Source organism: Hordeum vulgare, chromosome 5H (genome assembly GCF_904849725.1).
Source record: "Hordeum vulgare subsp. vulgare chromosome 5H, MorexV3_pseudomolecules_assembly, whole genome shotgun sequence".
Classification (NCBI taxonomy): domain Eukaryota; kingdom Viridiplantae; phylum Streptophyta; class Magnoliopsida; order Poales; family Poaceae; genus Hordeum; species Hordeum vulgare.
In genome coordinates, this window is record NC_058522.1 from 220304116 (window position 1) to 220376204 (window position 72089).

General features: G+C 46.0%; 1 protein-coding gene across 1 annotated transcript; it reads left to right on the forward strand.

Annotated features, from left to right (window-relative positions):
- The first annotated feature begins 20860 nt into the window (after nucleotides 1–20860).
- On the forward strand, nucleotides 20861–58789 carry LOC123395833 (exocyst complex component 5). Its single transcript, XM_045090868.1, has 24 exons — nucleotides 20861–20992; nucleotides 21069–21266; nucleotides 21388–21462; nucleotides 37379–37480; nucleotides 37606–37656; nucleotides 37737–37842; nucleotides 38503–38616; nucleotides 38703–38794; nucleotides 39494–39662; nucleotides 39755–39831; nucleotides 39916–40014; nucleotides 40110–40200; nucleotides 45897–45982; nucleotides 46054–46230; nucleotides 46517–46570; nucleotides 46659–46787; nucleotides 46901–46993; nucleotides 47066–47212; nucleotides 51157–51254; nucleotides 51333–51417; nucleotides 57251–57309; nucleotides 57970–58068; nucleotides 58154–58237; nucleotides 58330–58789. The coding sequence occupies exons 1-24, from the start codon at nucleotides 20930–20932 to the stop codon at nucleotides 58400–58402; spliced, it is 2421 nt and encodes an 806-aa protein (XP_044946803.1). The 5' UTR covers nucleotides 20861–20929; the 3' UTR covers nucleotides 58403–58789.
- The last annotated feature ends 13300 nt before the right edge of the window (nucleotides 58790–72089 follow it).

Here is a 72089-nt window from a genome sequence, read left to right on the forward strand (position 1 = left end):
TCTCCTTCTTATTTTTTTCTTATTCTCTTCTTCTCTTCTTCTTTACTTCTTCTCCTTCTTATTTTTTTCTTCTCTTCTTCTTCTTCTTCTCCTTCTTATTTTTTTCTTCTCTTCTTCTTCTTCTTCTTCCTTCTTTTCATTTTTCCTCTTTCTTCTCCTCTTCTCCTCCTCTTCTTCTTCTCCTCCTCCTCCTCCTCCTCTTCTCCTCTTCTCCTCCTCCACCTAACTAACCAAGCTAACTAACTAACCTAACTAATTTAACAACCTAACTAACTAGCCTAACTAAGCTAATAAACTAAAAAACTAACCTAACTAATTTAACATAAATAAAAATAAGGAAAAACAAAATAAAAATGGGGGGGACTCACCGGTGGGGGCGGCTGGGGCGGCAGGGTGGCGGGGAGGACGGGCGCGACGGGGCAGTGGGGCGTCGCCGGGGGCAGTGCGGCGGCGGGGGGCAGTGGTGGCGGCGGTGGGGTGTAGTGCGGCAGCAAGGGGCAGTGGTGGCGGCAGTGGGGGGCAGTGATGGCGGCGGTGGGGGGCAGTGCGGCGGCGAGGGGCAGTGGTGGCAACGGTGGGGGCAGTGGTGGCGGCGGTGGGGGGCTGTGCGGCGGTGGGGGCAGTGGTGGCGGCGGTGAGCGTCGGGGTGAGAGAGAGAGAGAGGCCAGGGTGGGGGTGGGACGGCCGTTAGTAGATGTTAGGGCTTTGCCGTATGCCTCTGGCCTCTTTCCCGTCCGCTAGCAGACGACAAAGAAGGGACTCCAGTTTGACCTAACGTCCCCGCGGTCAGGTGCCCCCCCTACAGCTTTGCCGTCTGTTGTGTGGCCCTTTGCCGTCTGTGGCTGACAACAAAGAAGTGGCTGATGGCACAAACCTTCTATGCCATCAGCCAATTCTTTGTCGTCTGCTTTGTGGCAGATGACGGCAAAGACACTCTTTGCCAGCAGCTAGCAGACGACAAAGATTTGGCACATGGCAAAAAACTGATTTCCAGTAGTGTCTAAGGCACCCCATGTTTATGTGTGTACTCATATATTTGTTGCTTCCGCTGACTCGTGTGTTTATCGAGCTTCTGTATTCTAGCCCTCGAGGCCCCTGGCTTGTAATATGAAGCTGATGTTATTTTATTTGTGTCTAGAGTTGTGTTGTGATATCTTCCCGTGAGTCCTTGGGTTTGATCGTACGCATTTGCGTGTATGATTACCGTACGATTAAACCGAGGGCGTCACAACACCCATTTGAGAGATCTAAATTATGCTATAATTTGTTAGAATCGCTCTTTATGCTTCACTTAATTTTTTTGAGCCATGGAATTGCTCAAGTACTTCACTTATGTATTTTTTAGCATGGTGGTGTTGTTATTTTGAAGAAATTTTCTCTCATGCTTCACTTAAATTATTTTGAGAGTTTCTGAAATTTTGAAGAAATCCTCTCTTGCTTCACTTATATAATTTTGAGAGTTAAATTTTTTAAAGAAACTTGTGCTCTCGTTCTTCACTTATATTTGTTTGAGAGCTTGTTATTTGCAATGACAATTTGCTTTAAATGAAAATTAGTTCCAAAGTGATGAATGTCCAGGAAATATATAATAAAAACTTTCATGAAGATCTTTGGATATTAAACTTGATTCTTTGCAATAGTTTTGCGATATGAATATAGTAATATGTGAGTTATGTTGATGAGTAATTATGCTCTAGTAGGAATATTGGTGTTAAGGTTTCAGATTACCTATGCATGCACATAAAGTCAATAATTATGCTATGAAATTACATCCTACTTGTGTTGCCTTATTCGGTGTTAGTTATGTTTAATGTTCACTTATGATGATTTTTTCCTTGGTTGGGCCCTTCTCAATCTATTTGCTAGCCTTCACTTGTACTAAGCGGGAATACTGCTTATGCATCCAAATCCTAAACCCAAAGTTGTGCCGAATGAGTCCACCATACCTACCTATATGCGGTATTTCAACCTCGTTCCAAGTAAATTTACAAGTGCCAACTCTAATGTTCAAAATAAATTTCTGTTTTTTGTGCTCGTACCGCTCATGAAGCGGCGAGGGGTGGTCAGTATCTTCCATGTTAAATAGGTTATTATCGAGATGAGTGTTTATTCACTTATCATTGCACGAGAGTATGGCGGTAATAGGGATGTCGCATCCCAAAATGCAAAAAAAATGTCAAATGATAAATTCCTTGGAAAGTGTTGGTATGGACGATAGCCATGGATACGACTAGCCGTGGAATGTGAAAGAATGATGGAAAAGGAATAAACTTTATTTTCAGTTTGGAAACCGCCTATAATTTGTTTAGCATGGAGGATATTGAAACTCTTAGTCGTTTTCGTTGACACGAAAAACATACCACTCAAAAAAAATATCTCTAAGTTTTTCACTTTGAGCTCTCGCACCTCTACAAATCCCATGCTTCCCTGTGCGAAGGGCCTATCTATTTACTTTATGAAATTTTTATTTTTGAATTTGGGTCTCCATCTTCTGTTGTAAAGCACCAACTAAGAAACACCTTTATCATACTTGAGCATTGGATGTAGTTAATATTTGAGTGTGTTGCATGAATGGATCAATGATAGAGCATGATGGGCTAGGGATAAGATTCTTTAGCATTGATATTTTGAAAGACTTGGTTGATTGTTGATATTCTTGAGTATTTAAATTTTCATGTCAAACTATAGAGTATTGATTTGCATCATCTATAAGTCCATATGTCTATGATGAAAGAAAAATAATATGATGAACATGTGAGGCAACATTCCACATCAATTTTTTTTGTCATTTATCTACATGAGGACGAGCAGGAACTAAGCTTGAGGATGCTGATACGTCTCCAATGTATCTATAATTTTTGATTGTTCCATGTTGTTATATTATCATTCTTGGATGTTTTATGATCATTTTATAGCAACTTTATATTATTTTTTGGGACTAACCTATTGACATAGTGCCTGGTGCCAGTTGTTGTTTTTTGCTAGGTTTTTCCTTTGCAGAAAATCCATATCAGATGAAGTCCAAATGCCATGAAACTTTATGGAGATTTTTTGGACCATAAGGAAACTTGGGAACCAAGAATGAGCAGCAGACGAGGCCCGGGGGGCCACTAGACACCATGGCACGCTGAGGGGCCCTGGCGCGACCTGGTATCTAGTGGGTCCCTTGGGCACCTCCTCCACCGCCTTTGAGCTCTATAAATACCCCAATATTCATAAAACCCTAGATGAGTGGACGAAAAATCATTTTAGATGCTGCGAGTTCCAGAGCCACAAAATCCAATCTAGAGCCCGTTCCGGAGAGGAACACGATCATGGAGGGGTTCACCATCCTCGTTGGTGCTCCTCTCATGATGCGTGAGTAGTTCATATGAGACCTACGGGTCCATAGGAAGTAGCTAGATGGCTTTATCTCTTGTTTTGTTTCTCAGTACAATGGTCTCTTGGAGATCCATATGATGTAACTCTTTCTTTTGCGGTGTGTTTGTTGGGATCAGATGAATTGTGAGTTTATGATAAGATCTATGAAAATATATTCATGCTTGATTATTATAGCCTCGTATTTCTTCTATGATATTTGTTTTTTTTCTGGCCAACTTGATCTTTTATCTTGCAATGGGAAGAGGTGCCTTGTGATGGGTTCGATCTTGCGGTGCTCAATCTTAGTGACAGAAAGAGACATGACACGCATGTATCATTGCTATCATGGATAAAACGATGGGGTCTATTCCTACATGAATAGATCTTGTCTACATCATGTCATCATTCTTAAGGCATTACTCTATTTCTCCATGAACTCAGTACACTAGATGCATGCTCGATAGCGGTTGATTTGTGGAGTAATAGAAGTAGATGCACGCAGAAGTCGGTCTACTTGTCTTGTAAGTGATGCCTATATACATGATCATTGTCTTGAATATCATCATAATTATTTTATCTTTTATCAATTGCCCAACATAATTTGTCTACCCACTGTTTGCTATTTTCTCAAGAGAAGCCACTAGTGAAACCTACGGCCCCCGAGTCTACTTCACATCATCTATTTGCAATCTCTACTTTGCTATTTGTGTTTCTATTTTATTTGCTCTTTTGTTTTTAGTTCTATATATCAAAAAACCCCAAAAAAACTTGTTGTGTTCTATTTGTTATCACTCTTATTTGCATCCATCAATCTATCCGTACTTTACGCACGAGGGATTGACAACCCCTCCATGTGTTGGGTTGCGAGGATTTGCTATTTGTGCGCAGGTGCTGCTTACATAGTCTTGTGGATCTTCCTACTGGATTGATACCTTGGCTTCATAACTCAGGGAAATACTTGTCATCGCTGTGCTACATCACCCTTTAAGATTGGAGGGAAACCAACACAATCAGCGAGTCATTGTGTTGTTGTCAATTAGATTTTTTCCCCTTTATATATGACTACACCACTAGTGACTGAATAAGGTGGATTTCCATTTGGAGCAATTGCTAATTGTGCCAATAGTTGAGAGCACTTTGGATCTTGTGTGTAGTTGTTGACTCCTTCTTTGATCCAAGTGGGCATTGCATGTGTTCTAGTTAGTGTTTGGACAACATATTTTACTCTCGAAAGTGCATCAACAATTTTGTTTTCTTTTCCTTTTTTGTACTCCACTCGGAACTTATATCTGAGTAGTTTGATGAGCAACTTGTGTTGGATACCATCTATTGATTTCTGCTCTTGAATGTGCTTCAAACTTTGTTGGTCAGTTGTAATAATGATAGAGGATGAAGCAAAGTAATGTTTCCATTTTTATAGCCTCAAAAATAGCTAGAGATTCCTTATCATAAGTTGACAACCAAATTCTTCGGGGCCAATTGCTTTACTGAGGAAGGCAATTGGTTGTCCTTTCTACAGAAGTACAACTCCCACACCATATTCAGAAGCATGTGCTTCAGGAATAGAAGGGCTTGAAAATTCTAAAAGAGCTAGTACATGTGTTGTTGTCATATTTGTTTTAACATGTTGAAATCGGTTTCTTGGTTTTTAGACCACATAAAACTATCTTTCTTCAGAGAATCAAGGGGGGTCTACAAATAATTCCAAAATTCTTGATGGACCTCCTATAGTAACCAACCAATCCCAAGAAGCTTTTGAGTTGAGTAACATTTTCTGGTTGGGGCCAATTGTTCATTGCCTCCACCTTAGCAGGAACTATGGAAACTCCCTCCGCAATGATTGTATAACCCAAATATTTGACCTTTTCCTATGCAAAAAAAGCATTTTGACATTTTGTCATATAAATTGTGTTCTTCGAGTGTTTTAAACATCATGGAGAGGTGCTCCAAATGTTCTTTGTAAGATTTGCTAAAGCTCAAAATTTCATCAAAGAAAACCGGTACACAAACTTAGAGGAGTGGGCTCAAGGCAATGCTCATGAATTGTTGGAAGGAAGGTGGACCATTAGTCACTCCAAAGGGCATAACTAGAAATTCAAACAAACCCATGTGAGTGCTAAAAGCAGTTTTCTCCACATCATCCGCTTTCATCCTGATATGGTGATATCCGCTTCTGACATATACCTTAGTGAATATGGTTGCTCCATGTAGTTCATCGAGTAAATCTTCAATCATAGGTATTGGATATTTATTTTTGATAGTGTGTGTGTTAAGTTTTTGATAATCCACACATAACCTCCACGTCAAATCCCTTTTCCTAACAAGTATAGCAGGGGAGGAGTAGGGAATTGCGTTGAGTCTGATAATCCCTTTTGCAATCATTTCCTTTCATATCATTTTTCTAATGATGAGGCATTCTATAGCACCTCTGGTTAATGACAAGTGCTCATGGTTCCAAATTGATAGCATGGTCACAACTCCTTTGAGGTGGTAGCCCTGAGGGTTCTTGGAATATGTCTTGATATTCTCCTAAAATATTTGACACTTCACGTGTATATTCCTGCAGTTTCTCAGTTGTTTGCTGGATTGGTGCATCCACATTAAAGCTCTAGAGAGAACATCTTCCAAGATATGCTCCATTTCTTGTAGAATTGGGGAATAGAGACCATTTGGGAAACTTTCATCATGAAATGTAATTGATTACTGCTGACTTTGCCTCACAGTTAGTGTCATGTCAGGGAGATCAAAGGTCACACGACTGTGAGTGTACATACGGCCAGCTCCAAGTATTATGTCATATCCAGTGAGCTGGAGGAGTATGAAATGAGAAGTAAAAGACTGTCCTTGTATCTCGTCCTCTATGTTAAAACATGAGAAACCACTCAATAGTTGTCCACCATTGGCAACTGTCACTTTAACTTGTTTCACTGGTGTTATAGCACAACCAACTTTTAGATCTGCTATTGGGAACGAAAATGTAGTAGTGCTTCCACTGTCCACAGTAGCTAAAACAGTTGTGTTCCAAGCTGAATGCAGTGTAAATGTATGCTTATGTTTTTCCTCCGACTCTCCAATTGCACCATGCATTGAGATTTTGAGTTGAGTATTGTCAGTGGCTTCCTCATCCGTTTCACACAAGTCATCCTCAACATCCATAATACAAATGACCTGAGGGTTTGTAGGGTTTTTCTCTTGCAATGCTTGTACTTGGGCCCTTTGGGACATTTCGCAAACTTGTTTGTGTCCAGCGAACCAAGGTTCTGTGCATTTATGGCACATGCCGTTTTCTCTTACCTATTGTATGATAGTAGCTGGAGTAGTAGTGGTGGTTGGCATGGGCTGTTTTACTTGCTCCATAGGAGGTTGTTTCTTATAAAAGGAGTTGGAAGTCCTAGTAGACTGTGCAGGAGGGAGAGAATTTTCCATTATCCTGTCCAACCACATAGCTTTTTGTATATTGGCACGTTCTAAACATTCAATGTGGCTTTGGATGTAAGGGCTGAGACTAGAGATCACACTGTGTTTGGAACACTCATCATGAATTGATGGGTTATCTCTCCTCATGAGATTCATTTGTTGTTCAAATTGAGTGATATATTGAGCTAGAGTGCTAATTCGAGCGAGTTTGTGAAAAGCTTTCACATTGTCACAGACTGAAGTGATTGCAAACCTATTAGTCAGGTGAGAGCAAAATCTATGCGAGGGCATGTTGTGCACCAGAAAACCAGTCCCTCTCCACCATTGTATTGCATCTCCTTTGAGACAAGAAACAACAAATTCAGTCCTTTGCTCCAATGGAGTTCTGAAAGCTTCAGAATACTGCTCAATGTTCTGAATCCAAGAATTAGTATCACTCCCTCCAACTCCAGCAATGTTTATCTTAGCACGCTTGACAAACAACGAATTCCTGCAAGCATCAGGTGTGTGTGGTCTTGTTTTTTGTATTCCTCTTCTTGGATGAACTTCAGAAAAGTCATCCACAACCAAGATGTGTTTTGTGAGCTGCACGTGGTTTTGGAGTCTCAAACTCATGTTTGTTTGCTGTGTGATTAGGATGTGTGTAGGGCCCTTGCGGGGTGTGATACGTCTCCACCATATCGATAATTTATGAAGTATTCATGTCATGTTTGCCTATGTTTACAATACTTTCATATGGTTTTGATGCACTTTATATGATTTATTTAGAACTAACTCGGACTAACACTATTTATAGAAGAATTACCATGGTGTTTTTTGTGTGCAAAAAATGAAAGTTCTCGGGAATTGCCCGAAACTTTTTTATATTTTTTCTGTAGGAAATAAGAAGTATTGGAGCGAAGAACCACTGGAGGGGAGCCACATGTGGGCCACAAGCCAACATGTCGCGTCCCCCCATGGGTGCGCCGTGATGGCTTGTGGGGCCCACATGGCTCCGTTCGGCGTGATTCCAACGCTGAAAAATCCTATGTATATACTAAAAACCCTAGAAATAAAGAGAGAACTTACGCTCCACCACTGCAACTCTCTGTATTGGCGAAAACCCCATCTGGATCCTTCCAGTACCCCGCCGGAGAGGGGAAATCATCTTTTGTGGCCATCTTCATCATCCCAACGGAGGCCATGACGAGGAGGGAGTAGTTCACCCTCGGGGTTGAGGGTATGTACCAGTAGCTATGTGTTCAATCTCGCTCTCAGTCTCTTGTGTTCTTGAGATGACACGATCTTGATGTATCACGGGCCTTGTTAATCTAGTTGGATCATATGATGTTATTCCCTTGCTACCTTGTTGTGGTGAATTGAATCTTTCCTTTTAATATCTCGTTATGTTGGACTGAATATTTTGGTTTGAGAACACTTGATGTATGTCTTGCATGCGGATACCCATAGTGACATTGGGGTATTCAAGTGATTCACTTGATATATGTTATGGCATCAACTTGCGGATTCCGGTGACCTTTGGGATCTATGCATAGGGGTTGATTGCACGTTTTCATACTATGTTCTCCGATAAAAATCTTGGGGTGCTCCTTGAAGTTCTTTGTGTTGGATTTAATATGATATATCTCAAACTGTTTGATGCATGTCACATAATTTACCCACAGATACTTGAGGTGACACTGGAGTATCTAGGTAACATTAGGGTTGATTGATATGTATCATGGGTGTTATTCTAGTACGAACTCTAGGGTTGTTTGTGACACTTATAGGAATACCTCAAAAGATTGATCACAAAGAATAACTTTGAGGTGGTTCTACTACCTACACCAATTTCATCTTATTGTTCTCTGCTAGATAGGAACTTTGGAGTGATTCTTTGTTGCACGTTGAGGGATGATCATATGATTGTACTATGCTAGAATTGTTGAGAGATTGCACTAGTGAAAGTATGAACCCTACGCCTTATTACCAAGCATTTATACAATGTTCTTCTTGTTGTTTTACACCTACTACCTTGTTCTTTTTATATTTTCAGATTACAAAACCTATATCTATTATCCATATTGCACTTGTATCACCATCTCTTCGCCGAACTAGTGCACCTATACAATTTGCCATTGTATTGGGTCTGTTGGGGACACAAGAGATTTTTTGTATTTGATTGTAGGGTTGTTTGAGAGAGACCATCTTCATCCTACACCTCCCACGGATTGATAAACTGTAAGTCATCCACTTGATAAAAAATGCTAATGTCCTACAAAACTCCGCGCTTGGAGGCCCAACATAGTCTACAAGAATAAAGTTGTGTAGTAGACATCAAGGTGCTATCCAGATTCAGTTCCCTCCCAGTGGTTTTATCCCTTAAGATGGCAGATCCAACCGTTGCTTGCTCCGGTATATCAGCGCTCAGCTGGTTACCACAGAGTTGTTTTGGGTGCCCCGAGGGAGCAAAAGTGCTACCTTGGCCTCAAGGGGGTTCTTGTTCGTCGCCCTCATCAGCTTCATCAAGAGATTGATTTATAGTGAGTTTTTGTAGGCTGATTTGGATCTTGGCAAAGTTTCTCTATATGATGGCAAAATTCTGGTTGACCAATTCTGTGAACTCGTAAAACTCCTTTCTGTCTTCTTCATGCTCTTGACGCAGCGTCTTGATGTCAAGTTGGGAATATTCGAGCTCCAGCGCTTCTGTTTCTTGGGTCTCTGCTCTCACCTCATTCGTCGGAGACTTGTTGGTCACCATGTGGGTCTTGTTGGAATTATGCCCTAGAGGCAATAATAAATATAGTTATTATTATAATTCATGTATCAAGATAATCGTTTGTTATCCATGCTATAATTGTATTGAATGAAGACTCATTTACATGTGTGGATACATAGACAAAACACTGTCCCTAGCAAGCCTCTAGTTGGCTAGCCAGTTGATCAAAGATAGTCAGTGTCTTCTGATTATGAACAAGGTGTTGTTGCTTGATAACCAGATCACGTCATTAGGAGAATCACGTGATGGACTAGACCCAAACTAATAGACGTAGCATGTTGATCGTGTCATTTTGTTGCTACTGTTTTCTGCGTGTCAAGTATTTGTTCCTATGGCCATGAGATCATATAACTCACTAACACCGGAGGAATGCTTTTTGTGTATCAAACGTCGCAACGTAACTGGGTGACTATAAAGATGCTCTACAGATATCTCCAAAGGTGTCCGTTGAGTTAGTATGGATCAAGACTGGGATTTGTCACTCCGTGTGACGGAGAGGTATCTCGGGGCCTACTCGGTAATACAACATCACACACAAGCCTTGCAAGCAATGTGACTTAGTGTAAGTTGCGGGATCTTGTATTACGGAACGAGTAAAGAGACTTGCCGGTAAACGAGATTGAAATAGGTACGCGGATACTGACGATCGACTCTCGGGCAAGTAACATACCGAAGGACAAAGGGAATTACATACGGGATTATATGAATCCTTGACACTAAGGTTCAAACGATAAGTTCTTCGTAGAATATGTAGGATCCAATATGGGCATCCAGGTCCCGCTATTGGATATTGACCGAGGAGTCTCTCGGGTCATGTCTACATAGTTCTCGAACCCGCAGGGTCTGCACACTTAAGGTTCGACGTTGTTTTATGCGTATTTGAGTTATATGGTTGGTTACCGAATGTTGTTCGGAGTCCCGGATGAGATCACGGACGTCACGAGGGTTTCCGGAATGGTCCGGAAACGAAGAATGATATATAGGGTGACCTCATTTGATTACCGGAAGGTTTTTGGAGTTACCGGGAATGTACCGGGAATGACGAATGGGTTCCGGGAGTTCACCGGGGGGGCCACCCACCCCGGGGAAGCCCATAGGTGTTTGTGGTGCCGCACCAGCCCATAGGGCTGGTGGGACAGACCAAGAGAGGCCTATGTGCATTGGGAAGAAAATCAAAGAGGAAAAAAAAGGAGGAGGTGGGAAAGGGAAGAAGGACTCCACCTTCCAAACCAAGTAGGACTCGGTTTGGGAGGGGAATCCTTCCCCCTTTGGCTCGGCCGACCACTTGGGGGTTCTTGGACCCCAAGGCAAGGCTCCCCCTCCCTCTCCTATATATAGTGGGGTTTTAGGGCTGATTTGAGACAACTTTGCCACGGCAGCCCGACCATATATCTCCACGGTTTCACCTCTAGATCGCGTTTCTGCGGAGCTCGGGCGGAGCCCTGCTGAGACAAGATCATCACCAACCTCCGGAGCGTCGTCACGCTGCCGGAGAACTCTTATACCTCTCCGTCTCTCTTGCTGGATCAAGAAGGTCGAGATCATCATCGAGCTGTACGTGTGCTGAACGCGGAGGTGCCGTCCGTTCGGCACTAGATCGTGGGACTGATCGCGGGACGGTTCGCGGGGCGGATCGAGGGACGTGAGGACGTTCCACTACATCAACCGCGTTCACTAACGCTTCTGCTGTACGGTCTACAAGGGTATGTAGATCACACATCCCCTCTCGTAGATGGACATCACCATGATAGGTCTTCGAGCGCGTAGGAAATTTTTTGTTTCCCATGCGACGTTCCCCAACAGTGGTATCAGAGCTAGGTTCATGCGTAGATGTCTTCTCGAGTAGAACACAAAAGTTTTTGTGGGCGGAGATGTGCGTTTTTCTGCCCTCCTTAGTCTTTTCTTGATTCCGCGGTATTGTTGGATCGAAGCGGCTCGGACCGACATTACTCGTACGCTTACGAGAGACTGGTTTCATCGCTACGAGTAACTCCGTTGCTCAAAGATGACTGGCGGGTGTCAGTTTCTCCAACTTTAGTTGAATCGGATTTGACCAAGGAGGTCCTTGGATGAGGTTAAATAGCAACTCATATATCTCCGTTGTGGTGTTTGCGTAAGTAAGATGCGATCCTACTAGATACCCATGGTCACCACGTAAAACATGCAACAACAAAATTAGAGGACGTCTAACTTGTTTTTGCAGGGTATGCTTGTGATGTGATATGGCCAATGATGTGATGTGATATATTGGATGTATGAGATGATCATGTTGTAATAGAAAATATCGACTTGCACGTCGATGGTACGGCAACCGGCAGGAGCCATAGGGTTGTCTTTATAACTAACGTCTGTGCTTGCAGATGCGTTTACTATTTTGCTAGGATGTAGCTTTAGTAGTAATAGCATGAGTAGCACGACAACCCCAATGGCGACACGTTGATGGAGATCATGGTGTGGCACCGGTGACAAGAAGATCATGCCGGTGCTTTGGTGATGGAGATCAAGGAGCACGTGATGATGGCCATATCATGTCACTTATGAATTGCATGTGATGTTAATCCTTTTATGCACCTTATTTTGCTTAGAACGACAGTAGCATTATGAGGTGATCTCTCACTAAAATTTCAAGACGAAATTGTGTTCTCCCCGGCTGTGCACCGTTGCTACAGTTCGTCGTTTCGAGACACCACGTGATGATCGGGTGTGATAGACTCAACGTTCACATACAACGGGTGCAAAACAGTTGCGCACGCGGAACACTCGGGTTAAGCTTGACGAGCCTAGCATGTGCAGACATGGCCTCGGAACACATGAGACCGAAAGGTCGATCATGAATCATATAGATGATATGATTAGCATAGGGATGCTTACCACTGAAACTATACTCAACTCACGTGATGATCGGACTTGAGCTAGTGTAAGTGGATCATGAACCACTCAAATGACTAGAGAGATGTACTTTTTGAGTGGGAGTTTAGCGAATAATTTGATTAAGTTAAACTCTAATTATCTTGAACATAGTATAAGTCCACTTTGAATATATTTGTGTTGTAGATCATGGCTCACGCGACAGTCATCCTGAATTTTAATACGTTCCTAGAGAAAGCTAAGTTGAAAGATGATGGAAGCAACTTTGTAGACTGGGCTCGTAATCTTAAGCTAATCTTACAAGCTGGGAAGAAGGATTATGTCCTTAATGCTGCGCTAGGAGATGAACCACCCGCTACGGCTGATCAGGATGTTAAGAACGCTTGGTTAGCACGTAAGGAGGACTACTCAATAGTTCAATGTGCAGTCTTGTATGGCTTAGAACCGGGACTTCAACGTCGCTTTGAGCGTCATGGAGCATTTGAGATGTTCCAGGAGTTGAAGTTTATCTTTCAGAAGAACGCCCAGATCGAGAGGTATGAGACCTCCGATAAATTATATGCTTGCAAGATGGAGGAGAACTCGTATGTCAGTGAACATGTGCTCAAAATGTCTGGGTACTCAAACCGTCTAGCTGAGCTGGGGATTGAACTCCCGCAAGAAGCTATCACTGACAGAATCCTTCAATCACTGTCGCCAAGCTATAAAGGCTTTGTGTTGAACTACAACATGCAAGGGATGAACAAGTCTCCCGGCGAGTTGTTTGCGATGCTGAAAGTCGCAGAGTCTGAACTCCGTAAAGAGCATCAAGTGTTGATGGTGAATAAGACCACTAGTTTCAAGAGAAACGGCAAAGGCAAGAAGGGTAATTCGAAGAAGAGCGGAAAGCCTGTTGCCAATCCGATGAAGAAACCCAAAGCTGGACCTAAACCTGAAACAGAGTGTTACTATTGCAAGGGTATGGGTCACTGGAAGCGCAATTGCCCCAAGTATCTGGCTGATAAGAAGGCGGCCAAAGAAAAATCAGGTATATTTGATATACATGTTATTGATGTGTACTTAACCGGCTCTCGTAGTAGTGCCTGGGTATTCGATACCGGTTCTGTTGCTCATATTTGCAACTCGAAACAGGAACTGCGGAATAGACGAAGGCTGGCGAAAGATGAAGTGACGATGCGCGTGGGAAATGGTTCCAATGTTGATGCAATCGCCGTCGGCACAGTCTCACTTCAGTTACCATCATGATTAGTTATGAACTTAAATCATTGTTATTTAGTGCCTGCGTTGAGCATGAACATTATATCTGGATCTTGTTTATTGTGAGACAGTTACTCTTTTAAGTCAGAGAATAATGGTTGTTCTATTTCTATGAGTAACATCTTTTATGGTCATGCACCAAATGTGAGAGGATTGTTCATATTGAATCTTGATAGTGATACACACATACATAACATTGAGACCAAAAGAGTTAGAGTTAACAATGATAGCGCCATATTTTTGTGGCACTGCCGCTTAGGTCATATTGGTGTAAAGCGCATGAAGAAACTCCATGCCGATGGACTTTTGGAGTCACTTGACTTTGATTCACTTGACACGTGCGAACCATGCCTCATGGGCAAGATGACTAAAACTCCGTTCTCCGGAACAATGGAGCGTGCAAGTGACTTGTTGGAAATTATACATACCGATGTGTGTGGTCCGATGAGTGTAGAGGCACGCGGCGGATATCGTTATTTTCTCACCTTCACTGACGATTTGAGTAGATATGGTTATGTCTACTTAATGAAGCACAAGTCTGAAACATTTGAAAAGTTCAAGCAATTTCAGAGTGAAGTTGAAAACCATCATAACAAGAAGATCAAGTTCCTACGGTCTGATCGTGGGGGTGAATATCTGAGTTTCAAGTTTGGTGCTCACTTAAGACAATGTGGAGTTGTTTCACAGTTGACACCGCCTGGAACACCACAGCGTAATGGTGTGTCCGAACGTCGTAATCGTACTTTATTAGAGATGGTGCGATCTATGATGTCTTTTACCGATTTGCCATTATCATTTTGGGGTTATGCATTAGAAACAGCTGCATTCACTTTAAATAGGGCACCATCAAAATCCGTTGAGACGACACCATACGAACTGTGGTATGGCAAAAGGCCAAAGTTGTCGTTTCTTAAAGTTTGGGGATGTGATGCTTATGTCAAAAAGCTTCAGCCTACAAAGCTGGAACCCAAAGCGGAAAGGTGCATCTTCATAGGTTACCCAAAAGAGACAGTTGGGTACACCTTCTATCTCAAATCCGAGGGCAAAGTGTCTGTTGCTAAAAACGGAGCTTTTCTCGAGAAGGAGTTTCTCTCGAGAGAATTGAGTGGGAGGAAGATAGAACTTGATGAGGTTGTCGAACCTCTCATCCCTCTAGATGGTGGCGCAGGGCAAGGGGAAACCTCTGTCGTTGCGACGCCGGTTGAGGAGGAAGTTAATGATAATGATCATGAAACTCCGGTTCAAGTTTCTGTCGAACCACGCAGGTCGACGAGACCACGTGCTGCTCCAGAGTGGTACGACAATCCCGTCTTATCAATCATGTTGTTAGACAACAATGAACCTGCAAATTATGAAGAAGCAATGGTGGGCCCAGATTCCAACAAATGGCTAGAAGCCATGAAGTCCGAGATAGGATCCATGTATGAGAACAAAGTGTGGACTTTGGAAGTACTGCCTGAGGGCCGCAAGGCTATTCAGAACAAATGGATCTTTAAGAGGAAGACGGACACTGACGGCAATGTGACCGTTTATAAAGCTCGACTTGTGGCAAAGGGTTTTTCACAAGTTCAAGGAGTTGACTACGATGAGACATTCTCACCCGTAGCGATGCTTAAGTCCGTCAGAATCATGTTAGCAATAGCTGCATTTTTCGATTATGAAATCTGGCAGATGGATGTCAAAACGGCGTTCCTTAACGGTTTCCTTAAGGAAGAGTTGTATATGATGCAACCCGAAGGTTTTGTCGATCCTAAGAATTCTAACAAGGTGTGCAAGCTCCAGCGATCCATTTATGGACTAGTGCAAGCATCTCGGAGTTGGAACAAACGCTTTGATGAGGTGATCAAAGCATTTGGGTTTATACAAGTGGTTGGAGAATCTTGTATTTACAATAAAGTGAGTGGGAGTTGTGTGGCGTTTCTAATATTATATGTGGATGACATATTGTTGATTGGAAACAACGCAGAGTTTTTGGAGAGCATAAAGGATTACTTGAATAAAAGTTTCTCTCTGAAGGACCTAGGAGAAGCTGCTTACATTCTAGGCATTAAGATCTACAGGGATAGATCAAAACGCCTGATAGGACTTTCACAAAGCACATACCTTGATAAAGTTTTGAAAAGGTTCAAAATGGAACAGTCCAAGAAAGGGTTCTTGCCAGTTTTACAAGGTACGAGATTGAGTAAGACTCAGTGCCCAGCAACTGATGAAGATAGAGAGCATATGCGCTCCGTCCCCTATGCTTCAGCCATAGGTTCTATCATGTATGCAATGTTGTGCACTAGACCGGATGTTAGCCTGGCCATAAGTATGGCAGGTAGATTCCAGAGTAATCCAGGAGTGGATCACCGGACGACGGTCAAGAATATCCTGAAGTACCTGAAAAGGACTAAGGAGACGTTTCTCGTATATGGAGGTGACGAAGAGCTCGCCGTAAAAGGTTACGTCGATGCAAGCTTTGACACAGATCCGGACGACTCTAAGTCGCAAACCGGATACGTATTTATTCTTAATGGGGGTGCGGTAAGCTGGTGCAGTTCCAAGCAAAGCGTCGTAGCAGATTCTACATGTGAAGCTGAGTACATGGCTGCCTCGGAGGCGGCTAAGGAGGGTGTCTGGATGAAACAATTCATGACGGATCTTGGAGTGGTGCCAAGCGCACTGAATCCAATAACCTTGTTTTGTGACAACACGGGTGCCATTGCCTTAGCAAAGGAACCACGTTTTTCACAAGAAGTCCAGACACATCAAACGACGCTTCAACCTCATCCGCGACTACGTCTAAGGGGAGGACGTGAATATATGCAAAGTGCACACGGATCTGAATATAGCAGACCCGTTGACTAAACCTCTTCCACGGCCAAAGCATGATCAACACCAGAACTGTATGGGTGTTAGATTTATTACAATGTAATTCGCATGATGATGTGAGGGCTAGAATATTGACTCTAGTGCAAGTGGGAGACTGTTGGAATTATGCCCTAGAGGCAATAATAAATATAGTTATTATTATAATTCATGTATCAAGATAATCGTTTATTATCCATGCTATAATTGTATTGAATGAAGACTCATTTACATGTGTGGATACATAGACAAAACACTGTCCCTAGCAAGCCTCTAGTTGGCTAGCCAGTTGATCAAAGATAGTCAGTGTCTTCTGATTATGAACAAGGTGTTGTTGCTTGATAACCGGATCACGTCATTAGGAGAATCACGTGATGGACTAGACCCAAACTAATAGACGTAGCATGTTGATCGTGTCATTTTGTTGCTACTGTTTTCTGCGTGTCAAGTATTTGTTCCTATGGCCATGAGATCATATAACTCACTAACACCGGAGGAATGCTTTGTGTGTATCAAACGTCGCAATGTAACTGGGTGACTATAAAGATGCTCTACAGGTATCTCGAAGGTGTTCGTTGAGTTAGTATGGATCAAGACTGGGATTTGTCACTCCGTGTGACGGAGAGGTATCTCGGGGCCCACTCAGTAATACAACATCACACACAAGCCTTGCAAGCAATGTGACTTAGTGTAAGTTGCGGAATCTTGTATTACAAAACGAGTAAAGAGACTTGCCGGTAAACGAGATTGAAATAGGTATGCGGATACTGACGATCGAATCTCGGGCAAGTAACATACCGAAGGACAAAGGGAATGACATACGGGATTATATGAATCCTTGACACTGAGGTTCAAACGATAAGTTCTTCGTAGAATATGTAGGATCCAATATGGGCATCCAGGTCCCGCTATTGGATATTGACCGAGGAGTCTCTCGGGTCATGTCTACATAGTTCTCAAACCCGCAGGGTCTGCACACTTAAGGTTCGACGTTGTTTTATGCGTATTTGAGTTATATGGTTGGTTACCGAATGTTGTTCGGAGTCCCGGATGAGATCACGGACGTCACGAGGGTTTCCGGAATGGTCCGGAAACGAAGATTGATATATAGGGTGACCTCATTCGATTACCGGAAGGTTTTCGGAGTTACCGGGAATGTACCGGGAATGACAAATGGGTTCCGGGAGTTCACCGGGGGTGGGCCCACCCACCCCGGGGAAGCCCATAGGTGTTTGTGGTGCCGCATTGGGAAGAAAATCAAAGAGGAAAAGAAAAAAAAGGAGGAGGTGGGAAAGGGAAGAAGGACTCCACCTTCCAAACCAAGTAGGACTCGGTTTGGGAGGGGAATCCTTCCCCCTTTGGCTCGGCCGACCCCTTGGGGGTTCTTGGACCCCAAGGCAAGGCTCCCCCCTCCCTCTCCTATATATAGTGGGGTTTTAGGGCTGATTTGAGACAACTTTGCCACGGCAGCCCGACCACATATCTCCACGGTTTCACCTCTAGATCGCGTTTCTGCGGAGCTCGGGCGGAGCCCTGCTGAGACAAGATCATCACCAACCTCCGGAGCGCCGTCACGCTGCCGGAGAACTCTTATACCTCTCCATCTCTCTTGCTGGATCAAGAAGGCCGAGATCATCGTCGAGCTGTACGTGTGCTGAACGCGGAGGTGCCGTCCGTTCGGCACTAGATCGTGGGACTGATCGCGGGACGGTTCGCGGGGCGGATCGAGGGACGTGAGGACGTTCCACTACATCAACCGCGTTCACTAACGCTTCTGCTGTACGGTCTACAAGGGTACGTAGATCACACATCCCCTCTGGTAGATGGACATCACCATGATAGGTCTTCGTGCGCGTAGGAAATTTTTTGTTTCCCATGCGACGTTCCCCAACAGGTCTTCTATAGAGTCGTTTACTTGAAGGAGGAAGGGAGGGGTGTGAGCACTGCCATGTCGCTCGCTGCTTCGGATCGCGCCACCTCGTCAACCACGCACTGTCCGCAACCAGAAGAGTAGCACTCAAAGGTGGGTTGGGTGGGATTTTGCACTAAAGACAAGTTCTTCAGAAACCACTTCTCCAACCTTTCCTGCTAGCGATCTGTCTACCGCCACCATTCGTCGCCTAACTCTCTCCGTCGCCTTAGATCGAAGACCTGATCCAATCTGGGTTCAAATCCAGCGTCGCCCGGGGAATTAACCTTACTATGATTACCAATTAACAAGACCTAGTGGGATTGCCACTGAATAATTGAAGAACAAGGGACAACTTACTCAAGATCTGACCGAATTGGGAGGAGTTTTCCTTGCATCTGGCAAGAACATGAGCTAAGGTTTGCCAGCCAGAACATGCTGGCTTAAGGGGCCAAGCCGAGTTACATCAAAGATGCCCCGAACAAGGAGAGCTCACAGTCTAAACAGCAATAGAAAGTGAAAAAACAATGACAACAACATGCCATGTTCACTACACTAAAACTAGAGTAGGCTGAGAGCATCTCCAACACACACGTCAAATAAAGCGCGCCAGCGAAAACAAGGCTTTTAGCGCGTGCGTCCACGCGGCGCGGGAAAAGTGGCACGCGAAAAAGGGCGCGTGCGGGAAAAAGTGGGGGCGCACAGGCGCGTGTCGACGCGTGCGCGCTATAAATCTAGCGCCCCTCGACGCGCCCTCTCCACCGCTCTCTCCATCGCTCTGCCTCGCCATGCGCCCTCTTCACCATTCTTCCTCGCCACACTTCTTCTTTCTCGCCTCGCCGCCGCCGCGTCACCATTCCGCCATGTCGTGCGTGGAAGTTTGGGCTACCGTAGCATCCGCACGCGCCCCTCCAACGTCTTCTACGCTGAGATCCGCTCCGGTGAGACCCGCCTCACCCTTGTCACGTTCAACACCGCCCACGAGTCTGCCTGCGCGTACGACACGACGACATGGCGTACCCGGCGTCCTCGTAGGGAGATGAACTTCCCCGAGGTGGCGACACAGGAGCGGGCGCATGAGCTCGCGCCTCCCCCGTGGCTTGTCATCGGCGAGAATCGTCGCGAGAACCGGAGGCGGGAGCGCCGCCTTGGCATCACTGAGATGGACGAGGAGGTCATGGCGCTGTGGCACCAACGCTTCCGGGAGGACGTCGTCAACGAGCGTGAATTCTACGCGCAAAGGACGGCGGAGCGAGGCCCCTATCGCGAGAAGAGGCGTACATGAAAAGAGGTCGCGCTCTTCAACATCGAGCTCAAAGAAGCGTCGACATGAGACGACAACAATGAACGATGGAATGACACCTTCATTATGACGTCGCAGTTGGAGGACACCACCGAATGGGAGGAGGACGACGAGGAGTAGCTTAGCCGCCGACTTTTCTATCGTTTGTGTGAACTTGTTTGTCATGAACTCTTGTGGTTTAATCTTGTTTGTGCGCACTTTGTATATTTTGGATGTTTGATCATTTTGTATGTGTTTTTTCTGCACCGGCGACATAGCACTCGATTTTACAGCGCCTGCTCAAGCGGTACACTCGCACCTTAAAAATTTGGAGCCCCTCATGAAGCAACTGCCTACTCGAGAGACACAATTTTGCCTTCGCGAAAGGTACGATTTTGCCATCACGAGAGGCACGCCCGTGCCTCTCGAAAAGGAAAGAAAAAAGATGCGTTTTTTGTTTTTTGTTTTTTGTGAGAGACACAATTTTCCTTCCGCGAAAGACACGGTTTTGCCTTCGCGAGAGGCACGCCCGTGCCTCTCCCGAAAGAAAAAAACGCGTTTTCTATTTTTTTGCGAGAGAGACGGTTTTTTGCTTTTGCGAAAGGCATGATTTTGCCTTCGTGAAAGGAAAAAAAAACGTTTTTTTTGTATTTTTTTGTTTTTTCGCGAGGGGCACGATTTTACCTTCGCGATCCGTGCCTCTCGGAAAAAAAAACGCGTTTTCTGTTTTTTACCGCGTGAGGCACTGTTTTTTCGTCCGTTTTTTTCTTCCGGTTTTCTCTTGGGAATTTTTTTTCGACACAACCTATTAACATGGTATCTAATTTTGAAGATCTCGATGCGAGAAAGTCAACGATGAAAACAGTTCGAGACTTGAGAGCACGATTTATGAGATAAAACGTTTTAAAATACGGATCTATGAAAAAATAAAAAACTCATAAATTACGAAAAATGATACGCATACAGTGCGTCATTTATCATAATCTGTGAAGATGAAAACTGATTTCGTTGAGTAACAGGTATACATCTCACGATCATGGATCGCTGCATTGGACGGCCTGGACGCGAACGGCCCAATCCTTACGCCGGTCGGCCGGCGCAGATCGTTGCCTTGTCGATTCCTTCTCGTCCGGCCCGCCCGAACCCAGTCAGCTCACCCAATTTTCTAGATCATTCACAAGAGCCCCTGCCCATCCTCTTTCCTCTAGATCTCTCCGGCCGGCAGGCAGCCATGCCGTCGCCGAATGATCCGCCCGCGGCGTTGCCCCTCACCCTCGACCTCGAGGACTTCAAGGTGCGCCCTCCTTATTCGATTCGTTTCCGTATCTCCCCTCCTTCCGTCCAGACCTAAGCGTTGCGTGGTTTTGCAGGGGGACTTTTCCTTCGACGCGCTCTTCGGGAGCCTGGTGGATGAGCTACTGCCGGAGTTCCACGGGGACGATGCGGCAGGGGTGCCCCCACCGCCGCCGCCCCTGCTCGGGGCTGCGCCACCCGTTTTCCCCGCTGTCGACGAGCTTCTCGGGCTCTTTAAGCATTCCTGCAAGGAGCTCGTCGACCTGCGTCGTCAGGTCGGTTGGCGCCCGTCCTGGTCGCGTTCTCTTGTAGCAGCCTGCGTGATTGGGTGTGTAGGTGGTTGTTCGGTGATAGTATATGCTGATGCTGGTGTTTTTATCTTCCTTTTGCGGATAGATTGATAAGAGGCTCCAAAATCTGAAGAAAGAGGTGTCTACACAGGATGCCAAGCATCGCAAGACACTCGGGGAGGTTAGTTAGCATGCTTGCAAGTTTTCTACGTGTTGACTATATTGTTAATATTAGTATATTATAGAAAGATAAATGAATGAGACCATAATGGAAGAACAATACAGATGAGAAACCAGAAGAGCTATATATAGAGATTGGAAGTACAATTAACTTTGATACGAAGAAAACGTAATGCAAAGTCCTACCATTTGGAATATTATCTTTAGGTGTTCCTTGTTTCCTCTGATTGTGCTATTCACTGAGATGAAAGTGCCACTCTAGGTCATAGTTAATTAGTTATATATGCCATCAATACACATAAATGTTCAAGTTGGGGGAATATTTTGTTACCTATATTATCTTTAGGTGTTCCTTGTTTCCTCTGATTGTGCTATTCACTGAGATGAAAGTGCTACTCTAGGCTCATAGTTAATTAGTTATATATGCCATCAATACACATAAATGATCAAGTTGGGGGAATCTTTTGTTACCTATATAGGTTAACTTTATTCTTTTGTTTTCATCGTCGTATGATACGTGTCAACGTATGATGACTACTAGGTTCTCAGTTTTAAGATCTTCACCCAATTGAATCTATTCATCTGCCTGTTAGATGTCTAGGACTTTATTTATTAATCTTTTCTTGTTGTGGTCCACCCCTCATGTCCCGATGGACCTGTTCAGTTGCTAAGAAGGGACATAGTAATACAGTTACATCCAGGAAAAGTTTAGTAGGCCAGTCCGTAGAGAACCTAATGAATAATTGCTGAAAAGGGCAGTCTGTGATGCGAGAATCCAAAGAGACATAACTCCAGCAGAAAAAAGTGCAAGGCGTGCATTTGATGAGCTTCTATAGAAGAATGACTGTTGTGTTTAATATGGTGACTCCTATGCTTCATCAAATTGTAGTTATGAAGGAAATTTCTGACTAGGGAAATACGCAGAAGAGATTTGTATCCTATTCACACATTTTTCTATTTGCATTTGGTTATCAACATCTTAGGGTCTATCATTCTGTCAAATGCATCTCTAGAATGAGGATGCTGTTTGATTTTAGGAACTCAGCTGCATGTTTCGATACTTTTGTCAGTTAGGATCCTGGCAAATAGGACCATGTTGTCCCTTGAGAAATACTTCTATTTTAAGGTTCCCTATGAATTACTTTGTGCAATAATCTCCTTTCGAACCCTTCAACACAAAGTGCCCAGTTGGAACTTTTTTTATTCACCATAGACGCTGTTCAGTAAATAGAACACCTTAGCTGAACCCTTCAGGATAAAGTGTCCGGTCGGGAGAAATCTTTGGACTGACTGTGGGGACCCCGACTTACAAGTCGAGATCGCCGAATGAACGTGTACAGTGATCCCAGAGATCAATCCTCACCGAACACACAGATACTGAATAACAAGAGTCTTACGTCCATAATTAACGTTTGATACAAATAAGGACCATTATGGTCAAGTGTTACATAGATAGGGCCATGAAGGCCAATCGCTCCAACTCAACTGCTAGCGGAATACTTGGTAGTAAGCGTGAACCCATGCCATCAGCCTAACTCCAACTCAACTACTAGCGTAATACTTGGTAGTAAGCGTGGACCCATGCCATCAGCCTAACCAACAGGCATTCTGACTGGTAAGCGGCCTAGTTCGCGTGAACGTCTCCGATGACGAATTCTTCTCCATATTTTGGTTCCTCCATGGCTGGTCAATAAAATAACCGATGGCAAGCCAATGAGTATTTTGATTGTACTCGCAAACAGCCCATGATGCGGATTATGTAAATAAGTGCAAAATGAAGTACAATGCAGCATTTGCGGAAAGCAAGTTTTATAAATGCATAAACATGGTCATGCACCTAGATAATCATGCATCAATAAGTAAGTAGTAACCATAGGAACAGGTTACAGATATCAACTTAAATACACCGAGGACTGAACACCTCATGTTCATCCTTCATGTCAAGTCACCAAACTTGACGAAGTAATCACTTTCTCAGGTGACACCTTTATACACACACACACACGGTTTATGCGGAAAATACTAGACGTAGTTTAAGCAGCACCACCCAACTGTCCTTGACCGTGGACACGGCTACTCGAATAGTTTGACACTCTACAGAGGTTGTACGCTGTACCCACGAGATCCGGGAAACTTCCGTGTCATCCACGACTCACCGTATATAGCATACCCGAGGTAAGTACCCGATCAATGCCTTTCCCCTGACGACACTAGACAAAGAGTCCACTCGATTGGTACCCAGCCCACATGATGTATGTCTTACGAGCACCAGCTCTAGACCGTATCATCCATGCAGGGACCAATGGTGTGCTCGGAACACGTAAAAACGGCATAGTTGTCCTATCTGGCACGACCTCGTCACGAGAGTGACCATATCACTCCAGGCACTAGTAATGCGGGCTCCTTGCTAGCACGACCAGAATAATCAACACAACCCCGTCCCATAAAGGGGTATCGTGGTCGCACATGTAAGGTTGAGACGGTCGACAAATCTTAAATCTAATCCCCTTTCCGTAACCACTCACACAAAACCTTTCTGGTACACCACTTCTTTCTCAAGTGGTCATCCAGCTCAACACCATCACCCTTGGGCATTAGTGGCACCCGACGGGTTTTTGTAAAAGTCCTTGTATTCACCTTAGTGTTACCATTACCATGCATGTGCCCACCCTATGCGTAGCACTACTATCTACTTGTCAATTTTACTTTAGCGTGACCCTCATAGATGGTAGGTCATGCTCAATGCAAGTGCTTCGGAGGAGCCATCGGTAACACCATGCCGGGTGTGCCGATTAATCTTGACTATATGCATCGGAATAAAATAATCAACATGTCATGCATAAAACATTTTCTCAGACATGGTCAAAGGGTTGCTTGCCTTGATCAGCTAGGTATCCGGAATCTTCGAGGTCTTCGGGTCCAAGTCCTTCGTCAAACGCGCGATCTATCGTCGTAATGGTAATAATAATAATAAGGACCACAACCAAAAACAGAGAAAAACACTCATCAAAATGTTAACCTACTCTGTAAAATCATATTATTATTTATCAAAATGTTTGTTTCTGGTTTTGGACTGAAAAGTATTTCTGAAGTCTTTTTAACAAAAGTTAAAAAATACTTAAACTAGGTTTTAAAATAGACATATGCATAAAAGTTTTCATAAAAATTTCAATAACAGCACTGTTAAATACTATACATTTTTACAAGAATTATGGTGGAAAAATATTTAAGTTTGGATAAATATTTAGTCCTGTGAATTTATTTTAAAATCAGGATAAAAATAAAAGAAAATCCAGCCCACTGGCTCGGTCGGTGGCTGGGCCGGCCCAGTTGGCCAACTGGCCAGCCCAGGCGCGCGCGCCGTCAGGTTTAAACCTGACACGCGGGGCTCTGTGGCCAGCGACTGCGGGGAGAGAGAGAGAGACGAGACGGCCACCGACAGGTGGGGTCCCCCTGTCGGGGTCGTCTTCCACCTCTGGACAGAGAGGAGTGAGAGCTCACCGGCGGCAGCTTTGGGGCTCTTGAGGTCAGGCGAGTGCGGGAACGGACTCGTCGCTCCTCCGCCTACCTGATGACGGTCGAAGGGACGACGGAGGTGGCCTGAGTTGCCGGCAACGACGGAGCCGCGATGGAGACCCTTCGGGAAGGTGTCGGAATCGGTGCTACGAGAAGGGAGAAGGACGGGGGAGTGGTGGAGAAGGCTCAGGAGGTCTCTATGGTCACGGGAAAGGAGAAATGAGCTCGGGAGCGTGCCTGTAGCCCGAGATCGACGGAGCCCCGATGCGGCAGTGCCTCGGTCGATCTAGAGTATCGGGGCTCTCTTAGCTCAAATGGGGCACTGGGGTGGTCGATTGGTGGTAGGAGGGAGAGGCTTGAGGTGCTGGGAGAGTCGGGGGTGGCCTATTTATAGGTGGGCGACGAGCCACCGAGTGGTGATGCGCCGGTTGTTTTTGCTGCCGCGACAGGAGAGGGAGAGAGAGCTCGAGCGCGAAACCGTGGTTTAGGACTGCGCGGCATCTTCAGGAGGAGTGGGGGCAGCTCCTTGGCGCGTCAAGGTGGCGAGGTCCTTCTGGCCGCGCGCGGGCATGCGTCGCCAGGGGCAGAGGAGAGGGGTGGGGGGGGGGAAGAGGGGACCGACGCTGCCCTGGATACGGTCGTCGGTGTGGTCAAAGAGGGGCAACAGGTGGAGGCGAGAACCGGCCGGAGCTGGTCCCCTGGGGCTTGGGTGCGCCCTTAGCGCGTCCAGAGCGCAGCTTTGGCATGCTGGCGCGCTCTGGCGTGTCTGGGAGATGGGTTAGATGCCCCTTGGGTGCTAGGAACCGAGAAGAAGTAAACTGGCCATGGGGAGAGAGTTAAAGTGGTTCTGCGAGCCTTGGTTCAGGAGCTAAAATGGAGATTTTGGCTCCCTCTCGTTGAACCAATGCCGGGTCTCTCGTCTGCAGTTGAGGAGGGACACATGCCATCTGTGACGAGAGTTTGGAGGGAAGGGAGTAAGTGTGGTGGTTGCTAGATGCTGTTTTACAAATCTGGCAGAAGGTGTTTGATGCAGGTTTGGGGGAGTTAACCTCCCCCAATTGCATTGTAAGTTGATAGGATTTGGTTTTAGGCATAATTAGGAGGCCCTACCAAATTTGAGCTTCATTGGACAAGTTTGGCAATGTAAACTTGAAAATATTCACAAATGGGCAGATCTGCATTCTTTTGAGAAGATGTGAGCAAATCAATCCCCACAAATCCAAATCTTGGCATGATTTCATCATTAGAGGTGTTGAGCATTCCTGCAACGTTTGAGACCCAATGGACAAACTTTGCAATGTAGAGTTGCTCTAACTTGATTCTGGACAGGGAGGGTTTCTAAATTATTTGGTGAATCAAATCACCTTGGATGGAGGTGAAACTTGGCATGATCACCAAATATAGCATGTGGGACATGCTAGAATTTTCTAGGAATTTATTGAGAAGTTGGAAATATTTCAAAAGATCAGAACAGACAAAATTTGTTTTCAGAGGTTTGCTCAAATATTTTGAATAGGACTAGGGGTTGAAACTTTTATGTATGGAAAATATGTCCTCTGAGTATTCCCAAGTTTTCTCAGATTTTTCTAAGGTAGAAAAATAATTTTCCATCCAAAAAACCATTTCTGGCCTTAGAAAAGGACATGTAAATAAAATAGGAAAATGATTTTTAAAATAATCATATCATGGTTTTGAAGAGTTATAATAATATTAGAATCAAAATACAATCTTTGGGTGAAGGCACTCCCTTAAATTCAGGGACCTATAGTGCAACCCCAAAGCAAGGTTTTGAATTATCAAAATAGCTCAAAGGAGTTTTTTGGTGGAAATATTATTTTTGAAAACTGATTTATAAGAGATCTACTTACAAACACACATACAACAATGACAAACAAAGCATTCATGGCATTCACTTAAAAAGTTCTAATTTGTACCAAATAAGGAAAAGGGAGACAAAGTGGTGCGAAAATAGGGTGTGACAGACCTATTCCCCTTACAAGAATCTCGTCCCCGAGATTCCTAAGCTAGGCGCTGAAGAGATACGGAAACTCGAATCTAAGATAGTCTTCACGCTCCCATGTTGCCTCTGCCTCGGTGTGGTTGCTCCACTGGACCTTGAAATACTTGATGGTACGGCTTCGAGTACAACGCTCGGCTTCGTCCAGAATGCGGATCGGTCTCTCGCGATAAGTGAGGTCCGACTGGAGGTCAATCGCTTGATGATCGACATCCTTATAAAGGTCTGGACGGCTTGGCGCTTGAAGGCACTTCTGGATTTGTGACACGTGGAAGACGTTGTGCACTCCCGAGAGTTGTGGAGGTAGCTCCAACTGGTAAGCAACTTCTCCACGCCTTGCAATGATCTTAAAAGGTCCAATGTACCTGGGAGCAAGCTTTCCTTTGACATGGAAACGCTTTGTCCCCTTGAGAGGCGTGACGCAGAGGTACACTTGATCTCTAGGGTTGAGTTCCACTTCTCGGCGGTGCGAATCCGTGTAGCTCTTTTGTCGCGACTTGGCAGCCTTTAGGTGCTCCCTGACGAGTTGCACCTTCTCCTCAGCTTCACGGAGAACGTCTGGCCCGAAAATCAATCCTTCACCAGTCTAGGACCATTTGAGGGGAGTGCGGCACTTACATCCATACAACACCTCAAATGGGGCCATCTGGAGACTGGACTAATAGCTGTTGTTGTAAGAGAACTCAGCAAAAGGCAGACAATCTTCCCATTTGGTTCCGTGTGCCAAGACACAAGCACGGAGCATGTCTTCTAGTGTCTGATTTACTCTTTCCGTCTGCCCGCCGGTTTGCGGGTGGAAAGCGGTGCTGAAGGAGAGTTTGGTTCCAAGAGCTTCTTGGAACTTCTTCCAGAATCTTGAGGTGAATTGCGTGCCTCGGTCGGACACAATTTCCTTGGGAACCCCATGAAGACTCACGATGCGATGGATGTACAGATTGGCCAGCTGGCTACCATCGTACGTGGTGCTGACAAGGATGAAGTGGGCCACCTTGGTTAGATGGTCTACAATGACCCATATGGAGTCATGGCCCTTGCCTGACTTAGGCAGACCGGTGATGAAGTCCATACCGACTTTATTCCACTTCCATTCGGGCACCTGGAGAGGTTGTAGCAGTCCAGCAGGTCGCTGGTGCTCAGCTTTGACTCGCTGACACACGTCGCACTTGGGGACACATGAAGCTATTTCCCTCTTCATGCCATGCCACCAGAACCTTTCTATGAGGTCTTGATACATCTTGGTACCACCAGGGTGAATTGAGTATGGAGTGTCGTGGGCTTCTTGCAAGATTAGGTTTTTGAGCTCAGCCTTGTTGGGTACGCATATGCGATTCCCAAACCACACAACTCCATGTTCATCCACTGAGAATCCTGGGGCCTTGCCTTCCTTGATCTTCCTCTTGATGCCTTCAATGCTCTCGTGCCCGTTCTGGGCCTCTTTAATGTCGTCCATCAGCGTGGCTTTGGCTTCGAGGTTTGCCAGGAATCCTTGTTCAACTAGCTCCAACCCGAAGCCTTCCAGCTCCTCATATAGAGCGGGTAGCCTTCTCTTGATCATGGCATTCAAGGCGCACGCCTTCCGGCTCAAGGCGTCTGCTACCACGTTGGCCTTACCGGGATGGTATTGAATGCTGAGGTCATAGTCTTTAATCAACTCCAACCATCTACGTTGCCTCATATTCAATTCCTTTTGGGTAAAAATATACTTTAGACTCTTGTGGTCGGTGTATATTTTGCATTGCTTCCCCAAAAGCTAATGTCGCCATGTCTTCAAGGCATGAACTACGACTACCAACTCGAGGTCGTGCGTGGCGTAGTTCTCTTCATGAGGGCGCAGTTGTCGTGACAGATAAGCCATGACCCTGCCATCTTGCATCAGAACGCCATCGAGCCCGATTCTTGACGCATCGCAGTATATCATGAACTCCTTGTTGATATCTGGAGTGGCCAGTACCGGGGCGATGGTTAACCTCTTCTTTAGTTCTTGGAAGCTTTCTTCGCACTCCGGCGTCCATTCGAACTTCTTGCCTTTCTTCAAGAGCTGAGTCATTGGCCGAGCGATGCGAGAGAATCCTTCTACGAACTTGCGGTAATATCCCGTGAGTCCGAGGAAGCTTCTGACTTCCTTCACATCGATTGGCGATTCCCAGTTTGTTACCGTAGTAATCTTGACGGGATCGACTGCCAATCCATCTGTTGTCATGGTATGACCCAAGAATCCAACTTCGTGTAACCAAAATTCGCACTTGCTGAATTTGGCATAAAGTTGATGCTCCCGAAGTTTTTCCAACACCATCCTCAAGTGTTGCTCATGCCCTTCTTCGGACTTGGAGAAGATGAGTATGTCGTCGATGAAGACGACAACAAACTTGTCCAGGTATTCCATGAAGACTTTGTTCATGAGGTACATGAAGTAGGCTGGGGCATTGGTCAACCCAAATGACATGACGGTGCACTCGTACATGCCATACTTGGTCACGAATGCCGTCTTTGGTATGTCTTCGGGCCGAATATTTAGTTGGTAGTACCTAGATCTGAGATCGATCTTGGAGAATACCCTGGCACCATTTAACTGGTCGAATAGGTCTTCAATCTTTGGGAGTGGATACTTGTTCTTTATCGTGACTTCACTGAGAACAGTAATCAACACAGAGCCTGATAGTCCCATCCTTCTTGGACACGAATAGAACAGGTGATCCCCAAGGTGAGGCACTAGGGCGAATAAATACCTTCCTGAGTTGCTCGGCTAGCTGCTTCTTTAGTTCTGCTAGTTCCTCGGATCCCATCCTATAGGGCTTCTTATAGATAGGCCTTGACCCAGGTATGAGCTCAATGATGAACTTGATGTCACGATCAGGAGGCATCCCAGGCAGTTCATCGGGAAAGACGTCCGGATATTCACATACCACTGGCACTTGATCCAACTCTTTTCCCGAAAGGCAGTTAACCTGAGGAACTTGAGCGGAGGTAGGCTCAGGAACATATTTAACCTTGATCCCTTGATTACTGGTCATGGTGGTGATAGCCCTATTGGCATAGTTCAGTATGCTCTGGTGCTTGTCCAACCAGTCCATACCAAGGATCACGTCCAAGCCTTGCGACTTAAGGACGATGAGATCTACTACGAAGTCTACAACGTTAATGCTGATCCCAACTCCCCTACATCCTATGTTGGTCCTTAATACTGCACCCGGGGTCCGTACCACCATTCGACCCTTTAGGAATGTAGGTTTCAAGCCACTCTTCGTAGCAAACTTTTGGGTGACAAAAGAATGCGAAGCACCGCAATCAAACAATACTGTTGCCGGAGTGGAGTTGACGAGGAACATACCCAGTATGTATTCCGGGTCTTCCTGGGCTTCCCCTGCAGAGATGTGGTTCACACGTCCCCTGCTGTGGTACTGCTGGTTGCGGGAAGCCTGATTTTTGTTTGGTGCTCCATGACCTTGCCCTTGATTCGGCGCATTGGGGCGCGGTGCGTTGGTCTTCTTGTTGGGGCATTGCATGGAGTAGTGTCCAGGCTGTCCACACCCGAAGCAAGTTACCTGCCCAGGGATGTTGGGCTTGCCCCCACTATTGTTGGGCGGGTTGAACGCCGGCTTGGGGTTGGCATACTGCTGAGGCTGAAGGCTTGGGCGAGGTGCAGGGGTCTTGTACTGCTGCTGCTGATAGTTAGGCCTTGCCGGGGCTGTTTGCCACGGACGAACCTTCTGGTTGCTGGAACCACCATTGCCCATTAGCTTGCGTTTGCGAGTATCATCCATAGCACGACGCTTGTCTTCAAGCATGAGAGCCTTGTTTACCAGATCACAAAAGGTCCGGCAGTCACAGACAACAAGCTGATACTGCAGCGACTGCTGTAGCCCTTCCATGAAGCGTTCCACCTTGGCGGCTTCAGTGCTGACATCATCAGGCGCATACCTCGACAAGAGGTTAACCTTTTGCAGGTACTCCTTGACTGTGCCGCTGCCTTGCTTTAGTGCACGGAACTCCCGCTTCTTGATAGTCATCATTTCCGGGGGAATGTGAGCAGCGTGGAACCCGTCCTTGAGGACAACCCAAGTGATAACCTGCGTGCTTTGCATGATTTGGAACCCGTCCCACCAAGCCCTGACAGTACCTCCGAGACAGTGAGAGGCATAGAGAACCTTTTCACGGTCGTCGGTGCACTTAACCAGCGCGAGGAGGTCTTCAATGTTGCGGATCCAGTCATTGGCATCCAGAGGCTCAGTTGTCTCGAATATTGGAGGCGTAGTCCTCATGAACTCCAACAGAGTGGGGCGACCATTGCCATTTCCGCACTGCGGCGGGTTGTTCAGTAAGGCCTGAGCTCTCTGCTGGATAGCGGCGTTGTTGGCCTGACATTCCTCTCGGAGAGCCTGGAGGATTGAGCCACAGTCAGGTTCTCCGATGGAGGCGGTGGCGGGGGAATGTTGCCTTGCGGCTGCTCTTGGTGAACTCCAGCTTGTGCAGACCCATCGGCTCCTGGCTGCTGGCTAGATTCGCCAGTGCTGGGTTGGCCGAAGGTACTGGTACGAGTAGCAATCACCATCCTGTTCGGAGCAGTCAGGTCAATATCCTAAATGGTCAAGAGGAAAACATAGGGGAGAAACGTGTCTATATACGGGGGGTTTGGTATGATGCGAGTGTGCCAAACAAGAAGGGTCGCAGAACCCTTATGCAAATACATTAATTAAGATTAGTGATGTAGCCCAGTGATGTAGCCGCTTACAGGTCGCCTAGGGCAAAAGCACGGCTTGCATCGAGACAAAAATAGAAGGCACACACTACAAGCATTCATGGTTTCATATGAACCATTACACGGACTCGACTTCGCATGGGGACTTCTAGTTTGCCTTAAGACGTTCATGCTAAGCGACGGATTGCTCGGTCTCATACTCGCGTTCCTCGGGGTCTTCCTCTTCGTCATCATCTGTGCGGCCATCATCTCTTGACAAGGGTGTGGGGGAAGGAAGAAGTCCATCACGACGGCTCTTCGTCGGAGAAGCGGCGAAGAGCTCTGTAAACTCTTCGGCGGTCATGCGGCGACTCTGAATGGGGGTGACTTTGTGTGGTGGTATTCCTCCTCTGTATGCGACATCAGGCTGTCCTTCGAGTGCCCCTTTCTTGATCTTGGTTGCCTTCATCTTTTCTTGGCAGAGTAGTTCTTGCACACGATGGAGTTCTTGGCGAAGGTTTACTGATTCCTTAAGCAGGTTGTGAACTAGGCTGTCGGCGCAGAGGCTGAAGTAGGTCTGAAACCTGAGTGGCGTCCATCCTTCCGTGGATGGGTTTAGCGTCCAAATCCTGTCAGCCTCATCCTTAACAAAAGGTAGGTGGCGGGTAGCCGGCTCATCAGCCAGCTCTAGAAGGAAGTCGTGAATGTGAACAAGCGCCTCTCATGCTGCTGTCTCAACTGCCAATACCAGAGCCTCCATCTGTGGCCCTTCAAAGAACCAACTTGTGGGAGAGTCATTTGCCTTCATGATCACGTCCACGTGATATTCCTTTGTGTTGGCATTGACCCAGTGTTGGTGGCAGAGGTAAACGGGTGTTCGGCGTACTTGTCACTTCTCCAGGCTGTCTCCCAGGAGTAGGGGAAAACCACTTTCCAGGAGTGTCTCAGGAACGACGGCCATCTACAAGGTTTTAGGGGAGAGGTGAGGAAGTTGTGAAGGGTATAGAAAGGTAGTACGGGTGTGTAAAACCCTAGTGTAAGGACTGAGTGTGCTATTCGTCCCGGCTAACGTCAACCTGGCTCTGATACTAGCTCTGTGGGGACCCCGACTTACGAATCGAGATCGCCGAATGAACGTGTACAGTGATCCCAGAGATCAATGCTCATTGAACACACAAATACTGAATAACAAGTCTTACATCCATAATTAACGTCTGATACAAATAAGGACCATTATGGTCAAGTCTTACATAGATAGGGCCATGAAAGCCAATCACTCCAACTCAACTACTAGCGGATACTTGGTAGTAAGCGGATGCTTGGTAGTAAGCGTGAACCCATGCCATCAGCCTAACCAACAGGCATTCTGACTGAGAAGCGGCCTAGTTCGCGTATCCGTCTCCGACGACGAATTCTTCTCCATATTCTGGTTCTTCCATGTCTGGTCAATAAAATAACCATTGGCAAGCCAATGAGTACATTGATTGTACTCGCAAACAGCCCATGATGCGGATTATATAAACGAGTGTAAAATGAAGTATAATGCAGCCTTTGCGGAAAGCAAGTTTTATAAATAAATAAACATGGTCATGCACCTAGATAGTCATGCATCAATAAGTAAGTAGTAACCATAGGAACAGGTTACAGATATCAACTTAAATACATCGAGGACTGAACACCTCATGTTCATCCTTCATGTCAAGTCACCAAACTTGACGAAGTAATCACTTTCTCAGGTGACACCTTTATACACACGCTCACATGGTTTATGCGGAAAATACTAGACGTAGTTTAAGCAGCACCACCCAACTGTCCTTGACCGTGGACACGGCTACTCGAATAGTTTGACACTCTGCAGAGGTTGTACGCTATACCCACGAGATCCGGGAAACTTCCGTGTTATCCACGACTCACGGTATATAACATACCCGAGGTAAGTACCCGATCAATGCCTTTTCCCTGACGACACTAGACAAAGAGTCCACTCGATTGGTACCCAGCCCACATGATATACATCTTACAAGCACCAGCTCTAGACCGTATCATCCATGCAAGGACCAACGGCGTGCCCGAAACACGTAAAAACGACATAGTTGTCCTACCTGGCACGACCCCGTCACGAGAGTGACCATATCACTCCCGCCACTAGTAATGCGGGCTCCTTGCTAGCACGACCAGAGTAATCAACACAGCCCCGTCCCATAAAGGGGTATCGTGGTCGTACATGTAAGGTTGAAACGGTAGACAAATCCTAAATCTAATCCCCTTTCCGAAACCACTCACACAAAACCTCTCTGGTACACCACTTCTTTCTCAAGTGGTCATCCAGCTCAACAACATCACCCTCGGGCATTAGTGGCACCCGACGGGTTTTCGTAAAAGTCCTGGTATTCACCTTAGTGTTACCATTACCATGCATGTGCCCACCCTATGCGTAGCACTACTATCTACTTGTCAATTTTACTTTAGCGTGACCCTCATAGATGGTAGGTCATGCTCAATGCAAGTGCTCCGGAGGAGCCATCGGTAACACCATGCCGGGTGTACCTATTAATCTTGACTATATGCATCAGAATAAAATAATCAACATGTCATGCATAAAACGATATGTATAAAACATTTTCTCAGACATGGTCAAAGGGTTGCTTGCCTTGATCAGCTAGGTATCCGGAATCTTCGAGGTCTTCAGGTCCAAGTTCTTCGTCAAACGCGTGATCTATCGTCGTATTGGTAATAATAATTATAAGGACCACAACCAAAAACAGAGAAAAACACTCATCAAAATGTTAACCTACTCTGTAAAATCATATTATTATTTATCAAAATGTTTGTTTTTGGTATTGGACTGAAAAAGTATTTCTAAAGTCTTTTTAACAGAAGTTAAAAAATACTTAAACTAGGTTTTAAAATAAACATAGGCATAGAAGTTTTCATAAAAATTTCAATAACAAGACTGTTAAATACTATACATCTTTACAAGAATTATGGTGGAAAAATATTTAAGTTTGGATAAATATTTAGTCCTCTGGATTTATTTTAAAATCAGGATAACAATAAAAGAGAAAATCCAGCCCACTGGCCTGGCTCGGTCAGTGGTTGGGCCTGGCCAACTGGCCAGCCAGCCCAGGCTCGCGTGCCGTCAGGTTTAAACCTGACGCGCGTGTCCCTGTGGCCATCGACAGCGACCGTGGAGCGACCGTGGGGCCCTGGTGACGCGTCGGTGATTTTGCTATGACGGCAGGAGGGGGACAGAGAGCTCGAGCGCGAAACCGTGGTTTGCGGACGTGGTTTAGGACTCCGCGGCATCTTTAGGAGGAGCGGGGGCAGCTCCTTGGCGCGTCGAGGTGGCGAGGTCCTTCTGGCCGCTTCGGCCGCGCGCGGGCACGCGTCGCCAGGGGCAGAGGAGAGGGGGGAAAGAGGGGCCCGACGCTGCCCTGGATACAGTCGTCAGTGTGGTCAAAGAGGGGCAATAGGTGAAGGCGAGAACCGACCGGAGCTGGTCCGCTGGGGCTCGGGTGCGCCCTTAGCGCGTCCAGAGCGCAGCTTTGGCATGCCACGGTATGAGCGCGCCTTGGCCGTGTCTGGGAGATGGGTTAGGTGCCCTTTGGGTGCTAGGAACCGAGAAGAAGTAAACTGGCCAAGGGGAGAGAGTTAAAGTGGTTCTGCCAGTTCAGGAGCTAAAATGGAGATTTTGGCTCCCTCTCATTGAACCAATGCTGGGTCTCTTGTCTGCAGTTTAGGAGGGACACAGGCCATCCGTGACAAGAGTTTGGAGGGAAGGGAGTAAGTGTTGTGGTTGCTAGATGCTGTTTTACAAATCTGGCAGAAGGTGTTTGATGCAGGTTTGGGGGAGTTAACCTCCTCCAATTGCACTGAAAGTTGACAGGATTTGGTTTTAGGCATAATTAGGAGGCCCTACCAAATTTGAGCTCCATTGGACAAGTTTGGCAATGTAAACTTAAAATATCCACAAATGGGCAGATCTGCATTCTTGTGAGAAGATGTTAGCAAATCAATCCCCACAAATCCAAATCTTGGCATGATCTCATCATTAGAGGTGTTGAGCATTCCTGCAAAGTTTGACACCTAATGGACAAACTTTGCAGTGTAGAGTTACTCTAACTTGATTCTGGACAGGGAGGGTTTCTGAATTATTTGGTGAATCAAATCACCTTGGATGGAGGTGAAACTTGGCATGATCTCCAAATATAGCATGTGGGACATGCTAGAATTTTCTAGGAATTTATTGAGAATATTTCCTTTGGAAATATTTCAAAAGATCAGAACAGACAGAATTGGTTTTCAAAGGTTTGCTCAAATATTTTGAATAAGACTAGGGGTTGAAACTCTTATGTATGGAAAATATATGTCCTCTGAGTATTCTCAAGTTTTCTCAGATTTTTCTAAGGTAGAAAAATAATTTTCCATCCAAAAATACCATTTCTGGCCTTAGAAAAGGACATGTAAATAATATAGGAAAATGACTTTAAAAATAATCATATCATGGTTTTGATGAGTTATAATAATATTAGAATCAAAATACAATCTTTGGGTGAAGGCACTCCCTTAAATTCAGGGACCTATAGTGCAACCCCAAAGCAAGGTTTTGAATTATCAAAATAGCTCAAAGGAGTTTTTTGGTGGAAATATTATTTTTGAAAACTGATTTATAAGAGATCTACTTACAAACACACATACAACAATGACAAACAAGACATTCACTTATTTTTTTTAAATTTATACCAAATAAGGAAAAGGGAGACAAAGTGGTGTGAAAACAGGGTGTGACACTGACCATAGGCGCTGTTCAGTAAATAGTACACATGAGGCACCCACATTCTGGTTGGGCAATTAGTGTTATAGTTCAACACCGGAACATTGTTTATAAATCGTCCCACCTTCGATGCTTAGGCGGCAAGGTGCCCTGGCAGCACCTTGAAATTTTGCCCGCTTTAGGCGCTTAGGTGTCGGGGCATTGGTGCTCGCCTTAGGGCAACTTAGCGCCTTATAAACAATGCATCGGATAGTCTGGCAGAACAAAGAAAGAACTATAAGAATCAATGTATTTGGTTTCCAAGTTGCAACTGATCACTTCTGTTTCCAGACTTTCAGAAAAATTGCTCTTTTGAGAAGTTGTAAAGCTTAATTCTGGAGTTAATTTTAATTTTTTATGGGTTCTTACACCGATATGGAATCTTCAGTATGATTACACACCAGTAATGTTCTGTAGTGAAGCAATCGAAGTAATTAGTGAAAATATTTTATATGTTAGCTCAATCATTGAGTGAACTTGAAGTTTGACGACTTCATTTTTTTGTTTAGAAAAATGAGATATTCCAATTGTAACCAGATGTTGCTGCCATCTTTCAACAGAAAACAAGTTTTGCCTATGTGTCTTTGAATAAAAAAATACATGAAGATGGTTATTTGTGCAAAACTTCTGTGAATTACTGCCAAATGTTGCCAGTCTTTAGTATGGCAGCCTGTTAGATGCATTTTCTATGCATGTCCAAGATCAATATGCAACTTTGTTCAATGTTGTCGTCCCATCAAATTTAAAAGAAGAGCTGGCTGTTTGATTTCTTGTCCCCCTACTTTGTGAAATATAAGTTACACCTATGCCATGGAATATTATTCTAATATTTGCAAGTTTTGCTGAACTAGTGATTCTGGTTCATTTTTTATGTTCACTGTTTTATTGTTCTCCAGCTTGAGAAAGGTGTGGACGGCTTGTTTGATAGCTTTGCTAGATTGGATTCTCGAATCTCCAGTGTCGGGCAAACTGCTGCCAAAATTGGTGATCATCTACAGGTGACCATCTATTATGCAGTATCTTTCTGTTATTATGTATATTCATTGACTGTAACTTTAGTCTTTGGTTAGTGTTTCTGTTGCTCTCTCCAATCCTAACGTTAAAATTACTTTTCACCTCTCAGAGTGCAGAATCTCAGAGGGAAACTGCCAGTCAGACTATTGATCTCATCAAGGTATCATAATCTAGTTTTGAGGCAAATGTTGTTCTGTTTACTGGTATTGATTTCATTAATTGAAATATTCTTCTTTTTAGTATTTGATGGAGTTCAACAGCACACCTGGGGACCTTATGGAACTTTCTCCTTTATTTTCTGATGACAGTCGTGTTGCCGAGGCTGCTTCAATTGCACAGAAATTGCGTAAGCTCGCATAAGTTGTTCCTTTCTTTCTAATATCAAGTGAACTACGTACAATTTTTTGTTGCACTTCACATTGTTTCGTTCGTCTAGTAGCGATAGCATGTTTTTGTTGTTATGAATAGAGCATGTTGTATTGTACAGCCCAAATGGCAACTATAACTATACAGTAGGACACTTGGGCTGCAGGTCAATTTACTAGACCTAGACCAATAGGAAACATACAGTAAAAACCTATATCATTGGAAACTGTAATACACTCCTATACTATGTTCCATATCTTATCTGTACCACACATTTATTTGCTTGATTCATTGTTCCTAACCCTTGTACATGCTTACCTTTATACTGATCGGATAAACAGTGGTCAATTACCAAAATTACTTCAGTTGCCATGAAAATATCCTCTTCTTTTCTGCTGGGCATCAGTTTTATGTTGAGAAGTGGGTACGCGTCTGTGCTGCTGTTTTCATTTTTTTTAATTTTATGCTATTTTTGATTTTTTATCAGCTAGATTTCACAACTATGTGTTATTTAGCAAGAGCATCGGTTAGCAATAAATGCAAAACTATGTCGAGCTTCGGATAGTATTTTTTCCGTTTATCTTTTGAGGTCTCTCGGCGCTCATGTTTATCCGAATACAATGCACATATACTAATATAGGATCGTTTGCTGAGGAGGATGTTGGGAGGCATGGTGTCACGCCGGCAGTAGGTTCTGCTAATGCAAGCCGTGGTTTGGAGGTTGCAGTTGCAAATCTTCAAGAATATTGCAATGGTCTGTTTTCTTCCCATAAGTTCCCTTGGCACTATCCTTAGCTATTATTTTTTTCATCTACTTACGACTTCTTATCTTATGTTCAGAACTGGAAAATAGATTATTATCTCGGTTTGATACTGCATCACAGAGACGAGAGTTGTCTACAATGGCAGAATGTGCAAAAATTTTGTCGCAGGTGTGTACTTGATGCAAGGGACATGGTACTGTTTTTCATGCTCAGTTTGGCTGATCCAAAGAACACCTTTTTAGACCATGGTGATAGTGACCATGGTATAGCACCAGTCAAGGTCAAGATAAGGATCACTGTTTTGAATTCTTGATTTGATATTTCTGCCAAGTGTATGATTACGGGAGCACGTCTGCACCTTTTTGGCCTGTTCAGCACTGCTTAGATTAGATATGCACCAATGCTTACTGGGCTTGACGAGCTCAGGCACCTGCTTATTAGATATGCCCTAAAGCTGTCTTGATAAAAGTATCTATAAGCCTCTTCAAACATACCAGCATGCGAGCATCTGCAAACATATCAGTTTGTGAGTATCTGCAAGACTGCAAACATGTCAGCCAAATAAGTAGACCCCCTACCGACTTGGAAGGTTTAACTTCTTTATTAGTTCTTTTTGGATAGTAGCTTAAGCTTATTGAGTTGAGCCTGAAAAAACGCTGGTTGTTGGCCCCTGGTTATCGTTTCTCCCGATGATTCCAGAGCAGTTGCTAGGCTAAACAGGTATACAATACTACCCCTGCTCCTGAATATAAGACGTTTTTGCAGTTCAAATTGAACTGCAAAACCTTCCTATATTTAAGAACAGAGGAAGTATTATTTAAGTTTACTAGATTTAACATACTTTATCATGATATACATTGAATGCAGTTTAATCGGGGAACCAGTGCCATGCAACACTATGTTGCAACACGACCAATGTTCATTGATGTGGAAATTATGAATACTGATATTCAAGTTGTTCTTGGTGACGATGGTCCCCAAGCTGACTCCAGTAGTATAGCAGAGGGTCTCTCTATCTTGTACAAGGAAATTGCTGGTATGTACAAGTTGTATTTTGACAGTTATTGTTTCTAAGTTGTACTTGGACTATAATTTTATGGTAATCTGATTGTCCTATTGCTGCTTCAGATACTGTGAGAAAAGAGGCAACTACAATAATGGCGGTCTTTCCTTCTCCGAATGAGGTCATGTCAATTCTTGTGCAGGTATGTTTTACAAGCAGCCCTCTCTGTGTGACCAACATTGCTCATCTTATTGATAAAGCAAAAGACTAATGCACTCCGTTTCAGCGAGTGTTAGAACAAAGGGTCACAGCAATTCTTGATAAACTTTTGATAAGGCCTTCTCTTGCTAGCTTGCCTCCAATAGAAGAAGGCGGCCTTCTACACGTAAGTACTGTGTACACTATCTACTTCCAAATTGTATTTTTTTCACACAATTCACTGAAGCATGAGATCTTGTTCCTGTCAAATTATGATGGCAGTATCTGAGAGTTCTGTCAGTAGCATATGACAAGACAAAAGAACTTGCAAAAGAGTTGCAGTCTATCGGCTGTGGGGATTTGGATATTGAAGGTACATTGTATTGCAATCTCTTAGTTATTTCCTACTCCCTCTGATCCATAATAAGTGTCGCAGTTTTGAACTAAGGTTGAACTCCTTAGTTCAAAACTGCGACACTTATTATGGATCGGAGGGAGTACTATATATTCATCTTGAGCAATTTGTCGTTCCTTTGCTTGGTAAAGAAATATTGACCCATGATCCTTGATTACATCTATTTTAGATCAAGTTCCACTTAATATATTGGGTCTAAAGCAGGGTTTGGGAACTGGCAAGTAACTGCCTAGTTTTCCTGAAACTACTGGCCACATACTTAATTTTGGAGCTCTGGTTCACCGTTAATACCCCCAAATGCAAAACATAACTATCAAAATAGGTATATGCTAGTATCTACTGCATGCTCTAAGATTATTGTTGAAACATTTTTGAAAAACAACAACAACAAAGCCATTCAGTCCCAAACAAGTTGGTAGGCTAGAGTTGAAATCCATCAGATATGGAAACCAAGTCATGGTTCTGGCACGTGGATAGCTAACTTCCATGCACCCCTGTACTTGGCTAAATCTTTGGTGATATTCCTGTCCTCCAGATCTCTCTTTACGGACTCCTCCTATGTCAAATTTGGTCTACCCTGACATCTTACACCATCAGCACACCTTAACAGTCAGCTATGCACTGGCACTTCTGGAGGCCTACGCTGTATATTCCCAAACCATCTCATACGATGTTGGACAAGCTTCTCATCAATCGGTGCCACCCCAACTCTATTGAGTATATCATCATTCCGACCCGACCCTTTCTTGTGTGGCCATATACCCATCTGAACATGTGCATCTTTGCTACATCTACTTGTTGGACGTGTCACCTTTTAGTTGGCCAACATGGAGCGCCATACACACCGCATGTTGAATCGCCGTCTTATGTAACCTGCCTTTTAGCTTTTGTGGCACTCTCTTGTCACAGAGAACGCCAAAAGCAGCTTGGCGCCACTCCATCCATCCATCTTTGATTCGATGGCTCACATCTTCATCGATTTCACCATCCTTATGTAGCATCGAGCCCAAGTATTGAAAGGTGTTCTTGTGAGGTACCATCTGCCCATCAAAGCTAACTTCCTCCTCCTCATGCCTAGCAGTACTGGAACCGCATCTCATGTACTTGGTTTCGGTTCTAAAAAGCCTAAAACCTTTTGATTCTAAAGTCTCTCTTCAGAGCTCCATGGGATATCTCCTTGTATATCCCTTGTGACCTCATCCATCATCAAAGCAAAAAGATAAGGGCTAAAATCCGACTCTTGGTGCGGTCATATTTCAATTGGAAAGTCACTAGTGTTGCCATCACTTGTTCGAACAGTTGTTACAACATTATCGTACATGTCCTTGATGAGGGTAATATATTTTGTTGGGACTTTGTGTTTCTCCAAGGCCCACCACATGACATTTTGTGGTATTTTATCGTAGGCCTTCTCCAAGTCAATGAACACAATAAGCAAGTCCTTCTATTGCTCTCTGTATCTCTCCATAAGTTGTCGTACCAAGAAAATGGCTTCTGTGGTCGACCTCCCAGGCATGAAACCAAACTGATTTTTTGCCACACCTGTCATTCTTCTTAAGTGGTGCTCAGTGGCTCTTTCTTTTTTTTGCTCCCCGGTGAGCCTCCTCCTCGGAGGCGTGTAATGCTAAACTATCCCCCTTTTCAATGAAATGAAACGCAGAGTCTTTGTGTTTTCTCGAAAAATAGCCTCATCGTATGGCTTATCAGCTTAATTCTAGGTAATTAGTACAACTTCGAACACCCCCCTTCTCCTTTATGATTGGTACTAATATACTTTGCCTCCATTCTTCGGGCATCTTGTTTGACCGAAAAATGAGATTGAAAAAGCTTAATTAACCATAATATGCTATGTCTCCAAGGCCTCTCCACACCTCAATGGGGATACACTCAGGGCCCATTGCCTTGCTTCTTTCTTTCATGCTTTTTAAAGCCTCACTGACCTTGGGCTCCTTGATTCGTCGTGCAAAACATGTGTTTGTATCATCAAATGAGCCATTGAACTTGTCGAATTACTATCGCCATCTACGCTTGATCTCCTCCTTCACCAGAAGCCGATCTGCTCGGTCTTTGATGCATTTGACTTGGGTTGACATCCCTCGTCTTCCTCTCTCGGATCTTGACCATCTTATAAATGTCCCTCTCGCCTTCCTTCGTGTTTAATCATGGGTAGAGGTCCTCATACTCCCGACTCCTTGCGGGGCATACACGCTGATAACATCGAGAATCAAGTTCCCAATGATCAGTTTGGATACCCCCCCTCTTGATGTCTACCACTCCATACTTGAGGCCCTTGTTGATCAAGGTACCCACTTCATTTCTGTTTGTAGTTGTCCCTGCATACCACAACTTGAAGCCGCTATCCTCCACCTCCTTTGCCTTCTGTCCCTTCCATTTGGTTTCTTGGATGCATATGATATCAACGTCTCTCTTCACCGTTGCATCCACCAACTCCCATAACTTACCTGTCGGGACCCTACGTCTAGCTACCAATGTGGATCCTACTAGGCTCGGTTAGTTTCCTTACCCTTTGCTCTCTCAAGTCAAATGCAAAGACCCTAGCTCATTTTTCACTACATCCGGGCGTCATGTAGCACGCCACTAAGGATGCGATGACATGATCCTTGCTCACATATCACTGTATCCAGATTGAGATACGGGCTCGCCACCAAAGGGGTGATGGCCCGACCCTTGCCCATTTAACACCTCACCCGAGTTCCGATATGGCTCGTCGCTAAGAGGATTACGCCCATAAGAGTGATGTAGGGCAAAGTCTATGGTGGCCCGATCTTGATGAATTGGAGGGGGATTCGGGGAGGAACACAAAGAGCACAAAGAGAAACGTGGAGAAATCAAAGGGGAAAACACTCTATTGGACAAGATCCACACCAAGTACTCCTCAAATCAGAAGCAATACATGGGATGCAGCAAGATCCAAGAACAACAAGGGAAATAAAGATACAAGGGTAGTTCATCGGAACCTCTAGGAGAGATGGGCCTTGATGATTCACTTGGGGAATCCTTCTCCACAAGTGGAGGCCTTGATAACCTGTGGAAGGTTCTTCTCCTAAGAGGCTTGACCTCCATAGGAGAGGTAGATCCCACCATGGGAGGTACATGAGCTAAGCTCTAGTGTTTAGATCTAATCTTAGCTATCCCTAAATGGAGGAGGAACGAGGGTATATATATGTCCAAGGCATGAGGGGCTTAGCTATCCCAAAATGAAGGGCTAAGCTCAACCCTAATGTAGGGGCGAGACGGTAATACACGGACAAAGCCTAGCAACTGCATGTTGGCAGCTCCGTGTGCACGGGGTGCCCAGTGAGTTGGCGCCTTAGCCCGTGCGCACGGGCTTGTACCATGTACACAGGGTCCAAGGTCTCGTGCGCACGGGGTGTCCAGAAGCTTCTCAATTTGTCGCCTTCTCGTGGACATCCGTTGATGCATGTGGAACCTTGCCTTCTTCTTGACGGTTCCTTCTCTGCCTCCGGTCTTCTCTCCTGGATGGTGTAGGCGCTTGCTTGTGGATGACCTCCCCCATGGCACATTCATCATCAGGCTCAAACCTATACATGCCCATGGTAGGAAGGTCAAGTAGTATACCATCCTCGAGGGAACTAAGAAGACACTCATTAAGGGTGGAATTCACCTTAATATGCTTGAAGTAGAAGTTGGGCGTGTCTCTTAGCAATGGGACTCTTGACATGGTGATGTCCGCAGGATGCTCCTCATCAGAGTGGCTATGCTCCTCATCAGAGTGGCTGAGTTTTGATGTTAGCTCGCCAAGCCTATCGCAACCCTCCTCCTTTACCTGGGCTTGGGACCAGCAACGTTGAGACAACATAGTTGGAATTATGATTTCTATCCAGAAAGCGAAATGTTTTGCTGAAATTTCTGACAACAAAAATGCTAGCAGTACGTAACTTTACTATTGTTTGGATATTTGATTCAATTTATTTCTGCATGCAGTATCATTAATATTTACTATATTCCTGAATGAACTTGTATTTTGGTGTGGTCTGTTGTGGCGCCCTAAATAAATATACCAAGTTAAAACATGTTAATTTCTTAGGCTAGCAAACTGTTCTTTCTATCAATGCATCCAGAGATAAGTTTTGTGTTTTCTCAAGTCTATCAATGCATCCAGAGATAAGTTTTGCGTTTTCTCAAGAGAGGAAACCATTCATATACAATCACAACCAAACACCCAAGACACCGACTCATGGTTATAGGCGAGTATGACAAAGGACGCAACCAACACAACCATGCACGCACTCAGAATGTTGCATACCTTCCTAGACCTCCACCATGGGTATATGGAATCCAGCTTGACAAAAAGAAGGGTGAAATTGGACTGCCCCAGCTTTAGAGAAGACAGTAGGTTAACAATGACTTGGATTGGCCTCACACGACCTTCAAAGACGTCCCTATCATCCTGGAGTGACCTCACATCTCAACCCCTCACTGATTAACCCAGATCCAGCATGGTTAGCACAATCGGCATGGGAGAGATGGCCCCAGCTGGCCCAAGGACGGCACGATGGATGCTCTGCAGGCGGTGTAGACATGTTGGAGCCAGCCGTCAATTCCTGTTCGTGCCCTTGGCATCCCTCATTCATCGCAAGAAACACCCAAAACTGCAAGACAATCTGTGCCGTCACAAGCCAACCACGTCTTTACACTCCTGATATGTTTAGGCATTGGCCATGTAGACTCCCGAGCCATGCCGCTCGCCATGACAAACGGTAGGTAATCCTCGGCGAGGCGTCGACCTGTCACCCTAGGTTGCAGTTTCAACATGGCGCTGGTGCCCTGGAATGTATGTGCGCCGAAGCCACGAGCCCACGATGGTATCTACAATATTCAGGAGCCTCCAAACGGTGGTCCCCATGGGAGCAGCAGCAGGCTTGCCTTGTCGATTCCCTGGCTGGTGTCAAATTAGCGACAACCATTTCAAGACACAGCAGCGGACCGCCAGGATAGCCTGCAGCCATGGAGGCGGGCAAACCTTGCAAACCTTGCGGGCAAACCACTCATGTGTCCAGAGTGTGCCCGGAGGAACTGCTTACGTGTTTGAAGCTGTGGCCTTGTTGCACAGGCCTTGAGTAACTCCTGAAGAAGTTGGCTCGTGGCCAGTTTTGTGGTGGAACGCTGAATCCCCGGCATGCCATTGACGTGGCCCAGGTGCTACTCGCGAGCTTGGATCCACCAGCGGCTTTCGGCTTGGAAGGGCAGGAGCTGCCGTAGCTCGGTGGCTGCCCGCAGCAAGGAATGGCAACACCACTCCATGCACGCAGCTTGCCACTGAAGGTGGCGAGGAGCCACCCTGCCACCACCGCCATGCCACACCAACTGCGCCTGCGACAACCATCACGGGGAGCAGGGACAGTGTGAGGACGAGGAGAGGACGCATGGGAGGGCTCAGGAGAAGCCGTGCTGCCGCCACCGACAGTGGCAACGGTCGCAATGGGAGGGAAGGAGGAGGCGGTGTCTACGGTGTGTTGGCCTCTGAGCCGTCTGGGAGACATAATTTTCTTTCTCCTCATACCCGCATACTTTATTTGAATGTTCTCTGTAGTCAGAACCATTCTCTTACATCTGTAGCGCACTTGCAGATATGTGTAGTACCATCATGATTGTGTCCATATTTCTTGTAGGTCTCACTGAGTCTATATATGTTTCACACAAGGATGAGTACACGGAATTCGAGCATGCATCACTCAGACAGCTATATCAATCAAAGGTTATAATTTTGCTTTTATAGATTGTATTATTTCCGAGCATTGTAGTTGGTCACATTGATGTACTTGGCAGATGGCTGAATTAAGAGCTGAGGCCAAGCAACAATCTGAATCGACTGGGTCAATTGGCCGTGCAAAAGGAGCATCTTTGAATACCTCACCACAGCAGCTGATATCAGTTACTGTAGTGACCGAATTTGTTCGTTGGAATGAGGAAGCAATATCGAGATGCACACTGTTGTTTTCCCAGGTGGAACTAATTTCCCTTGTACTAATTATTAATATGTTGCTTGGTAAACAATTTCTGTGTTTGCATTAAACTTTTGAAAAATTGATATCCAAAATAATTTCAAGAATAAACATGTTATTTTAAGCCACAAGGCCTTGGCCTGTTATTGGCAAGGCCATGTTCCTCTTAAAATCTGGAAGTTAATTTCATAGTTGTTCAACTGTGTTCTTTTATTACATAAAGAGACCAATGTATTGTTTTCTGTTTGAACCTACTCTACTTTTCTCACAGTTATAATCTTTTGCAGCCTACTACCGTTGCAGCTAATGTCAGATCCATATTTGCGTGTTTGCTTGATCAAGTAAGTAAAGAACCATGGGCCAGTAATAACATATGGCAGTCTTCAAAGTATGATGCTAGTCTAGTGACAACATTGTTTTGTTATATAGGTCAGCCAATATTTAACTGTTGGGCTTGACGGTGCTAGAGAGAGTTTGAACGAGGCTGCAGCTATGAGGGATAGATATGTCATCGGTACAAGTGTTAGTAGAAGGGTTGCTGCTGCTGCTGCTTCTGCTGTATGCCTTCTTTTCTGTTCCTTAATCTACTTCTAGTTTTTGGCCGCGAGGCACATCTGGTTATGGACATTATCCGTGGATGAAGGAGTTAGCTAGATTTGAACTATTTGCAGGCAGAGGCGGCTGCTGCTGCTGGTGAGAGTAGCTTTAGATCCTTCATGATGGCTGTGCAGCGTTGCGCCAGCAGTGTAGCTTATCTTCAGCAGGTAATATGGCTAAACATGCAACCTAGATTGCTAGGCAATGAACCATGCTGATTTTATCCTTCTCCCGTGCAGTACTTCTCAAATACTATATCACGTCTCCTGCTGCCCGTCGATGGTGCTCATCCATCTGCTTGTGAAGATATGGGATCGGCAGTATCTGTTGTGGAGTCTGCTGCTCATAAAGGACTGTTACAATGCATTGATACAGTCATGTGTGAGGTTTGCACCTTTTCTTTTCCCTTTTCATGTCCGAACAAATTTATGGGGCCAAGTTAAGGAGGAAGACTAGAGAGCCTTTTTCCTTGTTTGATGAAAATAGCCGCTGATAAAGGACTGTTACAATAGCCGCCTGTAAAACATAGAGTTTGGGAAACTGCTCGACACCCTAAACGGGGTGTGGCTATCTCATTATATAGGAGTACCAAAGGGTACAATACAATTACAGATGTATACAAGGGTCTACGTATATATACAGTTTAACACCCTCCCTCAATCTTAACTATGGCCTGAAGTACAAAGCAAGTTAAGATTGCGCCTACAGCCTACAAACTGTGATTGTGGAAGAGGCTTCGTGAAGATGTCAGCAAGTTGATCTTTTGATGAGATGAACTTGATACTGAGGAGCTTCTGTGCAACACGTTCTCGGACAAAGTGATAGTCTACCTCAATGTGTTTCGTCCGAGCATGAAACACCGGATTAGATGAAAGATAGGTAGCACCAATGTTGTCACACCAAAGCACTGGAGAATGAGCAGGAGAGACTCTCAATTCTCTCAACAAGGACTGAACCCATATGACCTCAGCAGTTGCATCAACAACTGCTTTGTACTCAGCTTCAGTACTGCTGCGAGACACCGTAGCCTGCTTGCGAGCATTCCAGTCGATCAAATTAGGACCGAGGAACACCGCATATCCCCCCGTGGATCGCCTGTCATCAGGACACCCAGCCCAATCTGCATCTGAAAAGGCTGAGATCTCATAAGACGGTGCAGGCTGGAGAAGCAAACCATAAGAGGCAGTGAGACAAATATAACGCAGAATGCGCTTCACAGCTGACCAATGAGACGTCCTGGGTGCATGGAGATACTGACAGACACGGTTGACTGCATAAAAGACATCTGGTCTGGTGATAGTAAGATAACGCAGACCACCAACGAGACTACAATACTCAGTAGCATCATCAGGTGACAGAAGATCTCCATCAAGGGCAGACAACCGATCGGTAGCAGACATCGGAGTGATCGCGTGTTTACACTTCAGCATGCCAGCACGACGCAACAAGTCCAGAGAATACTTCTTCTGAGTAAGAGTCAACCCAGCAGAAGACCGTGAAACCTCTAGACCAAGGAAGAAGTGCAGAGCACCTAAGTCCTTGACAGCAAAATCCCCACTCAAAGCAGCCACAAGACGATCCGCAGCAGCAGTAGAGGAACTGATGAGGATGATATCATCCACATAAACCAGGAGATACATCGTAACCTCAGGACGCTAAAGAAGGAACAAGGACGTGTCAGCAGTGGAGGGAAGAAAACCAAGAGCCCGAAGAACAGAGCCGAGGCGTGCATGCCACGCACGGGGAGCCTGTTTAAGTCCATATAGCGCCTTAACAAGACGACAAAGCTGATGAGGACGTGCAGGATCCACAAAACCCGGTGGCTGACGCATATAAACTTCTTCCTCCAAGACTCCATGCAGAAAAGCATTCTGCACATCAAGCTGACGAAGAAACCATCCTCGGGTAACAGCCAGAGACAGCAGCAAATGAATGGTAGTAGGCTTGATAACCGGATTGAATGTGTCTTCGTAATCAAGACCATACCTCTGCTTGAAACCCTTGGCAACAAGCCGTGCTTTGTAGCACTCAATAGAACCATCAGCATGCCTCTTGACTTTAAAAACCCACTTGGAATCAATAATGTTAACACCAGACGTCGGGGGAAAAAGGTGCCAAGTGTCATTCTGAAGCAGAGCCTGAAACTCCTGTTCCATCGCGGCACGCCAATGAGGAATACCCAGTGCAGCCTGAAAATGGCGAGGCTCAGCAGTGGGATCCGCAGCAATATGAGCCATGCAAGCGGCGAGCCACGCGACAGTCCCGTCAGTGCGTTTCTTTGGCTGAAAAACTCCTGTCTGACTGATCCCATTTATTCTTGTAGCATTTCTGAGAAGTGTGTCCTGGTTTATGACAGTAGCCACAGAAGAGACCGTAAGGAGTGCCGGCTCAGGTAAAGCCTCCAAATGCGATGGTTGACGTCGATGTATTGGTAAATATGAATGGGGAGCCTCGAATTTAGGATGAAGGCGTCGTAGAGGCAGACCATCTCTGCCTGAGCTCGCTGTAGCTTACAACTATGACAAGTGTGACAGACATCAACTCCCTGAAGAGTTAAGATGATGCCATGCTGTAGACATCAGGCGAAAGAAGTCACCCATGGTAGTGTTCATTTGCTGCAGCGATTGAATCTCCTTGAGAATGGCAAGGAGCATTGCCTCTTTGCGAGGCTCAAACCGTTGGTGAAGACAAGCCCACATCAGCTGGGAAGTAGCAATGTACACAATGTCCTTCGCAAGAACATCATCCATGCTAGTAACAGCAGTTGCCTTAGTCTGAGCATCGTCAAGCAGCCAGGTCCGTCTAGTAGGTCTCCAACGCTGAAAGACAAGGGTGTCCTTCCGAGCAACATCATCAGCATTCAGCTGGATGACATGCTCAGCTGGTGGCAAAGTGGGTCAAGGCGGACAGGGACTGTCACCCATAAGAAAAGCCGAAGTCGTTGGCCAGCCATGTGAACTTGCATATGCAGTCCATACTCTCGGAAGTTGGTGCCATTGAAGATGACCTGTGGTCACGGAATTGTAATCATGCCTGCACGGGACCATGGAACCAAGCAGGCTGGGGGGCAGCGCTTGGTGTTGCTGTTTGGGATCTGCAGGACATGCTGCCTGGTGTTACTGTTTGGGATCTGCAGGACGTGCTGCCGTCTGGGAAGCTGAGAACAGAGGTAGTCAAGAGAGGAGAGGCGCTACCTGAGGTGCCGTCATCCGCCGAAGCAGCAACCTTGGTGTTGTCCAGCACGAGGTCGCTGAGGTGACCGCCAGGAGCAGCCAGCTCGAGGACGATGGATGGCCACCGAGGTGTCAAGCACAGTGGCTGCCGGGCAGCATATGTGCTGCAGTGTAGAAGCAAGGGCCGCACACTCGGTAGCGTGCAACAACACTGGCGGCTTGATGTGGAGCCACGAGGCGATTGGAGGGTCTAGGGAGCAATCAGTGGAGAGGAGGGTGAGGTAAGAGGCCATGGTGGTGCAGCTCTGGTGGCCCGACGGAGGCTGGGCAGTAGCAGCTGTAACCCTAGCCCTGACCTTGCTCTGGTACCATGTGTTGGAATAATGCACCTTGTATTGCTATTGGGCCAAAGGGCCAGAATATACACCAGGACATCTGAAAATAGAACCCTAGAAAGGGGAAACTACACAATTAACAGTTACAGTTGACAATAATTATCAATACCATGGGCAAGACCGAAGGAAAGGAAACTAATGCTAATGGTACAGTTGATAATGTTATTTCGAATTGACTGCGCACCCGTATTTTTATTAACTCGGCATGGCTCTGAGGTGCGAGATTTGAGTGCTCGCCGTAGATTGGTTGTCTATGCCTCCAACCAAAGCTCAAAGGGATACATGTAAATGAGTGAGCTCTTGAAAACTTCGTTTATTTCTTGATTTATGAAAATAAACCTAGCTGGCATATGCAGAACAAAAACAAGTATACTTTATTTCTTCTTTAAGAGATTGACATATAATGAAATAATTACATTATCTTTAAAGGATAGATGTCCAATGTTACCTTAATCTTTTTATGTTTGACTTTTTTGTAAAAAATATCACTTTTTGTTGATTCGGTTTGCCAAGAGTAGGGCCGATTATCTTGCACAGACAGCACGTGGTGCAGCATGTGTGCTATAGTACCTGCACCAGTAACATGATCTGTGAAACTGTATTCATGTTAGAAGCTATGAGTTGATATAGCGTATGGTGAATTGATGAATACAATCCCAATTGCCTCGATAGTTGAATGATTACATATTTGACTGGTGTCACCGTGTATTTTTCAGCAATTTTTTAATTCATAAGAATAATGCCTTTTGCTTTGCTTCTCAGGTTGAAAGATTGTTATCTTCAGAACAGAAAGCTACAGATTATCGGTCACCAGATGATGGAGCTGCACCAGACCATCGGCCTACGAATGCTTGCATAAGGTGCTCATTTGTATATTTGTGTTTTGCATGGTCCAAGATAACTAAATTAACTAATGTATCGTTGTTGGTTTGTGCCAGAATTGTAGCCTACCTTTCTCGTGTTCTCGAGGTTGCATTCAGTGCCCTAGAAGGTCTAAACAAACAGTCCTTTTTGACTGAATTGGTATGTCATTAAATGATAACTCTTGACTCTCAAGCAATTGTTTTTTCTTTTGTGTATGAATGTGCAAATTCACAAGGTCATGAAGAACTAATATACTAAGGATTTAAGAAATTACTCCCTCCGTTTCTAAATATAAGTCTTTTAAGCGATTTCACTAAGGGACTACATACAAAGCAAAATGAATGAATCTACACTTTAAAGTATGTCTATATACGTCCGTATGTAGTCCTCTAGTGGAATTTCTAAAAAGACTTATATTATGGAACGGAGGGAGTAGGATAGAACATGTTTTTGCATATTGCATCGTGATGCATGCACGTTGTTTTAAGGTGGGAATGTGAAACGAGTCAGCCTACCCTTTAAGCAATTGACGTGCTACGATGTGATGCCTTAGGATGTGTTTGATTTTTAGCCCAACCTAGTCTTGCCAAAATTTTGGTGAAAGTTTTGCAGCCCATTATTTGCCAACATTGGCAAGAAAATTGAATTAGTGTGGATGTTGAACCGGTATGGGCCCAGCCCAGCCTCCTCTCCCTTAGGGCCCAAGCCCATGTAGAGGGACTGACCTAGAAAGGAGGCACCCAGCCATCCAGCTACCAGTAGAGCCGCCACATACACTCACACGGGCTGGAGGTACTCCTCTCTTCCCTCCTGATTCAACATGATGTCAGAGCTAGGCGAGTATGACAGGGCCTGACAGGAGTGCGGCGGCGCCGGCAGACCTAGGAGCCAGAGGGGGCTCACCTCGGCGAGGGCTCCTTCCTCTCTTCCCCTTATCCCCTTCTCTCTCCCTCTCATGGCTGTGCGGTGGCTGGCATCTCGCATGCGCCAGCGGCTGTGTGCGGGCCAGGCAGACAAGGAGGCGGCGCGAGTTGCGTGAGTCTGCATGTGGGAGAGGCCGTAGAGAGGACTGGAGGGGGCCGCTGCCTGGCAAGGACGAGCTGCTGGAGGAGAAGCGGATGCAGAGGAGGCCGTAGCTGCTGATTCTGCTGGTTAGGTCGCTTCTGCTGCTGATTCTGATCTGGAGGTGTTACTGCTGCTGTCGCCGGAGGCTGTTGTGGTTAGAGGACAGTGTGCTGTGCTGCTGCTGCTGCTGTAGGTAGACGAGGTGCTGTGTGTTGGGGGCTGCTGCTCAGCGGTGAAGGAGGGTTGGCGTTGCAGGCACTGCTGGCTGATCTGCAGGTGCTGTTTGAGGAAGAAGGGAGGTGTGGCTGCTACCTGCAGTTGCTGCTGCTGATTGTTGAGGAGAAGGATTTGAGTAGGAGAGCCTGATGCTCAGGGAGAGTCCCTTCCTGATGGAGCAGGAGGCCGGCAGGGTGTGCCGTTTTGTGGCCATCAAAGCGTGCTTTGCAGGGGCCGATGTTGTTGCTAGCAGTGCCAAGAATACTGTTGTTCTGGAGGAGATGGGTGATACCATAGCTGCGGCTGGTGCTCACCATGCAGTCAAGGAGTCTCTAGGGAATGATGACATGAGAAGGGGTGATGTGGAGCCAGAGAAGAGTGTGAGGACAGTGTAGAGAAGGCCAGTGCAGGGTCAGAGAAGGAATACAACACGACTGTAGCAGAGGTTGAGAGGCTTAGGGAGGAATTGGAAAGCCTCAAGAGGAAGGTGGAGGAAATGCAGGCTGGCAAGGAAACAGCAGAGGGGGCGGACACGTGAGAAGGATGCTCAGACCGTTAAGTTGAGGGCTGAGTTGGAGGAACTTCATGCTTTCATATCACGGCTCCAAACTGCAGGCTTGGATCGCTATGGAGATTGTGCTCACTGGACCTCCACTGGTGAAGATAGTCCGAAAAAGGCATCTCTTGCTGCTAATGAGAATGGTCTAGAATGGGTTCTAGACTCTGGAGCATCTAGGCATGTTCGGGATCGATGGCAGACGAACACCGTACTCTTGACGATAGCCACACGTGCAAGGGGAGCAGCAAGGCAGTGAGGCAAGAGTGCAGGGGGAGCAGCAAGGCAGTGAGGCAAGAGTGTAGGGGGAGCAGCAAGGCAGTGAGGCAAGAGTGTAGGGGGAGCAGTGAGACAAGCTCATCTGCCACTGGAGCTGCCCATTGCATTGCGAAAGGCTACACTTGAAGCAGCAAGAAAGGGTGAAATAGCAAGGAATGCTCTATTGAAGGATGATGCTTGTGATGATCTTGATATTGGCAATTTTGTGTTGCATAAGGCTTTGTCACCCTCATATAAGGCATTTGTTGCCTCCCTTCAAACTGTGTCAATTCCAAAGGATTGGAAGGCTGCAAAGCAAGATCCGAAGTGGCGTGAAGCGATGATAGAAGAGTTGGAAGCACCAAGGAAAAACAAGACATGGGTGCTAACCACATTGCCGGCAGAAAAGAAAGCAGTGAGTTGTAAGCGGACCTATACGGTGAAGCAGAATCCTAAAGTGAAGGTGGAACGATATAAGGCCAGATTGGTCACCAGAGGATATAGTCAAACTTATGGAATTGACTATGATGAGACGTTTGCTCCCGTGCCAAAGTTGAACACATTAAGGATATTGGTCTCCTGTGCTGCAAACTTTGGGTGAAAGTTGCATCAATTAGATGTCAAGAATGCCTTCTTGCATGGTGAGTTGCATGAAGAAGTGTACATGGAGATACCACCAGGTTTTGGTACTTCAGAGACTACGGGGAAGGTATGTAGGCTGAAGAAATCCTTGTATGGACTGAAGCAATCACCAAGGGCATGGTTTGATAGGTTCAGACGTGCTGTTCGTGGTATGGGGTATGGTCAGTGTAACGGTGACCACACGATGTTCTACAAGCACTCTGATCGAAAGATTACCATTCTTGCTGTTTATGTGGATGACAGTATCATCACTGGAGATGATAAGGAGGAAATAGAGGGACTGAAGGGTTGTTTGAGCAAGGAGTTTGAGGTAAAGGATTTGGGTAACCTAAAATACTTTCTTGGCATTGAAGTGGTTCGGACAGAGAAGGTAATCTCTTTGTGCCAACGAAAATACACCTTGGATCTCGTGAGTGACGTGGGCATGATGGGATGTCGTACTGCCCCTACTCCGATTGAACAAAATCACCAAGTGACATCACAATTAGGAGAGCTAGTGAATAAGGAAGATTATCAGAAATTGGTTGGGAGGTTGTTGTACTTGGATCTCTTGAGTGATGTGGACATGATGGGATGTCGTACTGCCCCTACTCCGATTGAACAAAATCATCAAGTGACAACACAATTAGGAGAGCTACTGAATAAGGAAGATTATCATAAATTGGTTGGGAGGTTGTTGTACTTGTGTCATACCAGGCCTGGCATTACGTATGCTATGGGGGTGGTGAGCAGATACATGCATGAACCAAGGAGTGGGCATTCCGATTGAACAAAATCACCAAGTGACAACACAATAGGAGAGCTAGTGAATAAGGAAGATTATCAGAAATTGGTTGGGAGGTTGTTGTACTTGTGTCATACCAAGCCTGGCATTACGTATGCTATGGGGGTGGTGAGCAGATACATGCATGAACCAAGGAGTGGGCATCTTGATATTGTGCACAGAATCCTGAGATACTTGAAGGGGACTCCGGGTAAAGGGCTGTGGTTTGGGAAGAGTGGACATCTTGAGGTGGATGGCTATAGTGACTTTGACTGGGCCAGTTGTCAAGATGATAGAAGATCAACTTTTGGCTAGTGCGTGTTTGTGGGAGGAAATTTGGTGTCATGGAGAAGCAAGAAACAGTCGGTTGTGTCTAGATCAACAACAAAAGCTGAGTATAGAGCATTATCTCAAGGGTTGTGTGAGATGCTCTGGGTGAAGTACCTGCTGAGTGAGTTGAAACTTCTGAGGAAGGGACCCTTGAAGGTGTGGTGTGACAATCAGTCAGCTATCGCTATCGCTAATAACCCAGTTCAACATGATAGGACAAAGCATGTGGAAATTGATGGCTTCTTCATTAAGGAGAAACTTGATGCCGGGATCATCAGTCTTACTCATGTCAGCTCTCTGGGCAACAGTTTGCAGATTGTTTGACAAAGGGACTGGAAACAAAGGAGTGTAACTTGGCATGTGACAAGATGGGAATGGTAGATATCTACTACCCATCTTGAGGGGGAGTGTTGAACCGGTATGGGCCCAGCCTCCTCTCCCTTAGGGCCCAAGCCCATGTAGAGGGACTGACCTAGAAAGGAGGCACCCAGCCATCCAGCTCCCAGTAGAGCCGCCACACACACTCACACGGGCTGGAGGTACTCCTCTCTTCCCTCCCGATTCAACAGTGGACAATAGTATTGGCATGCCAAAAAATCAGCTATGCTCAAAACAAATACCCAAATTTTTGGCAAGGTCATGACCAAAATATTGGCAAGGTAGCTTTTGGGCACAATTCAAACATGCCCTTAGACATCCTAGGAACAGAGCAGTTGACAGGGTGGGGGGCAACTTAATGAGGAATCATGATGGAAGAACCATTGAGTGCAAGCGGAGCGAATTCCAAGCAGCAAAAGAGCAGGGCAAAGCAGGAAATATCATGCACCAAACAGCAAATATGGAGCACCACCAAGTGCACACAAAAAAGCAGTGCATGGTGCTAGAGCTCTGAGCGCTTGGTGCACAGTGGGCCGCAGCACGCACCCTCTTGCGTCTTCTGTGATCAGACTATGGAGATGAGGACTCACGGTGTGGCATGAGGTGCTTTCCTGGATCCGATTGACGGCTTGGCCTCCAGATGCAGGGGATGTCTTCGTGGACTGGTGGCAGGCTGCTTCTCAGTCCAGATCTCGGCCCGAAAGGGCACGCCCTCAGCCATCATGCTGGTAGCTTGGCGCATCTGGAAGCGCACCGCAATGTGATCACCTTTGACGGCACACAACTCAGCCTATCCAGCCTCCTTGACATAATTAGGACGGAAGCCGTGCATTGGGCTACTGCAAGCACGGGCGGCTTAGCTGTGATGCTCCCGGGGCTGCTGGTATGGCTGGCGTTTAGTGGCGTTGTGTTGTAACATCGGGTGTTCTCTTGTGTGAGTTTGCACAAACTCTTCTATCAATGAATCGAAATGCAAGGCTTTTGCGTTTTCTTGAAACAAAAGCACCGCAGAACAAAAACACAATACTAAACACACCACACGGGAACAAAACAACCTGGAGGTTGAGATCCAGTCGAGAATTTGAGGACTCATGGTTGCTCAGATTTGAGAGGGATTCATGGGGGCTCCGATTGATTTGAGATCTGGCAGCGGTAAGCTCGAGTTCACCATGTGAGGACCTCGATCGCTGGTGGCATCAGCAGGATCTCGACTTCCTCTTCTCCTATTTGTCACTTCTGCTCCAGGAGCAGCCACATCAATAACGCGGCGGTGAATGTGTGGCAGCAGCTACTTACACTGCCGCCATATGATAGATACATCCATATTTTGACAAATCTAAGACAAGAATTTTGGGACGGAGGGAGTACTGCCGAGTCTAGGGCAAGAGATTATCATCTTAGGTCCCAGTACGCCTTAGCACTGAAGCGACGCCTTGAAAATCATGTGCACATTCAGTGCTCCCTAGCATAACGATGCTAGTTCTGTTCTTGAATCTGCTATATGTACTGAATCAAAAGTAGGGCGAAGGGCGTCTTGATGATAACATAAGTACGTAACCTGTTTCACACTGCAATTTTTGCACTAGTCATCATATCAAAATTTATGATAGCAATTGGGTGTTTAGTTCTTATTACAAGCAAACACATGTAAGTGCCTGAGACATCTTGTGCAAACACATGTAATGGTGCTCCAATATTGATAATGTTCATCTGTTTGTTATTCTTTACTCAATGTTATACTGGCATGGTAAATATGTACCATAAGTAACTGAGCTTTGCCTTAGGGAAACCGCATGCACAAGGGCCTTCTTAATCATTGGCAAAAGTTCACGTTTAGTCCGAGGTAATCTTCTATCATCATATGAATTATCTTCACCTTTTGATCTTTTATTCATATGACTCTTATGTTTAGGTCCTACATTTTTCAACATCAGGAAGGCTTGTGCCCTATCAGGAACAATAATTTTGCAGCACCATCCTCACAAAAACAAAAAAAAAACGCAACAATGCACATGCATGGCAAAACTTGGGGGCAAACTAGGAAAATTTATGCCTCTCCACCCATCCAAATTTAATAAAGTCTGACGAGGTGGCCGATGTGTGGGTGGCAGAATCATAAATGTCTGTCTTGTTAGATCCCATCAATTAGGATCTGTAGTATCCGTTTTAGGGTAATTTTGCCATCAAATACAAAGTTTACTCTGCAAAGGATAATGACACTACTTTAGCAGTTATACAGCTCAGTATGTAGACTTATGGTATGTAATATTAGCTTGAACAAATTCATGCTAAATCACTAGTCAATTACCTATACTTGTACGAATAAAGTTGACACATACAGTCCGAGATAGAGTCATGCCTTATAACACCCTTATGCGTATCGACTATTGTCGTTGACTGCATATTGACTATTGGCCGTTTATCAGGTCAGCCCAGGTTGGTGTCTAAAAGGTCTGTCTTTCTTGGCTGAGCTGATTGTACAGAGCAATGTTTGTTTTTGCAGTGGTGGGCTACGGTTGAAACGTGACATTACTGAGTATGGGGAGTTTGTCCGTAGCTTCAATGCCCCCTCCATAGATGAGAAGTTTGAACTGCTTGGAATGTAAGTGTGTTTTTCTGTAATTCTTCCCCCCCTGATGTTTGTCTGAATTTTGTTCTTAACGTTTCTTTGCATTATGTGTTTGCAGCATGGCAAATGTCTTTATTGTTGCTCCGGAAAGTCTAGCTTCCTTGTTTGAAGGAACCCCCAGCATCCGGAAGGATGCTTTACGGTAGGGCACCTGACTCCTGCATACATAGTGAGACGTCTCCTTTATACCACTGTTTGATAAACTTGCGGCTAAAGCTGGGATCTGAATTACAGGTTCATTCAACTCAGGGATGACTACAAGACAGCAAAAATTGCTTCGATGCTTAACAGTATAATGTCTGAATAAAATTTACTTCAAGGTTGATAATTTTCAAGCGATGGAACGCTATGAAATGCTGCAGGGTCATCCCAATCGATTTTGACCATCAGTGTAGCCTGTATAATTGAGCTTCACTATTATGTTAATTCGTTTGGTTCCCTTTGTTTTTCTGTTTCTAACTTTTTTTTGGCGTGCTGGATCTTAGTTGTACATGTGTGGGTCTATGAAATCCTTGTAGCAAACTGGATATCGATAAGCATTAATTCTATTTAGTAATAGCATTTTGTTTGCCAAATGCATATTTTAGTTTGGGAAACACTAGTTATCTGTAGTCTGATTCGAGGCAATCCACAGACCTGTCAACTGCTGTTGATTCGATTTGAATCTCAGTCATAGATGTTGATTCGATTTGAATCTCAGAGTCACAGATTTTGCTTTGTACGCAAAAAGAAAAAAAAACCTTGGCATGCTAACAACCTGCATTCTTCGTGCGTAATCTCCTTCTTAATATCCTTCCTAATACTCGCCCCTCTCCTTGCTGTTCCTATCTCCCTCGCATGTCTCCTCATTATTGCCACGCATTGTATATGCTTGATCGTCTCATAACTATTTTGTTTGGTCCACTTTGGCCACGGGATTGGACTAGAGGCTCCTCATTGGGTGGTGCTCAGTTCATATTTTTCGCAGTGTCTTGTGGTTGGTTGACAACGACCGCGGACCAGATGAAGTCCACTTTGGCCACGGGATTGGACTAGACGCGCCTCATTTGGTGGTGCTCAGTTCATATTTTTGGCAGTATTTTGTGGTTGGTTGACGATGACCGCTGACCAGATGAAGGTCTGGTTTCTCATATTGTTTAGTTCTAATCCATATACTAACATTCATGCTTTCCTTGACTCTTGGTTACGCTTCTGTGCAAGTCTGCTTTATACAAAGTCAGACCGATCATGCTTCTTTGCTTCTCACATGTGTATACTAGACGATGATCTATCTTACATGTGCATGCACGATCCCTCTTGCGCTTGCAAACACTCCACCTGATGCCATAGTTCTGCGTCATTATTCATTAGCCTTGTGGCTGCTTGTTCGAACACAAGGGAATAGAGTGCTTGTAATATATGCATTTGTTTTTGCAAAGAAACTCATTTGTTTTCCAGTATATGAACATGTAGGAAACATATTGGCAAGTAGATTGACGCAAATTTGTTGCCCGTAAGATACATTTGATAGGAACAGTGTGCCATTGGCACTTGAACGAGAACACAAGGGAATAGAGTGCTTGTAATATATGCATTTGTTTTTGCAAAGAAACTTATTTGTTTTCCTGTATATGAACAAGTAGGAAGCATATTGACAAGTACATTGACGCAAATTTGTTGCCTGCAAGATACATTTGATGGGAACAGTGTGCCATTGGCACTTGAATGAAGCAAAATATTTACATTGTTGGAAACGTGTTACATGAACGGATGAAGCAAAAAAAGGATGAATCAAAGAGAGAACGAACAATGCAGAATAGTAGACGAGTAGAGTCAAATTTCTATATAGATAAAAAAATTCTAACAACAGTGGAAGCAAACTCTACGATTGACAGGCTGATTCTCATGGAAGCATATTCTCAAATCGAGCTAAGCAAAAAAATTATAATTATAATTGATAGCATTTTAAGTCGATGCATATTTTAGTCGCCACACAAAGAAATAGAAGCACATTTTAGTTGCGCGAGAAGCAAATTCTCGAATTATTTCATGGTGTTGAAAACACACATCAAACTGAAGAAAATTTGGTATGCTTTGAATGCGAGCAAATTCCCCGTTTGAGCTGTGATGGAAGATAAATAATTTTGTCCAACAAAAAAAAACATTAGTAAGTCAAAAAATATTTTAGTTTGAAGCAAATTGATTAACTGATGGAAGCACATTGTCATTACGGTGGAAGCAAATTTAATAGGCGCCAGATTTTAGTAGAATGCATGGTGTAAAGGATTTCATTCAACCGAATTTTCTAAAAGAAAGGGAGAAAACAAGACAATCTCAATTTATGCATGATTTTAGGGGATGCTTAATTTCCGCTTGACAGTTATAGGAAACTAATCGCAATTAAGTCTGTTTATTACGTGCAAAGTAACTATGGACAACCACGTTCTCAAGTCAAATCCAACCGGCCAAAACTTTCTCATCCAACGGTAAAGGACTGGTCTGATGCAGCGATAGGCATAAGTAGTCTGATGCCTAGTGCTTCCTTTTTAGTTTGACCTCAAAGTGGCTATAGTCGGTCAAGCGTAATTAGGTATCCTAACTTTGTTGATAGCCTTTATTTTATACTCTTTAAAAAAATTATAAGTCTTTTTAACGATTTCAAAATAGACTACATGAGTCCGTATTGGAATCTATAAAAAGACTTATATATTTAGGAACAGAAAGACTTATATTTAGGAAGGGAGGGTGTATATAAAACGGCTTGCAGCTAGGATGCAAGCGGTGTGGGGCATCCCGCTAAGAGCATCTCCAACACGCCCTCAAGGCACCTTTATTTCTGCCGGTGCAAAAAAAAAACCCAGTCATGTCCCATCGTGCCGAATTTTGTCGGTTCGGGCCACTTTTTGGTCCGGCTATTGCAAGTCGATCCTAGTGCGTTCGGGGCACTTGGGAGCTTCGGTGGAAGGAAAAGTTGTCCGTGGACCACAATTGTGAGGCGAGAAATGCCTTTTTCCGCTTAGATTTGATCCATGTGTGGTAGAAAATCACTTCCGTTGCCCGCCATGCCGATATCGATGCAATTCCCTTGCCCATAGACGTTGCTCCGTCGCTAGAAATGTCATTCCCACGTCAGGAAGAGTGGGTTTTGTCGCGACAGCCTCCATCCCCTCTACTGGCCAAGCTTTCCAGGGCTCCGACCACGTAGGCGAGGATACTTGTGGTGTAACAGCCCGAGACCGACGCTTCAGAAGATTCCCGTCTTATTCCATTGCCGCCGTGCGATTGGATTGTCTATCGCGTTCATCTTCGCATCATGCTCATCATCTGCATTGCATCAGCACTCTGTTGCCACCAGTTTTCAAAACATGCATCCGTTTGTAGTTGCCGTTTCTCTTCGTTTTTGTCATTGACCGTTTTGAGACCAACCACACATGCAAGCGTCCGCGACATCGTTTAAATCTTGTTTTTAAAACTGTGTGTAAAACTTTCTTGTATTGGTTTGAAACTTGGCGTGCGGTCTTATTTTATTGTAGGTAGGCCGCCTGCCAAATTTCGTCGCAATCGGAGCTCGTTTGATACCCGTACCATTTATTATATAGCGATACTATAGTCGGTTTAATTATCGGACGTTCGGTGTTTTAAAAACTGTGTCATGGGCCGCACCATTCCCTCTCATTCCTACTTAGCCCAACTACACAACACACTAGAACCATCTAGTCACTCCCTCCTGAAAGTGTGTAAATCGACTAGGGGGGGGGGTGAATAGGAGATTTTTAGAATTTCATCGCTGAGGAAATTCCTTTTGAGGAAATTCCTCACTGATGAATAACTTGCAGTGGAAACAACAAAGGATCAGGGGTGCAAAGTATCACTACAACAGTTTTCAAGATGAGGAATATGAAAAATAGTTTGCACAGTACGCAGACACAGAGAAAACATGTGAGGATTAACTCGCGTGAAGAATTTGAGGTTGAGGAAATTCAGAGAAAGTCTTCAACAAATTCTTCGAACAGTGACAATGAAAATCTTCAACATATAATATTGAGGAATTGAAAGAGTTGAAGAAATAGAACCCGTATCACAGTGAAGACAGTGGTTGATGACCCAGTTTCAACTGTTGTGACAATTGTACGTCTAGTTTGGAGCGGCTTGGTATTGAAACCAAAAGACACAAAGTCCCGGGACAGACAGTCCCTACCATATTTTCCTTGAGCTAAGGACACACAGTCCTCGCCCAACACTCGTGGTAAGTCTTCAGGGCAGACTTCCAAACCCTCACAAACTTGGTCACCCGACGATCCACAGACTGCTGGATTGCTCTAGACCATGACGCCTAACCATTTGGAGGATGCACAGTCCTCAAAGGTAAAAGGTTTCAGTTCCACACAGGAACAAATTCTTCAGTGATGCTCAATCACTTGGTTTTTGGTTGTGGTTTGGTGTTTGGGGGTATTTCCTCACTGATGATTTACTCTCAAAGACTCTGAGGAATTTGGGTTGCTCTGAATGACAAGTGTCAGTTTCTCGCGAAGGCGCTGTCGTGGGTATAAGTCTGACAGTAGATATATAGGGTACGAAATTATGGGAAGAGCCTTAGCTACGGCGAGGTTGTATGAGTTCAGGCCCCTCTACGGTGGAGGTAAAATCCCTACGTCTCAGTGCTCTTGGGAGCTTGGTGTCGAGTGGAATATGGATAGCAATGAATTGCTAACCCCTGCACCAGTGGGGAAGGGCGGCTTATATAGAGTGCGCTGCCCTTTACAACGGTTCGGTGCACAGGGGTGGAGTAGTGGCAAATAAATGCCTACGTTACAGGTAACGTATGCCTTAAATGCTAATAAAGGTATATGGAAACATATGCCCGTTGCCCTCCAGGGGGGTTACGATGTACAGAGTGGAATCCAGTCGGTAAGTTTGATACGCTCCGAATGCTCATCTCCGACTGGGTGATGGAGGAATCGTCACCGACTGGATGATGGGAAGTCCTTAATTCAGTCGGAACTGACTAAGGGCCTTATCCCTTATGAAGGGTAGTCCTTGGGTAGGACCCATAGGGCAGGCCTATGACCCTACCCTAGGACTATAACCCCATCATTAGTCCCCGAATGGATCGGGGTTGGAACGATGAAGCAATGCTTGGAGTACGGATCCGACTGGTATGGATGCGACTTTGGCGTTGTTTGCCTCGATCCATTCTATCCCGTTGACCAGTGATCCTAGTGGATGTATCTGTGAAACGAACCGTCAGGGACCGAGTGCTTGCTTCCGTGGAATCTTTTGACGTGACCAGTCAACTGACAGCGGCGGATTTTCTGGGATCCTCAAATTTCGGTTGCCGCGCGCTCAGCGGGGATGACGACATCGTCATCGAGTAGTATCTGCCGCATCTATTTCCGCGCCTTCATCTCCTCCACTAATATCGCAGCAACCGGTCGGGGGATAAGATTTCGGGGCCACCTGCTAGTGACCCAGTCGGAACCTTATTTAAACCTCTACAGCGAGGGTTTTTCGTTGCACTCGCCTGATAACTCGCACTCGCACCACTTCTCCCGTGACCTCCTGCGCATCCCAAGCTCCTTCCTTCCCCTCCTCCCCCGCGGATCTGCAGCCTCCACCATGACGAAGGGGCAGACGAGCAAGCTCGAGGCGCGGAAGAAGAAGAAGGCGGCGGCTCCTACTCAGCGGCGGCAGCGAGCACTGCCGACGGGTTGGATCCAGGGGGATATCCTCCCCTCCACGGTGACGGTGGAGGATATGCTGGAGCTGGTGGAGCAAGGCATGATCGAGAACAAGACGTGGAGGCTGCCGGCGGAGGGCGAGACGGAGCCGGCGCCCCAGGAGGGGGAGCGCGTCTTGCTGCTCAGTCACGTGTACCGAGGCTTCTCTCTGCCTCCTCATCCCTTCTTCAGAGGTATAATGAACCACTTCGGGGCGCAGCTCCACCATTTTCCTCCCAACGCAATAGCTCATCTCTCTGCCTTCATCGTGCTATGCGAGTGTTTTATCGGTTGTCCTCCCCATTGGGGGCTCTTTAAGCACATCTTCTCTGCTAGATCCCAAACCATCAAAAGACTTAGCCAGTCGGACGACAAAACTCATCTCCTCCAGCTCTGCGGAGGCTTAGGCTTCCAGAAGAAAAGTAAAAGTAGCTGTCCCGCTCTTCAGTTGTCTGAATCCGTTAGGAACTGGCAGTCGACTTGGTTCTACTGCCAGGACGTTGCTTGCCCGAATGCCGCAACTGGACTGCCACCTTTTAGCCTAGACCGACCGGCTCCGCCTAGGCATTTTGCGCTCATGAAGATGGAAAATATCCAGATCCAGCCTCTGGTCGATGCGCTGGTAGAGGTCGTCCGAAAGGGAGTCACTGGCATAGATTTGCTGGAGATTTTTCTGGGTCGGCGTATCCAGCCTTTGCAAGCTCGACACCACGCCATGTGGCACTACACGGGGCCTGAGGACTCCACTCGGACTCACCCCGAGTGCGTGACCGGGGAGGATGTGACGGCGTGGGTCCGCAACATCACAGGCGCCTGCGATAACCCCAGAGGAGCCCGGCGAGTGAAGCCCTTCCGCACGGAAAACCCTCCTCCAAATGAGGTGAGTATAACTTGTCGAGTGCACACAATTGTCTTAGATTTATCGCTTTTTCTTGTATCACTGTCTGACGTCTAATGTTGTCGACTGTATCTCGTGCAGGCGTGGACCAACTGGTTTTCTCCTGTCTCAAAGGGGAATCCGGCTGAGGAAGAGGAAGGCAGCCAGGAGGGCAGCGTGGAGAGCGTCGAGTACGTCTCTGACAGTGGGGAGGTGGAGGAGGAGTCTGAAGAAGAAGAGGGGGAAGATGAGGAACATAACTCGCCACCCCCACCACCAGAGCCTCGAACTAAACGCCGTCATGAACCGGTGGCTCCGTCGGCTCCCCCAGCGGCCTCGAGTGCCCCGCCAGCTCCTCCTGTGGTTCCGAGTGCCTTGCCAGCTACTCCCGTGGTTCCGAGTGCTTGGAGCACAAAGAGGACCAGGGACTCTGCTGCTGAGCCCGCGGGCCAGCCCTCTAAGGTGGCCAAACCGAGTGGATCCAAGCCTCAGAAGGCTTTGCCACGGATGAGGATCGCCGTTCCCGTCGCCTCAGCGTAAGTATATTGTTCTCCTATCTTCTTCGAGTATTTGATTGAACTCATGCTTATTGGTCGAGTGAATTTTACTCGACAGCGCTGCCACCTCCGCCACTTCTCTGCCACGCCAGGAAGACGATCCCATGGATACGGACAACGTTGCCACATCCCAGCAAGGTACGTCATGGCGACTCCGAGAGCTTACATTATTGTTTCACGAATTCTGTCTTTGGTCTTGCCCTTTTTCCTGTGGTCTCACGTCGTTCGGTCGGTCTTCCTTCAGAGGTGATTCATGTGGAGGACGACGACCAGAAGAGGTCCGAGCAAGCTGCGGTGCCTGTCCTTGAGGCTGTTCCATCTGTTACTACTCCTGCCATGGACGCGCCGCCAACCGAGACGATGCCGTCGACTGAAACGGCGCTCATCGCTGCTGAACCGACTGGAGCAGGACTTGGGATTCCCAAGGAGTCTCTTGTGGTGCCAGGTTCGTCGACCGTCCAGTACGACGCCCAGCGCCTCCCGGAAGATCAGGTGGGAGTTGCCAAGGGGGCCATGGTGCAGGCAGAGTTGATGGCGAGAGATGCCAAGAGAGCGTACGACTCCATCGCGTCTGTGTACAAGCGAAGCTTGGAACTCCGGGACGATATCCGAGTAAGTGGGCTAGTAAGTATTTACTTTCCCCTTGTAACCCACTGGGTGTTTAAGCAATATACTCGGATACAGTATGATTATTTTGCAGTGGGTTCACTCTTAGTGAACCCAGTGGGTGTAGTCCCCGAAACTTCTGTCGAGTGCTTGCACCGGCAGTTGTCTTTATATACATTTTCTTTAACTTGATCAGATCAAAACTAATCTGTTCGAATGTTACCGGTGGGGGCACTCCGAGTGCACCTACTAGATTAGTCCTCGAGAGTAATTTTACTCAGGTCGGGTAGTAGTAGCCTCATAGGCTTGTTTTTTGTTAAGTATCTCAATAGGGCGGACCTGTTTGAGCTTCATGCCAGTGGGGTCACTCTTAGTGAACCCACTGGGTGTAGTCCCCGAGACCGCTGTCGACTGCTTGCGTCGGCAGGGGTCTGAAGAACTTGGAGTTTTTATTGTTTTCCTTGTTGAATTTCTCTGATCTTCTCTTCGCGCTGATTTGCAGAAGACTTGCGAGATGGGATCAACGTACAACACTGTGAAGGCTGAAAAGATTCAGCTTGCTGCGGAACTGGAGGCAGCAGTGCATGACTTGGCTGGTGTGAAGGGCGCTCTGGCTGAACGAGAGAAGTCCTTGGAGGAGTCCCGTGAGGCAAACAAGGCATTGATGGCCGAAATGGAGAAAATGGGGAAACAAAGAACTGAGCTGATGGGTCAGATGAGGTCGTTGAACAGTCGGTGTATATCGCAAGAGAAGTACGTCAGTGACTGGGCTAGGAAGATAATTGCGCTGCTCGGTGGTGAGTTTATTCCGAGTGCTTCTTGACTGTGTATTTCATTCTGCGCTTACTTTCTACTCGTCTTGTCTTTGCAGATTTTTGTATGGACGCTGAGGCTGAAGCAGCTAACGTTGAGTGGTCGGTTATTCCGAACGTTCCACTCGGCGACGACGCCAATCGAGACATGCTCCGAGCGCACATTCGCCTGGGCAAAGTTGGACTTTTCATCGGTCGCCTAAGAGAGGTCGTCGGCCGAATCGACAAGGAGCTGTGGCCCGAAGACGAGCCCCGGCAGGAGATGGAAGGGTTGATGACTCGGCTGGAGGACGTCCTGAACCGAGTGCAGGCATGGAAGAAGTCTGCTGCTCGCTGTGGTGCGGACGTGGCGCTGTCGCTGGTTCCAGTGCACTGCAGGGAGGCTCGCGAAGAGAAGCTGAAGGCGCTGCAGGTCGCCAACACGAAGAAGCTTCGATTCGAAGATTTCATGGAGACCTTCCTTGAGAGCGCCACTCGCATCGCAGACGGGATCGACCTCGACACTTTCGTGGAGCCTGCCAGTCCCAGTGCCAGTCCTGACGACGCTTGAAAAAACTTTACCTCGGTATGCCGAGTGGTAGTTGTATCAAACTTTGGCCGCTGCTGTTGGCCGTCACATTCGTGGTTCGGTGTGGATAAGCTTGATCTACACCGAACCGACTATCTTTAAACGAACTTTGAATTTGAATCGAATATTTTGCTCTTCCTTTCCCAAAAAATTGTTGACACGATTTTGGCTCGTGGTTTTTGTTTGGCGTTTCTTGGTGAAGCCAGTGGCAAACATGCGGAGCATGTAGTTGTCATTTGTCTTGACATGTGCACGAGTCTCAATGAGGGTCTGCTGAGTCTCCGAGTGGATCTCTATGATACACTCGAAGGCAATTGTGTACTTAGGCGATTCGTGATCGCAGCCAAGTCTTTGAGCACGACTGTAAGGTCGTACTCGGAGCGAGTTGCTACTCATGTAATTGTCAGTTGTCTTGACATCTACATGAGCCTCAATGAGGTTCTGCTAAGCCTCCGAGTGGATCTGTAAGATACACTCGAAGGAAGCTTTCTACTTAGGCGATTCTTGGTCGCAGACAAGTCCCCAAGTGCGACGTTTAGTGCACACTCGGAGAAAGTTAGTACTTAGGCGATTCTAGATCGCGGCTAAGTCCTCGAGTGCGACGTTTAGTGCACACTCGGAGAAAGTTAGTACTTAGGCGATTCTGGATCGCAGCTAAGTCCCCGAGTGCGACGTTTAGTGCACACTCGGAAAAAGTTATTACTTAGGAGATTCTGGATCGCAGCTAAGTCCCCGAGTGCGACGTTTTCGTGCACACTCGGAGAAAGTTAGTACTTAGGCGATTCTGGATCGCAGCTAAGTCCCCGAGTGCGATGTTTAGTGCACACTCCAAAAAAGTTATTACTTAGGCGATTCTGGATCGCAGCTAAGTCCCCGAGTGCGACGTTTAGTGCACATTCGGAGAAAGTTATTACTTAGGCGATTCTGGATCGCAACTAAGTCCCCGAGTGCGACGTTTAGTGCACACTCGGAGAAAGTTAGTACTTAGGCGAGTCTGGATCGCAGCTAAGTCCCCGAGTGCGACGTTTAGTGCACACTCGGAGAAAGTTAGTACTTAGGCGATTCTGGATCGCAGCTAAGTCCCCGAGTGCGACGTTTAGTGCACACTCGGAGAAGGTTAGTACTTAGGCGATTATGGATCGCAGCTAAGTCCCCGAGTGCGACGTTTAGTGCACACTCGGAGAAAGTTTGTACTTAGGCGATACTGGATTGCAGCTAAGTCCCCGAGTGTGACGTTTAGTGCACACTCGGAGAAAGTTAGTACTTAGGCGATTCTGGATCGCAGCTAAGTCCCCGAGTGCGACGTTTAGTGCACATTCGGAGAAAGTTAGTGCTTAGGCGATTCTGGATCGCAGCTAAGTCCCCGAGTGCGACGTCTAGTGCACACTCGGAGAAAGTTTGAACTTAGGAGATACTGGATCGCAGCTAAGTCCCTGAGTGTGACGTTTAGTGCACACTCGGAGAAAGTTTGTACTTAGGCGATACTGGATCGCAGCTAAGTCTCCGAGTGTGACGTTTAGTGCACACTCGGAGAAAGTTAGTACTTAGGCGATACTGGATCGCAGCTAAGTCCCCGAGTGTGATGTTTAGTGCACACTCGGAGAAAGTTAGTACTTAGGCGATTCTGGATCGCAGCTAAGTCCCCGAGTGCGACGTTTAGTGCACACTCGGAGAAAGTTAGTACTTAGGCGATTCTGGATCGCAGCTAAGTCCCCGAGTGCGACGTTTAGTGCACACTCGGAGAAAGTTTGTACTTAGGCGATTATGGATCGCAGCTAAGTCCCCGAGTGTGACGTTTAGTGCACACTCGGACAAAGTTAGTACTTAGGCGATTCTGGAGTGCAGCTAAGTTTTTTTTTGAGACCGGAGTCTGCGAACGTGGAAGAATTTTGAATCTGCAAAAACTCAATCTGCTTTGTATTACTTCAACGATACTTGTTCTTTACATTGCTTCAGTCGACGGTCACGTGTAGAAGCACTTCAGGAGATCTCCGTTCCATGCTCGTGGCTCGTCCGTTTCCCTGTCGAGGTTGTAGAGTCGATATGCTCCGTTGTTCAGCACCTTGGAGATGATGAAGGGTCCTTCCCAGGCGGGAGCCAACTTGTGAGGTGTCTGCTCATCCACTCGGAGCACCAGGTCGCCTGCTTGGAATGTACGACTCCTGACGTGTCGCGCGTGAAAGCGCCGCAGATCCTCTTGGTAAATGGCTGAGCGAGTCAGTGCCATCTCACGCTCCTCCTCTAGAAGATCTACTCCGTCTTGCCTTGCTTGCTCTGCTTCAGCTTCGGAGAAGAGTTCAACTCGTGGAGCGTTGTGAAGCAAGTCACTCGGAACGACTGCCTCTGCTCCGTAAACGAGGAAGAACGGGGATCGCCCTGTAGATCTATTTGGGGTTGTGCGGAGACCCCAAAGCACCGAAGGCAGCTCGGTGACCCATGCGCCGGCGGCATGTCCCACTTCTGCAGGAGTCGAGGCTTCAAACCTTGCAGAATAAGTCCATTCGCCCGCTCTGCTTGCCCGTTTGTTTGGGGATGCACCACAGATGTAAAATCCACTCGGATACCTTGGCCTGTACAGAAACCTTTGAATCTGTCCGAGTCAAAGTTTGTTCCATTGTTAGTGATTATGCTGTGAGGTACCCCGAATCTGGAGATGATGTCCCTGACAAACTTGATGGCCGTAAGGGCGTCGAGCTTCTTGATGGGCTTGGCTTTAATCCACTTTGTGAACTTGTCGACTGCCACCAACAGATGTGTGAATCCTCCTTGGCCTGTCCTGAATGGACCGACTGTATCTAATCCCCACACTGCAAACGGCCAAACAAGAGGGATTGTCTTCAACACAGATGTTGTCTTGTGGGACTTGTTAGAGTAGAACTGACAGCCTTCGTATCAGTCGACCATATCCTTCACCATTTCATTCGCCTTCAGCCAGAAGAAGCCAACTCTGAATGCTTTGGCGACGATTGCCCTTGAGGAGGCGTGATGACCGCAGGTTCCCGAGTGAATTTCTTCCACGATTAACTGTCCCTCGTCAGGGGAGATGCATCATTGAAGGACGCCTGAAACGCTTTCCTTGTATAACTGGCCATCAATGACAGTGAACGACTTTGACCTGCGGACGATCTGTCTGGCTTGGACTTCGTCTTCTGGTAATTCTTGCCTCAGGATGTATGCAATGAACGACACAGTCCAATCGGGGATGATAGCAAGAATCTCCATGATCAAATCAGCCACAGCAGGGACTTCGACTTCAGTCGGATCTGTCGAGCTCTTTGGTTGTACTGGTTCCTCTGTGAAAGGATCTTCTTTAACTGAGGGAAGGTGAAGGTGCTCAAGGCAGACGTCACTCGGGACTGGTCTCCGAGTGGATCCGAGTTTCGCCAATTCATCAGCTGCTTGGTTTTTCAGTCGCGGAACATGGTGGAGTTCCACACCTTCAAACTTTTTCTCGAGCTTCCTAACTGCATTGCAGTATGTGGTCATGGTGGGGTTCCTGACGTCCCACTCCTTCATCACTTGATTAACCACCAAATCCGAATCGCCATAGACCATCAGGCGACGGACGCCGAGTGCGATGGCCATGCGCAGTCCATAAAGGAGAGCTTCATACTCTGCCTCGTTGTTGGAGGAATCAAAGTGTATCTGCAACACATACTTGAGTTTGTCACCCTTTGGCGATATGATCACAACGCCAGCGCCGGAGCCATTCAACATCTTGGACCCATCGAAGAACATTGTCCAATGAGCCGAGTAGATGTGGGTCGGTTGCTGTTGTTCTACCCATTCTGCTATGAAGTCAGCCAGAGCTTGAGACTTTATAGCTTTCTTGGCCTCGAACTTGATGTCGCAGTATAACATCTCCATTGGCCAGTTCGCCACTCGGCCCGATGCGTCCCGATTGTGTAGGATTTCCGACAACGGAGCATCAGAAACGACAGACACCGAGTGGTCTTGGAAATAATGAGCCACCTTCTTCGCAGTCATGTAAATCCCGTAGATAAGTTTTTGATAGTGGGGATACCTCTGCTTGGAAGGAGTCAGGACTTCGGAGACATAATACACTGGCCGCTGAACCTTGTATGCTTTGCCTTCTTCTTCCCGTTCGATTGTGAGAATAGTGCTGACGACTTGATTCGTGGCCGCGATATACAGAAGAAGGGGTTCTTTACTGAGCGGAGCAGTAAGAACCGGCTGGGTGGAAAGTAGGACTTTGAGGTCGTCGAATGCGATTTGGGCTTCGTGTGTCCACTCGAAAGTATCTGATTTCTTCATGAGTCGGTACAGAGGAAGTGCCTTCTCGCCGAGTCGACTGATAAACCTGCTCAAAGCCGCTAGGCAACCTGTGAGCCTTTGAACATTGTGTATTCTGATCGGCCGCTCCATTCGGACGATGGTCCCGATATTTTCGGGGTTGACATCGATCCCTCGTTCGGAAACGAAGAAACCGAGTAACTTTCCGCTGGGAACACCGAATGAACACTTGGCTGGGTTGAGCTTGATATCGTACCTACGAAGGTTGGCGAATGTTTCTGCCAAGTCAGTCAGCAAGTCGGAACCTTTGCGTGACTTGACTACGATATCATTCATATACGCCTCCACATTCCGACCGATCTGGTCAAGGAGGAATTTTTGGATCATGCGCATAGAGGTTGCACCTGCATTCTTCAAACCAAATGGCATAGTGATGTAGCAGAAGCACCCGAATGGGGTGATGAAGGCTGTTTTTAATTCATCGGGGCAATACAGACGGATCGGATGATAGCTCGAGTAGGCATCAAGGAATGACAAACGCTCGCAACCCGCAGTCGAATCGACAATTTGATCGATGCGGGGGAGCGGGAAATGGTCTTTCGGGCAGACCTTATTGAGATGCTT

What these genes read in the sequence shown, in the direction of transcription:
- LOC123395833 (XM_045090868.1), top strand. Translation starts at nt 20,930, where the DNA reads ATGCCGTCGCCGAATGATCCGCCCGCGGCGTTGCCCCTCACCCTCGAC. An exon ending in GTGCAAAAATTTTGTCGCAG is followed by an intron (nt 38,795 to 39,493) that starts GTGTGTACTTGA and finishes CATTGAATGCAG; the next exon opens with TTTAATCGGGGAACCAGTGC. An exon ending in TTGCGTGTTTGCTTGATCAA is followed by an intron (nt 46,571 to 46,658) that starts GTAAGTAAAGAA and finishes TTTGTTATATAG; the next exon opens with GTCAGCCAATATTTAACTGT.